Source organism: Cupressus sempervirens, chromosome 10 (genome assembly GCF_028749045.1).
Source record: "Cupressus sempervirens isolate cs-2001-9-10 chromosome 10, ASM2874904v1, whole genome shotgun sequence".
NCBI lineage: Eukaryota > Viridiplantae > Streptophyta > Pinopsida > Cupressales > Cupressaceae > Cupressus > Cupressus sempervirens.
The window spans coordinates 8,441,746-8,513,834 of record NC_143127.1 but is presented as its reverse complement, the minus strand read 5'-3'; the positions used below and the strand labels follow the sequence as shown (position 1 = coordinate 8,513,834).

General features: G+C 35.6%; 1 protein-coding gene across 1 annotated transcript; it reads left to right on the top strand.

Annotated features, from left to right (window-relative positions):
• The first annotated feature begins 46,350 nt into the window (after nucleotides 1-46,350).
• Nucleotides 46,351-47,342, top strand: LOC149532295 (putative gamma-glutamylcyclotransferase At3g02910). The gene has a single exon (XM_089805577.1). It carries the CDS (start codon nucleotides 46,408-46,410, stop codon nucleotides 47,032-47,034), a length of 627 nt encoding a protein of 208 aa, XP_089661703.1. The 5' UTR covers nucleotides 46,351-46,407; the 3' UTR covers nucleotides 47,035-47,342.
• The last annotated feature ends 24,747 nt before the right edge of the window (nucleotides 47,343-72,089 follow it).

Sequence of the window (72,089 nt, the reverse complement as noted above, 5' to 3'; positions counted from 1 at the left end):
TTCTCAATTTGGTCTAGTTTAGTGATCCTTGGGTTGGGGGTATATTTCTTGTGTTTTGCTTCTATTTCCTTGTAAACTAGTATTTGTGGAAGTTTAGCTTTTTTTAACTTGGTCTTGGTTTGGCCTGACATGAGATAATTCTAAGAGATTTGATCGCAACTGTGGGGTTCTATAGGTAGTGACTATGCTAAGTATACCTTTTAACCATGGGTTGGAAACATAAATTAGTTGAGGAATAGCTATGTTTTGAGAAAAAGGGTAAAGTAGTGAAGTGGGGCAAACTAGGCTTAGGATTTGTTGTGAATGAACTTGCTAACAATCCTTTTGAACCAAGGTAGGGAGGAACTATTTTGAAGACAAATGTGTTGTTTTCGGTCAAGCAGGATAGGTAACAAGGATATCTTAAAAGGGACAGATTTGGACTAAGGAGAAAAAGGTTTGTTTACAACTAGAATTTTCTAATAGTTGTTTTTGAGATAACAAGGATAGTTTTGAAAAAGTAAAGTTTGAACCAATGAGATAAAAGTTATTGCGAATGGACTTGCTCACAACTGTTTTTGAAATAACAAGGATGAGATCTTTTTGAAGACCAATGTGTTGTTTTCAGTCAAGTAGGATATGTAACAAGGATATTTTGAAAGAGACAAATTTGGACAAAGGAGAAAAAGGTTTGTTTGCAATTGAGATTTGCTAATAGTTGTTTTTGAGATAACAAGGATAGTTCTGAAAAAGTAAAGTTTGAACCAATGAGATGAAAGTTGTTGCAAATGGACTTTCTAACAACTGTTTTTGAAATAACAAGGATGGGATCTTTCTGACATGATGGATTATGAGCAAACAGTTTCTCAAAAGATAAAGCAACTTTGAGAAAGACAAACAAGTGATCTCTTTAGCAAAAGGATTTGATAGTAACCATAGTAATTGTGTATGTTTTTACAAATGTTTTTCACGGGTCTTGAGCACAAATAAGATAATTCAAACACACTCTTTATACCCAAGGTCAAAATTTTGGTTGCAATATGCTATTCAATGGCCCACAACTTGGTGTCTCCTAATTCTAGTGCAATATGTCCCTCTAATTGAAGAGGTGAGTCGATATAAGAATTGATCAACAAATGATACACATCAAAGAATCTTCAAGGCATGACAAATAGAAGTTCTCCTTTTGTGGGAACAATGACCCTCGAAGATGAAACCCAAGTGGCCTTATGCCTCTACCAGGGGAGCACAACAGTGAGTAATCTTGAGGGATGTTATTTCCCTTGCACCGTGAATGAAGATACCATGGATAAAATCAAGAATTTGACTAAAAAAGGGTTGTAAATAGGTCTGTGGAGTCTCCCCAAACGGTTGTTACGTATGTGATCCACATAAGAATCTATTCTAGACATGTTGAAATCATGGGAAAGTTTTCCCACCTTAGGCTACCCCCAGAAACACATCGATCGAACTTAAGTGATAGAGCGAGAAAGTTTACCTTTCCCCTCATTTATATATCGGCTAGAATTTTTACTGGTTTGAGCTTCTCACCAAAGGGGACATGCTTCCCAGAGGTGGATGAACTCACTAGAAGCACTCCTAGGTTGTTACGGATGATCTTGCTAACAAATTTTGGTACATGTGTCATGTACTTTAAGGTCTTAAGATGAACAAAGAAGAGAGAAGACCAAGATGTGCTAGAGGGCACAATCTCAAAACACACAAGACACTTGATTAATTTCTATTTGGATACTTTAGTGTATCCTAATCAAGCTAGTTTTTGAAGACACACATGAGCTTAGCATTCTATTGTTCATTTCAACTTTACAAAGATGGTCAACAAAAGGTAAATCGTGTGTGAAAGATTTAAAAAGGAGGGAATAAGAATGAGTTTATCCTTAAGGCATTCAAGATTTTATGAGTTCATTTTAAGCATTAAAATTGAGGTGTTCGCACATAATGTTCATTTGCACCTTTAAATGAAGTGTTCATCGCATTGGTTTGATTTTAAATACTTGACATTCAAGAGTGGATTTTTTTTAAATTAAACTATCCAAGCATTCCAATGAAAAAGTGTTCTAAAATTTAGGCATACATTCCATGAAAAAGGGAAAATTATTCTTTTTAGACCATTTAAAGATGAATTATCTAGCAAGTACCTAAGAAAACCTCCAAAAACCTATTAGTATTCCACTCCAATAGATAGCTGCAACAAAAACATCAGTCCTACGATCCCGCAGACATAAACAACAATCTCGGGACATGGGAATGCAGTTGAGAGGTAGTAGGATTGCAGTACACAGAGCTGGTGAAACCACATAAAAATGGGCCGGAGGTAAAAAATGACAGAGCGATCCTGCAAAAATATGATACCGTAGGTCTATGAGGGAGCATTCCCGTCGAAGGATTTGTCTGCAGGTTCAACACAGGAGGAAAAAAAGTGGGGAGTACTGGTTGACTAAACAACTCAAGCATTTATGCAAGTTTTTAATAGCAACCCCACTGGTAAAAATTGGCATTCCCGCGGGAATAGGGTCAACGAAAATGAAAGGGATTTTTTAATGGCACGTGGTAGTTTGTTTTGGAATAGAGAGGGACCTTGCCTTTGTGAGTATGCATTCTTGCAGGTTTAGGACAACGATCCCACAACTGCAGGTTCACAATTTTGTGTTCACGGGATCACAAACAAGAGGTGAGGAAAAAGTTGTCTAAGTTTGATTTTTCTTTTATGGCAGGGAGCACGATTCCTAATAGGAGACTTTGGTGCCTACAAAAAAATTAGAAAAACCACCTACGTACGCAAATAAACACAAAACGTCAGTTTGGTCAGTTAAAATATTAACAAGCAAAAGTGAGATTGTAGTGACCCGAATGCGAGGTCCCACTGGGCATGCCAAAATGTATCACCTAATTTAGTTAGTGTAAAAGGAATAATAATACTAACAAAAGCATTCACAATAACCAAACAAGTAAACACTTATGATAGGATGAGGTTATCACCAAAAGGAAGGCAGACTAAGAATGGTAAGCTACTTGGGCATAACTTATGATGACGAAGTTGTGTCCCTAATGGATAGCAGAAGTATGCTCACATTGTGCTCAAGCTTCCAAAGGGTGGGGGTTTTTAGCGAGTGTTTACATGGATGAGGGTTTCAACAATGGAGGTATGAATGGATTTCAACATTAGGATTGTGTAAAATGGCTATGATGGAGTAGTTAGTGGAGCATTATAAGGTTGTATAAAAGTGGATGATGGATTGTGAGAGGGAAGGGCTTTAATTATAGGCTAAGGGGTAGTGAAATGGAGGGCCAGGATGCAAGGATGGAAGAATGGCGAGGGAGGTTTAAGATGCTTTCAAAGGGAAGCACATGGATTGTGCTTGTTTGTCACAAGGAGGATGAGTGTAAGGGGATGGGATAAGGGTTGGTCAAAGGGAGTAATGAGGGATGATGAGTGTGTAAGAGGGATGTAAGAGGAATTAATGGCATGTAAGAGCCATTAATTCTCTTGGATAGGGATGGAAGAGGATAAAGGAGACTTGTTGACTTTGGCTTGAGTTAGCAAGTCTTAACCCTTGCTTAAAGTTGTGCACATGTTTAGGAGGGGGATTAGACTTAGCTTAGGAAGGGGGTTAGGGGGCAAGTGGCTTAGCTTTGATGGGATGGGCTAGTTAGGTGGTTAATTGAGGTTAGTATGGGTGAAAGGGTTGGATTAGGGGTAAAGTTTGGTTTAGGGATGTTTTAAGGGTTTGGATGGTTTATTAAATGATTTATTTAATAAAATGAGGGATGTGGGATTAAATTAAATAGGTTTGAGGATTTATTTAATTTAATAGAGGAATAGGGATCTAATTGATAATTTGATTTTGGGTTATCATTTGATTTTATCAATTGGACTATAGTTAATTAAATTAATTAATTAACTAGGGGATGATGATTAATTAATTAAATAATAAATATTTAATCAATAATGTCCTAGGAGATGACTAAATGCAATTACCTAGTGATGTAATTAGATTTAGGTGTCTACAGTTAGGGTTAGGCCTTTTCTTCTTCATGATATTTCTATTTAGCTTCGTCATTACACATAGTCCCCAGTCTCCTATATATAGAGAAAAAGTAAATACCAAGGAACCAAATACAGGGCACTGATCTTTGTTTTTGAATCCCCAATAGAGTTTCCAAAAATTTGTTCGTAAAGATATTTGTTCCTTTTATAAATGTCCATAAAATGACTCAAGAATGCCCAGATAACAAGGCACAACCTATGACTAATAGTTTATTCACTTGCAATGGCTGTGTGAAAGTGCTCTTTGAATTTTGATATGAAGGTTTGACTCCCTTCTAGAAGATATTCTATGAATTGAGCACATAGTATGTCTTTAATTTGAAGACAGAAGGCTTTTTAGCATTCACCCATCACTATAGGACGAATGTGATTATAATATTTATAAATTGGAATAAAGAGAGAGAGAGATCAACAAATATCCACAAGACCATTTATTTAGTCCACTTACATCACAGAGAAAATGAAGAAAAAAATATTACTTTATTCTACAAACTATAAATGACAACACAAGATTGCATTCAGAATATGTAAGAAGTGGCCACATGGTCACTATCAATCCAAGAAGTACATAGTAAAACCACAATATCTGATAAATATAAATTTCTCTTCATTCTGAACACATAACAAGAAAAAATATATGATTTTCCTACCCTTGTAATTACAATCAAATTTACAAAAAAATAAATAATCTCCTCCCTATTACTCTGTTACATTCAATATCAAAACATTCTACCTTTTCCTTGTAGCCATAAGAATCCCTGGGGAAAAGGAAGAAGAACCCTAGATCTCTCTTTATCTTGCATATTTATCTTTCCTCTACCCGATAGGTCTCTTGTATTGGTTATTAAAATTGATTCTTGCAAATGGTATATTCTTCCCCGTCTTTGGAGGAATACCTATGTATTATCACTATCATCTAATTATGGAGACGCCATATTGTTTTAACACTATTTGATATTACTACATGATATGGTAGTCCCTTAGATGACATGTACTTGTATTTGACATGTGGTTATACTCTAGTTAATTAGCACCTTAGTGACTGATTCCAAAATTCCTCATCTTATGTATTTCTTGACATGGCCGAATATTTCTATTAGGTGGCCATACAATTGACTAAAGTAAATACGACATCCTATTTCTCCCATGGATGCATCAAGCCAACATTACAATTTTTTTTTTCCCCTAAACAATGTTGAATAATAAATATAACCATGCACATAGAGAACTCATAACAATATTATCTGTTAATTATGGAAACCTTGGTCAAGGGAAAACCTCAATGGGGATGATACACACTAGATGATCCACTAAACAAAAGAATCCTGTTAAGGATATTGACCCTGTTAGGAGTCTATGAAGTACATATAGTGTCTCAAGTCTTTGTTAGAGGACTAGGCCTTATTAGAAGCTTCAACCCTATTAGGAGTTGCTTCAAACTTGTTAGGAGTTGGTAGATCAAATACAATGTATGCAAGAAGAGCCCATTTCCCTAACATGCATTTATACAATAAAGTTCTTCACAAGAATAGATATACATACAACACTTTCTGACTGTTGTAATTCACACTTGCTCTGATCATACATTAGATCTTGCATCACATAGTTTTCATATCATTTCGTCGACTTCATATCTATCACAAATATCACATAGATCACACACTTATTTACACAAGATAAGATCTCTACTTATACTTCACAAATTAGTAAATATCTGCTTAGTCAACCGTCATGTCTTCACGCGCTTGACATAATATAAAATAACTTATGGATTAACATCCACAAAGTTTTCTCATTGTGACTTAGTAATTATTTGGTCACCAAAATAATTCCTTAAGCTATACAACTTAGTTCTCTGGTTTTCTTTATTTTGTTCTGTCAAATACATGTACTCATATTTCAATCATAACTCATGTTGTACTATCCATACACATCTATGCACTAGAATATATCATCATGACACTGTCATAGAGCTTTCCTCAACTACACATAAGCTAACTCTCAATGAGTCATCCGTACACATCACATATGTCTCTATGTTGTTGCAAATTGTCTAACACTTAGACAATTTTCTAACTCTAAATGCATAAATGAAATGTTGAATACATGTTGCCATAAATGAAAACTATCAAGACATTCATCTAACCATATTGCCAAAAATTTGAACAATGAGCTTGAACCATGCTTATGACCTTGGAAATGATGATCTACATTTTAAATCTTCGTCATTGATTTCAAACCGCTGAAGTTGAACTTTGAACTTGAATTCAAATGAACTTGAACTTGAAACATGAACGAGTGAACCTAGACCATGTATCTAAACTTCTAAACTTTGAAATTTTTGGTTCAAAGTTGAAGTTCAACATAATCTTTGAATGCTACCTCTTTTACAAATTAAGCTTTACAAAGACATCTTTAGTAAGAAAACCCATAAGAAATTGAGAATTACTTCTATAGTATTGATTCTCAAAAATTTGAAACTTTGGTTCTGAAAAAATGCTTACAATTATGATGAAGAAGTTCTTTACGTTGTAGTGAAAGATGATTATGATGAAGATGAGAAAATTGTATTAATCTGACATGTAAGTAAGAATGATAGATTGATAATTGATAGTGGTTCTCACATCGTATGACTAGTGATACAAGTAAGTTTGATAAGCTAGAACATTATAATGGAAGTAGTGTTATATTTGGTTGATGGTCTAAAGTATAACTTGTTGAGTGTAGAATAGTTGATAAGTTCAAGTTAGATATTTTATTTTTAGAGCAAGAAGGAAAAGATCTACAATGCTACTGGTGAACTAGTTGGAATTGGAGAGCAAACAAGAGGTAACTTGTTCTATCTAGACCTATCTAAAGATACTTGTCTATTTGCATGAAGATGTTTGGTCATGACATAAGAGGCTATGTCATGTGAATTTTTACAACTTGGTAAAAATTAGTAAAATGAAAAGAGTAAGAGGGTTACCAAGACTAAGCAAACCTTATAAAGTGATGTGCAAATAATGTCAAATGGGTAAAATGACAAAGTCTAGTTTTAAGACCAAGACATCTTCTTCTAATGAGATTTAGAATCAATTCATACTAAATTGTGTGGTCCTATTGGAATACAGAGCTATTATGGTGATACATACTCTATTTTGTTTTTTGATGATTTTTCAAGAATGATGGCTATGATATTTCTCAAGGAAAAATATGATGCATTTCAAATGTTTAGGTGGTATCTTTCTAGAGTTGAGAAATAAATAGGTAAGTGTCTAAGATTTCTGAGATCAGACAGAGGTGGTGAATTAATTTTAGATGAGTTCAACATATTTTGTAATGATAAAGGAATTAAGAGGGAAATGAGTGCACCAAGGACACCACCACAGAATGGTATAACCATGAGAAGGATCATATCAATTATGGATTGCACAGGAACACCAATGATGGAGAAGGATATTTCATAGAAGTACTGGAGAGAGGCTGTAAGTACTACAATTTATACTTTGAACTGAATTCAAGTGAAGAAAGGAACAAACAAAACACCTTTTGAAATCCAATATGGATATGCACCAAATATGAATTATTTTGAAGTCTTTGGAAGCAAATGATACATATTGAAAAATGCAAGAATATGTAAACTTGATTCTAAAAGTGATGAAGGCATATTTCTAGGTTATTCCACTAAGAGAAAAGCCTATGAGTGTTTGAATTCTAACACTAACAAAATTGTGTAAAGTGCAAATGTTAGACTTGATGAATTTATAGAGAAAAATGAAAAAGAATGCAAGAAAGAACCTGATGATTATAGAAATTTTGTCTATAACTATGAAGGTGAACCTAACACCTTACCTAAACTAGAAAAGTTGGTTGTCGAGCATCATTAGCCAGACACTTCCAAGGTTATGCAGAAGAGCTCTTCGAAGCATCAATAGTCTACCAAGCATCAGGCTATAGGAGCCAAGTCACATACTATGATTGTTGACTAATAGATAGAGGAAATCGAGATACAACTAGAGACAATAGAAGATGTTGAACATGCATAATCCAATGAACAAAAACAAGAGGAACCAAGATCTCAACCTCTATTGGCAAATTATGTGAGAAGACATCATGCACTAGATCAAATTATTGGAGATAAAGATTTAGGAGTCATGACAAGAAGAGGATTGAAGAATAACGAATATTTATTACATGAATTTGAGGCTAAATATGTAAAATATATGTTAGATTAATAAAGTATTTACTTATTAATCAAATCATATTGATTTAATTATTAAGTCACTTATTATCTCTAGTTTACTTAAGCTAAACTTTGGGCATATAATAATTAATTCTTTTATTAAGTATTATCATGCAACCTAGGTTTTACCTTTTAGGGTTTTGATCTCCTTTTATAAGGATTGATCTCTTTGTAAATTATTCATTCACTTTTGATTATAGAAATCTCTCTTTTTTTCTCATCAAGAATGTCTCATCTATGGATCTAGGAATTCTAGCCTCCATAGCTTTTGATTCTCTCTTTTTGTGACAAGTGTTTGCATGCATGTGATTCTAGGGATCCATGGGGTTGATCTTTCATCAACTTCAACATGGTATAAGAATTCCATATCTTTATGCCCCTATTCTATTTATGATAGTTTTTGCTTGGCTTTCAGATTTTTGTTTTTTAATTTTAGAGGGTTTAATTTTTTAGAGATTTTTTGTATTGGATCTGGGGGTCACCATTTTTCAGTGCACTTTGAGGCCAAACGAACTTCACCGTTGAGCTCAAAGCACCCAAAAACCCCTATTTTCATTTAAAATTTGTCCAAGTTGGACATAGTTAGAATCTGAGGCAAAATAAATGCTCCCAAATTGGAGACATTTCCCAAGGTGACAATTTAATAATTTTTTGGTACGAAATTTGAGGTTTTCTCACATAGAAATCAAGATTTTTTTGGCAAAAAAGTTGAGATTTTTTTGGCACAAAAATTGAGGTTTTTTGGTACAAAAATCAAGATTTTTTATCATGAAAATTGAGACCATTTATGGTATGAAACTAACATGCTTCCCAAGGTGGCTTCTAGTACTAGTGGGCACGCTTCCTGAGACATTTTGGCATGGATCCCAAGGTAGTGATTTTTTATTTTGCCATTCCAACTCTTTTTTTGACCTACCTATAGTTTTTTGGTCGTAACTTGCTCATCTAGACTCCATTTTTCACAAACAATATATCATTAGAAGGATGATTCCAAGCTCATCCAGGCACCTTCTATTCAATTTTTTGCACTTTTGCATTCTGGTAAATATCTTGGTTGTTTCAGGTCCATGGATTGATTTCGTTGCTTCAGATGATTCATCATGGGCTGTACTATCTATTGTATTAGCCTTATGTCTCTTTTGGTTTACTTAGATATCATTTGTATGCATTCTTGCAAACACATTGAGATAAAGTGTCATATTGTAGTGCCTCTTGTGTTTGCAGTTTGTACCTTGTTTTATTTTGATCCGAGAGATACTTGCTACTCATGTTATTTTTATGACCCGAGGGTCAGATATTATACTTTGATTTCTGTATCATAGATGTTAGATTACTATGTGTTTTAGTTGATCATAATTGAATGATGATGCCATTTTGAGATGACAGTATGTTTTATGATGATATTTGGTTATCCGATATTTGGACATATCTCTGATTATGTTATATGTTGGATTTAATGTTATGGTTATTTACTTCATTCTTTCTTTGTGATGCTTTATGCGAATGTGAGTGATGTAAATGGATTATTTTGGTATAATTGAATAAATGGTTAAATTAGGTTATTTAATACATTTATTGCTTCTGCTATGTTATTGTATGCAATTACACTTGATCATGTGTTTTAGTGTGCAGGATTTATATCCCTGGTAGTGGCACATGGAGTTAGTGATTCAGCTGCTCATATTTTACCTATGTCATCCTTGTATGGTCGACGTATCATATTTAAGTGTTTTAATTAAACCTTCCAGTGATTTGATAAATCCAAACTCATTTGAATTATTTGATTAGACCTATGAACATGTCTGTGCATTTAGAGGTTCACACTATCATAAAAGTTATTAAGGAATTCCTGTGATTTTGAGTTTTCAGGCTTTATTTTTAATTGATTTTAATTTTTGGAAACTTTTCCATAGATGAATTCCAATTACTTGGAATAGCCTATTTTTGTTTGGATCAATTCAGAGTTTAACTAGGTTACCTGGTCATTTTCCCTAATTTATTATTCACTCAAAAAGTGGAAAAGTATCCAAAGAGAAATGAATTCCTCACTTCTCACTTTTGTAAATTAGAAATTTGAGAACTTTTTCCAAAATCCTCTTCTAAAGGATCGAGTTTCTATTCGTTGTGAGAGCTATGGGCATGGATTCTTCATGAGGTCGATTTCATTGAATCCAGCTCGAGGAGAACTTGCTTTGCTATGACTTTTAGTAGCTATCGTGGGATATTTATTTTATCTGGTTGATTCTCGTTTTAGCCCTTTTTGTTGTCAAGTAGGGCTCTCCCATTTTTGTGTTTAGCCTTTGTTTCTACTTTTGTTTCTGATAGTTGTGTGTTAGGAGGCTAAGAACTAGTGTTCACCTCCATTTTTGATTGTTAGTTCTACCTAGTTGATCAAGTATGAATGTTTTCCTGATTTTTAGGTTGAGGGTTTGGAGTTTTGCATCGTTAAGATGGCCATTTTTGCATACAACATTTGAACCCAAATTTTATTAGAATTTTGTGGCTTTTGTGAACTAAGAACAAATGGGTTTTAATTTTGAAGTATTTGAGTTTTGAGATTTTTACCTCGATTTGCATGTCACATAGTTTTCTCAGGTTTTCTTAGCATGATGTTGGTCATGGAATTGGATTATCTGTAGGATGTTAGTTAGATCATTGTTGCACTTTTATGTTGCATTGGGATGCATCTCACATCCATCCTCCCGAGCTTGGTTTCGGTTGAGTGTTATTTTTCTTGTGTTCTCATCCAGCCTTGTTTTATGATTTTGTGATGGTGGTGTGCCCACACACGAGCATGTGCAAGTGCATTTGTCGGGTGACTTACGAGGCCCAATATCCCATTGTATTTAGTTTGAGTTATGTTCATTGGGGTTGGGTTGGGAATATGCATGCCTACGGATGCTCATTGTTGGATGAGTATGGGTAGGGTAGGGTAGCTTCATGGAGGGGCTTCTATTGCAACCTTGGTGAATTTTCCTAGGTTGGTGGAAAGAAGGCTTAACAAGTGATAACTAAATAAATTAACTAGGTAATAAATTTAAGATAATATAATGCTTTCTTAGCACTCAATGTTAGTCTGAGGACACAATGCATGAGCCTTCCATTGGGAAGTCGATTCAGCACAATACTAGCTTGGGCTTCTGATGCCAAGCATTTTCCCCTCCAAGCGAGTTCCTACATAGTTATCCATTGAGTGTGTGACCAGGACCTGTTGTACTTGCATTGTCTCATGATCTTGGTTTCAGTCATCTTTACTCTCTAGCATGAGTGTTAGCCATGAATGTTGTCTTTGTGTGATTGGGGTTGGATCATTATCTCCATAAGCACGACAGGAGTGAACCTATGGGTTTCACATGGTTGGGAAGCATAGCTACCTAGACCACTAATAGGGACCCATGTACATAGATGGTCTATTTTTCTAGTGCAAACAATGCTCAATGTTTCACTTGGTATATTCAGGATTCTAGAGTATGCTTCCTTATGATTTATGCTTTCATTGGAATGCTTGGATATCATCTTTAGATGATGTTAGTTATTTTTTGCATTCCCTTTTTATGATGTGGTTTACTTAGTTGGAGTATCTATTTCTTATTGGATTAACATGTTAGATTCCCTTGTTCTTATGATGTTATTATGTTTTAGTAGTGATGCCCTGATAAGATAGCTTCGACTATCTAGTTGGCAATTTGGGATGTTACACGTGGGGGATGGCTAGGACCTTTGAGGTCTCACGATGCTATTATGATTGGGAGGAACTACACAATAGTGTAGTTGTTTTTGTACATTGCAATTTTTATTTCAATACGTTTCCTTTTACTACTATGTTTTAGATGGTTAGTTGCTTGTTCCATCTTACTACTCTTTCCATCCTTTCTATTATGGTGTTTGGGTGTCCAAGCCTCCATTTGTGGATTCAGTACTTCCCAGTGTGGAGGAATTGTTTTCCCTATCTTTTTAGTTTTTGTTTTCCTTGCTTGATGTTGTGTTTCCTCATGCGAGATTGTACTCTCTCACATGAGAGTTTGATGTTTCACATGGAGGCTTGCATTTCTTTGCGTGGTTACTTGCACTTCCTCACACGAGCCTCAACACCCACGTAGTGGTTTTGGCAGTTGGGCTAACCACTTCTTCACATGAGAAGGTAGTTCCTTGCATGGCCTGGCACACTTTCTTGCACAAAACTATAAGTTGTGTTTTCTTGGATGGAAAATAGGGGGTATCTCCACTATTCTTTGAAGAACACAATTTGGCATTTTGAGTACCCTTTTAGATATTTTGTTTTTCTAGGCTTTGACAGATCAAAGATTATTTGTTCTATTATCATCTTTGGCTTTCACCCTTCAGTTTGAGTGTGTCAGTTGATTGTGGCATTTGGAGATTTGTTGGTAGTCAGGATTGTTGGTTAAGTCTTCTATTGTGATCTTTGTGATCCTTGTATGTTGATTGTCATGTGAATCCATACTTGTTTAAAAAATAAAATATCTTGGATTTTATTTATCCTTGTTCCCAGGATCTCTGGGTGGGGAATTACATTTCATATTAGATTCCCTGTTGCAACATTAGGATCTTTGTGTTATGCTTCCACTATGTTATTGTTTTCAATGTGTATGTTGTTATCTTATGTTTTTTATTTTGATATCTTGATGTGGTTCATGCTTATGACTATTATGTTTTGACATGTGATTCTGACCTTATCATTTTGCTCCCATAGTGACAACTCCTGCACATAGACCTGGTGGTTGGGGTAGTAACTGACAGAATAACCATGAAGAAGAACAATGTGAGGAGGAGCGTCAAGATGGTGGGGGAGAATAGGGTAACAACTATCAAGATGGCATTGGGGTACTGATTCCCTTGTTGTAAGAGATCATAGCTCTCTTGGGCTCTCGTATAGAGGAAAACCAAGGTGACCATGTCTAGGAAGAAGGATCTCATCATGGAGATTCCCATCAATTAGAGCATAGGGAAGAATAGGAATGTGGTCATGAATGTGAATGTTCTCATACACCACCTGGTGGTAGAGGGCATCAATGGAGGGGTCATGGTCAGGATGATGATGACTTTACCCAAGTGGAGATGATACAAGAACTCCAAAGGTCTAAACCACCATTGTTTGATGGCCAAGGGATAGGTCTAAAGGCTAAGATCTGGAAACTAGATATGGGGCATTACTTTTCTTATTACCCTACGAAAGAAATGTGAAGGCCCATTGTACTATCACAGAGTTGAGAGACCATGGATCTATATGGTGGGATATGGAGAGTGGGAAGCTCCATCTTGACATGGCAGATCTCACTTGGGAGATCTTTGAGGAGAGCTTCAAAGAGAAATTCCTTTCTCCATAGTATCATGAGGCTTGTATTGATGAATTCCATGAGCTCAAGTAAGGGAATATGTCGATGGATCAGTATGAGAAGACGTTTCTTCGATTGAGGTAGTATTTGAGATACCATTATGATGAATCTCTCCTCACACAACACTTTGTTAAGGGTCTTAGGGACTTTATTAGTGGGGATGTCTGTGTTCACCAACCGAGGACGCTTGCACTTTCTATGGAGAAGACAAGAATTCTTGAGAGCAATGTGGCTAGGGGGTCCACTAGAAAATTAGGCTCTTAGAGCAATAGTGCATGAAACTTAAGGTAGGATGCTCAGTTTACTCAGTCTACAGGAAAGGGCCAAACCCAATTAGCACCTTCACAAGGGGGCCAAGGGCACCAAAAGTGATAGGGCCATTATCAGTGGTCTAAGGGTGGACAAAATTCTAGTGCCTCAGGAAAGAAAGGGGATGACCAGAATCGTGGATAGAAGTCTTAGTAGGACCACCCTTCTTAGAGTAGTCAGTAGAACTCTAGCAAGGGAAGTGCAACCTATTCTAGCACTACTTAGGGTGGTTGTGGAACTGTATCTAGCTTTGCGAGAGACTGTTATTCTTGTGGCCAGTCGAGCCATAAAGAATTGAGATGTCCTATTAAGCCTCCTTCAGGAGCTAGTAGAGGTGTTTCTAGATTAGAGCCTATTGTGGGAGATGTTGGTAGAAGCCATTGAGTCTTTGCAGTGGTTGATAACCGTCAAGCTGAGCACTAGGGTACCGTAGTAGAGGCTATAGGTACATTGCATGGTATTTCATCTTCACTATTATTTGACTCAGGTGCTTCAAATTCTTTTATTTCACGATATCTTGTTTAGTGATATGGGCTAGTGGCAACATGTTAGGTCGATAGGTGGCAAGTTGAGTTAGCCACAAGATCCAGAGTGGTTGTAGACTCCTTGGTTAGTGGTTGTAGTTTAAACTTGGGTACCTTCACCACCAAAATGGATCTTTGTATCCTACTGTTAGGATCGTATGAAATTGTGTTGGGCTTGAATTGGTTAGCCTCCCATAGGAAAATATAGATTGCTAGCATAAGTTAGTCCAGTGTGTTGATGACATAGGTGTGCAGGTGGAACTTTTAGGGGTCCAAAGACTAGTCTCACTTCAGATGATCTCAGCTAATCAGCTGAAGTAGAGTGTGTGGAAGGGATGTTAGATGTTTGTTGTTTCTGTCAGTGATCCTGAGGAAGCTAAGAGTCATATGGTGATACTTGATGATCACCCACTCCTTTGTGAGTATGCAGATGTGTTTCTTGATGAGATACTAGTTATGCCACCACAACGTGACATTGATTTTTGGATTGATCTCATACTAGGAGTAGAGCCAATTTTGCAAGCTCCTTACTAAATGACTACTCAAGAGTTGAGTGAGCTTAGATTGCAGTTGGAGGAATTGTTGGCCAAGGGCCATAATCACCCTAGTGTATCCTCGTGGGGTGCACTAGTCATCTTCATGAAGAGAAAGATTGATGGATCATTGCATTTATGCATTGACTACTGACAGTTGAATAAGGAGATAGTGAAGAACTGATATACTTTGTTGAGGATATATGATTTTTTTGATCAGATGTAGGGAGCACAAGTGTTCTTGAAGATTGATCTTAAGTCAAGATACCATTAGCTTCGTATTCATGAGGCCAACGTTCATCAAACATCTTTTCATACACGATATGGGCATTATGAGTTCACGGTTGTACCCTTTGGGTTAACCAATGTGCCATTGATGTTTATGAGTTTGATGAATGAAGTATTTTGTATGTACCTTGATCGGTGTGTCATTATATTCTTGTATGACATATTGATCTATTCAAAGACTATGGAGGAACATGAGGATTGTGTTGCAATGCTTGCGAGACCATTAGTTATATGGAAACTTGGGTAAATGTGGATTCTTCCAGTCAAAGGTAAATTATTTGGGGCATATCTTCACTGGAAATGTATTGTAGTGGATTTGGAGAAAATCCAAGCTATCATGGATTGGCCAGTACCCACTAATGTCTTAGAGGTTCATAGTTTCATGGGATTGGCAGGCTATTATCATCGCTTCGTGAAGGAGTTTTCATGTGTAGCTCATACCATCACTTCCTTGCAATGGAAAGGGAAGAAGTATGTTTGGTCATACCAATGTGAGGTAGTTTTTAATGCTCTTAAGAAGTGTTTGACCAGTGCACCAGTCCTTGTAGCGCCTGACCCTGTAGGTGATTTTATGGTTTGCACATATGCTTTGTTGGAAGGTGTGGGTGCAGTGTTGATGTAGGATGGTCAGGTGATTGCAAGAGTCTAGGAAACTCAAGGACCATGAGCTTAACTACCCCACTCATGATTTGGAACTCATGATGGTGGTGCATGTTCTTTTTGATTCGAGGCATTTCCTTTTGGGACACATGTTTGAGTTGCATAGCAACCATCGGAGCTTGCAGTATATCTTTACTTAGCCAAACCTAAATGCATGATAATGTCATTGGATGGAGTTTCGTGAGTATGAATTTGATGTTCACTACATTAAAGGGAAAGAGAAAGTCATTGTAGATGCCTTGAGTAGGAGACAACATGAGATATCAGTTTTGTCTTTGGGAGTGGATTTGTGAGGCTATATCTTGGAGGCCTTGCCTAGTGACACATGGTATCAAGAGGTGAGGGTGGAGATCAATTTTGGATGTACCCTTGAGGGGAGGTTTTCAAGTTATTTTCTTGAGTATGATGGACTACTATAATAACTAGGGTGGATCTATATACCAATGTCAGGTGATCTCTGTACCTTAGTTTTGTTAGAAGCACATCATGCACCATATTTCACACATCTTGACATCAAGAAGATGCATGCCAATCTTAAACAGTTGTACTTTTGGGTAGGGATGAGGCATGATGTTGCTAATTTTTTTGCTGGATGTCTCAAGTTCTAGAGAGTGAAGGTAGAGCATCAGCATTTGACGGGTCTTTTGCAGCTGAATACCATTCCAGAGTGGAAATCAGATACGATATCTATTGATTTCAATATAGGGTTGCCTATGTCATCATGATGACATGATTGTATTATGGTGAAAGTGGACAAGTTGTCCAAGGTAGCACATTTTTCACCCATGAGGACATCCTACACAACTTCTTCTGCAGCGCATGTTTTCTTGGAAGATATTGTTTGATTGCATGGGATTCCTTGTTGGATTATTTTAGATAGAGATTCAGTGTTTACTTTAGCACTTTGGACATCTCTCCAGCATGCTTTGGGCACACAACTCAATTTTAGTTTGATTTATCACCCAGAGACCAATGATTAGATAGAGAGAGTGAACCAGGCTCTGGAAGATATGCTTTGCATTTATGTGATGGATAGGCAGGTGAAGTGGGAGGACTATTTGTACCTTGTATTTTTTTATAACAACGGGTATCATAGTTCTCTCAGTATTTAGCCTTTTTAGGCCTTGTATGATAGATTATGTTGTACCCCTTTAAGTTGGGATTAGATGGAGGACTAAGTACTTTTAGGTCCATAGATGCTTCGGGATGTAGAGCAGCAGGTTGTTTGTATTAGAGAGCATTTGGTTACTGCTAAGGATGGGTAGAAGAAGTATGCAGATGCCCATAGGTTGGATCATCACTTTTCTATTGGTGACATGGTATTTTTTAGAGTGCTTTTGAGGAAGATCCCCATTCATTATGGAAAAGGCTCTAAGTTGGTGCCACATTTTGTCGGGCTATTTGAGATCCTCAAGAGGATCGGTCCTATTGCTTATCAACTAGCATTTCCACCTAGCCTATCACATTCATGATGTTTTCCATGTTTCTATTTTGAGTTAGTTTATTCTCGATGTGACCCATGTTATTAATTGGGATGCTTTACAGGTGGAGGACGTGAAACTTTCTTTGGAGCCTATTTGTATCCTTCAACATCAAAGGCTGACTTTGAGAGGTTGAGACATAGAGCAGGTAAGGGTCTAGTGGGACCTGAGCGTGAGACCTTTGCTACTTGGGAAGATGCTACAAGGTTGAGAGGTTTGTACCCCTATCTTTTTGCAAGCTTCCAGGAGTAAGCTTATGCCCAGTGGGGTAGGATGTAGTGCCTCTCGTGTTAGCAATTTGTACCTTGTTTTATTTTGATCCGAGAGATACTTGTTACTCATGTTATTTTTACATTTGAGATGACTTGAGGGTCAGATGTTATACTTTGATTTTCGTATGATAGATGTTAGATTACTATGCTATTGAATTGATCATAATTGCATGATGATGCCATTTTGAGATGACAACATGTTTTATGATGATATTTGGTTATCCAGTATTTGGACATTTCTTTGATGATGTTAATGTTGGATTTAATGATATGGCTATTTACTTCATTCTTGCTTTGTAATGCTTTATGTGAATGTGAGTGATGTAAATGGATTATTTTTAGTATAATTGAATAAATGGTTAAATTAGGTTATTTAATGCATTTATTGCTTCTGCTATGTTATTATATGCAATTGCACTTGATCGTGTATTTTAGTGCGCAAAATTTATATCCTTGGTAGTGGCACATGGAGTTAGTGATTCAACTGTTCATATTTTACCAATGTCATCCATGTATGGTCAACATATCTTATTTAAGTATTTTAATTAAATGTTCTGGTGATTTGATAAATCTGGACTCATTTGCATTATGTGATTAGACCTGTGAACATGTATGTGCATTTAGAGGTTTGCATTGTTGCGAAAGTTATTAAGGAATTTATGTGATTTTGGGTTTTCAAGCTTTGTTTCTAATTAATTTTAATTTATGGTAGCTTTACCATAGATGAATTCGAATTAATTGGAATAAGCTATTTTTGTTTGGGTCGATTCAAAATTTAGCTAGGTTACCTGGTTATTTTCCCTAATCGATTATTTACTTAAAAAGTGGATAAGTATCCAAAGAGGAAATGAATTCCTCACTTCTCACTTTTGCAAATTAGAAATTTGAGAGCTTTTTCCAAAATCCCCTTCTGGAGGATTGTGTTTCTATTCGTTGTGAGAGCTACAGGTGTGGGATCTTCATGAGTTTGGTCTTGTTGGATCCAGCTCGGGGATAACTTATTTTGTCACGACTTTCGATAGCTTCTGTAGGATATTTATTTTATCTGGCTGATTCCCGTTTTAGCCCTTTTGGCTGTTAGGTAGGGCTCTCACATTTTTGTGTTTCAACTCTATTTTAGCTTTTGTTTCTAGTAGCTGTGTGTTAGGAGGCTGAGAACTAGTGTTCCCCTCCATTTCTGATTGTTATTTCTACTCGGTTGGTCAGGTATGAATGTTTTCTTGATTTTTAGGATGATGGTTTGGAGTTTTGCACCATTATACTGGTCATTTTTGCATACAATGCCTGAACCAAAATTTGATTGGATTTTTGTGGCTTTTGTTCCCTAAGACCAAATGGGTTTTAATTTTGAAGTTTTTTAGTTTTTTAGTTTTTACCTCGATTTGTGTGTCACCTAGTTTTATTGGGTTTTCTTGGCATGATGTTGTTCATGGACTTGGATTAGACATAGGATGTCAGTTAGACTATTGTTGCACTTTTATGTTGCATTGGGATTTGTGTCACATCCGTCCTCCTAAGCTTGATTTCAATTGAGTGTTATTTTGCTTTTGTTCTCATCCAACCTTGTTTTATGATCTTCATGATGGGGGTGCACCCACACACAAGCATGTGCAAGTGCATTTGTGAAGTGACTTGCGAGGCTTGATCTCCTGTTATATTTCGATTGAGTTATGTTTATTAGGGTTGGGTTGGGAGTATGCATGCCTACGGGTGCTCATCGTTAGATGAGTATGGGTAAGGTAGGGTAGCTTCATGGAGGGGCTTCTACCATAACCTTGGTGACTTTTCCTAGGTTGGCAGAAAGAAGGCTTAACAAGTGATAACTAAATAATTAACTAGGTAATAAATTTAAGATAATAAAATGCTTTTTGAAAACCCGATGTTAGTCTAAGGACATAATGCATGAGCCTTCTATTGGGAAGTTGATTCAGCACAACACTAGCTTGGGCTTCTGATGCCAAACATTTTTCCCTCTAGGTGAGTTCCTACATAGTTACCCATTGAGTGTCTGACTAGGACTTGTTGTACTTGCATTGTCTCATGATCTTGGTTTCAATCATCTTTACCATCTGGCATGAGTGTTAGCCATGGATGTTGTCTTTGTGTGATCGGGGTTGGATCATTATCTCCATCAACATGGTAGGAGTGAACCTATGGGTTTCATGTGGTTGGGAGGTGTAGCTACCTATACCACTATTGGGGATCAATGTACAGAGATGGTATATTGTTCTGGTGTGACCGGTGCTCAGTGTTTTACTTGGTATATTCAGGATTTCAGAGTATGCTTCATTGTAATTTATACTTTCATTGGAATGCTTGGATATCATGTTTAGATGATGTTAGTTATTTTATGTATTCCATTATTATGATGTTTAGCAAATGATTAGATGATGTGGTTTACTTAGTTAGAGTATCTATTGCTTATTGGATTAGCATGTTAGATTTCCTCGTTCTTATGATGTTATTACTTCTTAGTAGTGACACTTTCATAAGACAACTCTGACTATCTGGTTCATAGTTTGGGATGCTATGCATGGGGGATCGCTAGGACCTTCAAGTTTTCATGATGCTATTATGGTTGGGAGGAACCGCGCAATAGTATAATTTTTTTTATACACTGTGATGTTGATTTTAGTACATTTCCTTTTACTGCTATGTTTTAGATGGTTAGTTGTTTGTTCCATCTTGCTGCTCTTTTCGTCCTTGTTGTTATGGTATTTGAGTGTCCAAGCCTTGATTTGTGGATCTAGTACTTCCTAGTGTAGAGAAATTGTTTTCCCTATCTTTTTAGTTTTGATTTTCCTTGCTTGCTATTGTGCTTCCTCACGAGAGATTGTACTCTCTCATGCGAGACTTTGATGTTTCACATGGAGGCTTGCATTTCTTCACATGGTTGCTTACACTTCCTCACGTGAGCCTCAAAACTACTGTAGTGGTTTTGGTTGCTAGGCCAAGCACTTCTTTGCGTGAGAAGGTAGTTCCTCTTGTTGCCTGGCACACTTCCTCACACGAAACTGTAAGTTGTGTTTACTTAAACGAAAAAAAAAGGGTATATCCATTGTTCTTTAAAGAAAACAATTTGATGTTTCAAGTACCCTTTTGGATTGTTTGTTATTCCAGGCTTTGACATATCAAAGATTATTTGTTCTATTGTCATCTTTGGTTTTTGCCCTTCAGTTTGAGTGTTTCAATCAATAATGGCATTTGGAGATTCATTGATAGTTAGGATTGTTGGTTAAGTCTTCCATTGTGATCTTTTTGATCCTTTAATGTTGATTGTCATGTGCATTCATACTTGTTTAAAAAAAAAATCTTGGCTTTTATTTATCCTTGTTCCAAAGATCTCTAAGAGAGGCATTACATATATTACATTTGTATTTTTGTTTCATTTGTTTTTCCTTATTTTGCCTTTTGATTCAAGCAGTGTCATTTGGGAACTATCATGTTGATTACTGTATTTTGGGATTCACCATATCTTGTGCCTTATTGTACATGCACTACTTTGATTAAAGTGTCATGGGGGGTTGATGTTTTGCCTTTGTTTTCTATCTTCAGTTGTCTAGTGAGTTTCCCTTTTATGACATTAGCCACATGATGTGTCTGTGATTGATCACCTCAATACAGATATATGCACTCTTTTGTGAATCTCGATCGTGGTTCCTTGACATGCTATTATTTTGGCCCACTTTTCTAGTTGCATGTCACTTCACCCTTGTTTGCATTGTGGGGGCGGGGGGGGGGGAAGGGGGGGTGGTTATTCTTTTGTTTTTCATGCTTCCTTTGTTAGATGGAGTGAGCTATGCATTCAATATTTGTTCCTATGTACTAGGAGGATGTAGTGGTTGGGTATCTATTTCATTTTGGTGAGATGGATTATCTACCATATAGAAACTCTTATTTTTATTCCTACTTTTGATGCAACCTTCCATGTTTGATAGATCAACTCTTTAGGCTTTGGTGTTTCATACCATATGTATCTTTGAGTTCAGTTGCTTGCCTTTGCGTGCCTCCTGATTCAATGCAGATTATAGTCTTCTCTACCTGGTCAGGTTCTATTTCAGTGGAGGTTCTTTAGATCATTAGTTACTTTTGATAGAGCTTTGTAGCTTCTACCTGCTTTAGTGGTGTTCTTCATGATCATCTTTTCTTTCTTTCTTCTGGGACATTCCCTAGTTTGGAGGCTTCTTCAGTCATTCACTAGTTCTTTTCAACATTATTTTCATCTCTTTTTGGAGTAGGGTTTTTCCGATGTGGTTTTCTACATTTCTCCTCTTTTCAAAGATTTGGTTGTGCTTGGGTACCTCATCAGGCTTTGTTGTCATGACCCAAATTTACTTTCATTAGTAGTTTGTAGGTTTTTAGCTACTTCCTAAGTTTATCTTAAGAGGGGGGTTAGAGTAATAAAGTATTTACTTATTAATTAAATCACATTGATTTAATTATTAAGTCACTTATTATCTCTAGTTTACTTAACCTAAACTTTGGACATATAATAATTAATTCTTTTATTAATTATTATCATGCGACCCAGGTTTTACCTTTTAGGATTTTCATCTCCTTTTATAAGGATTTATCTCTTTGGAATTTATTCATTCACTTTTGATTATAGCAATCTCTCTTTTTACTCATCAAGGATGTCTCATCTATGAATCTGAGAATTCCAACCTTCGTAGCTTTTGATTCTCTCTTTTTGTGACAGGTGCTTGCATGCATGTGATTATAGGGAAATATGGGGTTGATCTTTCATAAACTTCAACAAGATCCTTTCAACAATGAATATTGAACCAAAGCAATGAATGAAGAAATTGAAAAAATTGAGAAGAACAAGACATGGATATTGGTACCCATAACCAAAGATAAAAATGTAATTGGTACGAAGTGGGTGTTCAGAAACAAGCGAAATGAGAAAGGTGAAGTCACAAGGAACAAGGCAAGAATAGTTTATAAAGGATATGCACAAGAGGAAGGGGTTAACTATAGTGAAAATTTTTCCCTAGTTGCAAGGTTGGAAGGAGTGAGGACTTTGGTTGCATATGGTGCTTACAAAGGATTCAAAGTGTACCAAATGGATGTAAAATATGTGTTTTTGAATGAAATTCTAGAGAAATAAGTCTATATTGAATAATTTGAAGGATTTTGATCCAAACAAAAGGAATATGGTATGTAAGTTACAAAAAGATTTATATGGTTTAAAGAAAGCCCCTAGAGCTTGGTATGAAAGGTTACATAATTACTTGGTGAAAATTGGTTTTGCAAGAACTAATGACAATAACAATTTATATCTAAAAATTCAAGCTGAAAACAACATTTTGCTAGCTGAAATTTTTGTTGAAGACATCACATTTGGAGGAAAGGATTCATTGAGAAAATAATTTGCTGATCAAATCAAAAAGGAGTTTGAAACGTCAATGTTTGGAGATATTAAATTATTTGTTGGTTTGCAAGTTTATCAAATGAACTAAGGTATTTTCATCACTCAATCAAAGTAGATCAAACAAATCTTAAATAATTTTGGTATGAAAGATTCAAGACCAGTTTGAACACCAACAATGACTAGACACAAATTGTCAAATAATGATGATTCTACTAAGATGAATCAAACATTGTATAGATCTATGATTGGAAAACTACAATATGTTGTACATAGTAGATCTTAAACTACATAAGTGATTGGAATTGTTTCTAGATTCTCATCTAATCCTAGAGAAAATTATATGATGACAATAAAGAGGATAGTGAGGTACCTAAAAGGAATAGAACACCATGGCCAATGGTACAAGAGAAGTGACAAATTTGAATTGAAAGTTTACACATATGTTGATTGGGTAGGAAATGTTGATGATAGAAAAAGCATAAGTAGAGAATCTTTCTTCTTGGGTAGAAGATTGATTTTATGGACAAGAAAGAAGCATAAATGTATTTCACAATCTACATAAGAGGTTGAATATGTTGTTGTAAAAATGAATTGCTCAAACATTGTATGGATCAAGCAATTGTTGAAAAGCACAAAGGACGAGATCACTAAATTTTTTGTGATTTATTGTGACAACATAAGTGCTTTAATAAATTAAAGAATCATGTGATGAATACAAAGACTAGGCATATTAAGATCAAGTATCATTACTTGAGAGAGTTGGTACAAGAGAAAGAAGTGAGACTAGAGTATGTGAACTCAAAGGAACAATTGGATGACATATTCACTAAGGCACTACCTAAGTATGATTTTGAGTATCTAAGAGGTAAGTTAGGGGTCATCCCCCTACTTGAAGAAAATTGAGGAAAGATGTTGCATTGCATCAATTATTAAAAGCATAATATCTTATAGATTGGTGTAGAAGGTTACACTTTAGAAGTTTCCTAAAGGTGTGAACTAGAAGACATTGAACTATGAGTAGAAGAAGCTACAAGGAGTTGATGTTGAGATGATATTGATGTATCGATCAAAGAAATGACATGAAGATGTGTGTGTGTGTGTGTGGTATGTCTTTGGCATTGTTGTCAAAGAGGGAGAAGTGTACAAGTGAATTACCATACAATGATGGATATAAAGAGGGAGTCTTATTGAGAAGATGATTGCATGGAAGTTACCATTCATATATCTAAGGGAGAGAATGATTTTTTTTAGGAGGGAGACATAGGTTGCTATAGAGAAGAGTGTGTACTGAATTGATAGAGGGAGCATCCTAAGATTGATTGGATGAGAATCATAATGAAACTAAGAAAGAGAGAACATAAACACAGAGGGAGAAGATATTACAATATTGAAGTTTTCTAGATTGCATGGTAACTAGTATAGTAATGAAGTATATGAGGTGTAGGTGTTGCAATGAATGCCAAAGAGGGAGATTATTGGAAATTACAATTGGAGTGATTTTTATGTTGTCATTAATGTCAAACCTATTGGTAAGACAAAGTGTCAAACCTAATAAAAAGACATTTACTAACAGTGTAGAGTTCCATATTATTTGATTGATGAAGAGGATTTGAAAAGAAGAGATCATGAGATGACCTAGTGAAAGGTTGAGTTGAGATGTATTAAGTATCATGGAAATACAATGGGCACTTGATAAGCTAGCACTTGACAAGATAACACATTGTTCAATCAATACACGAAGTAAAGAAGATAGTTGGATGAAGCTAAGAGTTTAAACAAGTCATTAAAATAAGCTTGATCAAGTATCAATGTTGCACGGTCAATAACAGAGATGAAGCATAAGATTAAGGAACTTAAGTAGAAGTCGAGTGTTATTTATTTTTGAGCAAATGTATAAAGGAATATAGTAATGACCAAGTGTAGTAATGGTTGAGCGAGCATGTTGATGTTGAGTGATTAATTATAGTGTGTGCCAAGCTACTCAGTGATGACCTAGTTGAAGACCATAGTGATTTCTGAGTGACAACAAAAGTGACAGCTTGAGAAAGATTTGATTTGAGGCTAACACAGTTGGAATTTTAAATTAGTCAAAGTACGTGGAAGATAAGGATTGATGAGTTAACATATTTAATGCATGAGGATAGTTTATTACATGATCAAAGGTAGGGATTTGATCAGGAGTTTCTAGAAGAAGAAGGAGAACAAAAAGATGGAAGGATTCATTGAATCTAACCTAACTTTAAGATCAATGATAATGTTTAAGTAGAAAAAGATCAAAATTAGCTATATAAGGAGGCATAAGGAATGAATTTTAAGGTTGGTTCATGGTTGATTGGCGATCCTAAGGATTGTGAAGAAGAGAACAACATAGGTGAAGTGTGAAGAGTTTGCAAAGTGTGATTGCTTGAGGAGATGCCAAGCATATCAATGAACCAATAGATGAGAAAATGGAGTCTTAATTTGCAAAGTGATTTTTACATTATAGATCAACTCTACTGTTACATTGTAACCATTATATCAATCCAAAATCCTTTAATCAAGGTTGATCTAATAATCATTTTGTAAATCCTTTAATCAAGGTTGACCTAACAATCATTTTGTAAATCCTTTAATCAAGGTGGAATTCTAATGAAATGTTCTAAAGTCCTCTAACAAGGCCACTCCTAACAGGTTGAATAAATCCTTTAACATGGTCACATTTAACTGTGTGTTGTATAATATTTAATAGGGTTGCCTCTTGACTGATCTCACTTTAGAAGAGTGAAAAATTGGTAGCATGTTACTTGGTGGTTTTTTCCAAATTGGATTTTTATGTTAAATCCTAGTGTCAAAAGTCTTATTTTCATGTGTGGATGTTATTGTTATGCATGCTATATTTTATAGTAGTTTATTTATTTTCGGTTGGCACATATAGAGACAAAGAGTTAAGACATTTCATGAAATGTTAATTTTTTGAAGTTGTGCTATAGAGGCCGAGTGGAGATTTGTATTAATATGTTTGAAGTGTTTAAAAGTTGAATTGGTGCATTGGGACATAAGGATAACTAATTCACCACATTCTAAATCATTATAACAAATAGAACATAGTTTTTTTTTTGGAGGAAACAAAATAGCAAGTGGTAGAACAAATAGAACATTAATCTTCAAGAGTTCTCAGACACCAATATAGAGATAAAGAAATGGGTATTATAGAGATTCAGGATTGCCATGAGGACAAAACAGATAGGTAGAAAAAAATCATATTATGTCAAATAATTTAATCACACATGCGAACATGGAGGTAGAGAATATTTAGGATCCATAATTAAAGGAAGGGCCAAAATTTTAATTGCTCAACAAAGGAACAACTCTCATAATTTACGATGTGAAATTGGTGGGTGGAAGGTTCCGAAAAAAGGCTGGGAGGAAAACATCTGCATTTTTTACAATAAAGGAGTGGTGGAAATGGAATGACACTTTACTCAAGATTGTGTTTCATATGAAGATATTTTTAGCTAGTACAAGGACAACTTACAAGTGAGCACATGAAGAAACTTTTTGATGAGACAAGATTACACAAGACAACTAACTTCCTAATGTAGACCCACAACAAAAGGAAAAATGTGGAGAAATTATGGTAGGCTACTTAACTATCCTTTTGGTCCCTTAGGTTGGTGAAAAGTTGATTCATCAATTCCTCTTGCCTATCCCTATCCCCCCATTTAATATAGGCCCCACCCCTAGCCCCCTAGCCATTTTATGCCCCCCCCCCCATATAGATAAATAGATAAATTAATAGGATGGCCTCGCCTAAAATTTTATGATGGGGGCCCCTCTAATTTTTTGGGGTAGAGAAATTATTGTAGGGTAGGGGATTTGGCTCAACAAACCACATTAAAACCCTTTCATTTCATTTTTTTCATACACTCTTTTGTCTTATTCCTACTCTTTCCTTTAGCTTTTCGAGTCTTCTAGATGGAGACATCAGTTCCCTAGTGCATATGTTCAAGTGCACAAGTTCTATTTGATGCATGTGTAAATTAAACCTTAACCCTACCTATCTGAACCAACATGGAGACATCGATTGATCAAATGAAGCCTCCATAGGTGTTTGTCCCCTTTTGCGCCTAAAGGATTTGAGCAATACTAATCCACAAAACCTGAAGAACACCTCTATGCAAGAACCTATCACAGAGAGGAAAAGACAAAGAAGAGGCAAGGGTCTAACTTTGAAAATATGGAAATATATCTTATCAAACTAAAAAGAATGAATGAAATTTACAATTGATCCATCCTTATAGAAGAAGATCGTAAAACCTAAAAGGGAAACCTAAGAGGTAAACAACATTTAATAGTTAATATTTAATTATTAAATGGAAATGCATATGCATAAAGTGAAATCTTAAGAAGGGAATAAAGGTAATTTAATAAATGAAATAAAATTAACCCTTTACTCTAACACCCCCTCCCCACCCTCCCTCCCAAGATGAGAAACAATGCAACTACAAATAATGCATGAAAAAAAAAGGACACTACAACACTAAAAGCAAACTTGGGTCTCAACAACAAGGCCTGATGAGGTACCCAATCACAACCAAATCTCTATGAAATGAAGAAATAGGGAAAACCACATGGGAAAAACCCTACTCCAAAAAGTGATAGAAGAAGATAAAAAGCAATAAAAGAAGGAAGGAATGACTCATCACTAACACCCCCCAGGGACAACTTCTTTCACCCCAAAAATAGAATGCAACTAAAGATACCATGGGGATGAAAAAGGTTTAGTGAAGATGTCTGCAACCTGCTCAACAGTGGGAATGTACTCTAAGATAAGAGATCCATCCTAAATTAGATGCCCGTCGAAGTGCATGTGAAGCTCAATGTGCTTGGTCCTTTGATGCTCAATTGGGTTGTAGGAAATGCATATAGCACTTTGATTGTCACACCAAAAAAAGGTGGAATTATCAGGAGGAAATCCAAAATTTTTCATCAACTATCAAAGGCATAAAATCTCCTAACTAGCTAGCACAACTTCCCTATACTTTTGCCTCTATAGATGATAATGTGTGATCATGCTGCTTCTTGCAAGACCATGTGATAGGACCAGAACCATGACAAAAAAATCTAGAAGTAGACTTGCGATCATCAATATCACCAACCCAATATGAGTCTGTATAACCAAGAATATGAGGATCCCCTGATGTGTAGTCAATGTCATAACATGTAGTACCCCATATGTACATCAAGATACGTTTGGAAGCTTTCCAATGACTCTCATGTGTATAATGCGAGAATCTAGAGATAACTCCAACTGCAAAGGAAATATCAAGATGTGTGTATGTTAGGTACAACAAACTACCCACAAGTTGTATGTATAAAGTAGAATCCACTCTAGGAGTAGTGCGAGTGGTAGATCAAAATTTGTCATCAACTATCAAAGCCATAAAATCTCCTAACTAGCTAGCACAACTTCCCTATACTTCTACGTCTATAGATGATAATATGTGATCATGCTGCTTCTTGCAAGACCATGTGATAGGAGCAGAACCAAGACAAAAAAAATCTAGAAGTAGACTTGTGATCATCAATATCACCAACCCAATATGAGTCTATATAACCAAGAATGTGAGGATCCCCTGATGTGTAGTCAATGTCATAACATGTAGTACCCCATATGTACATCAAGATACATTTGGAAGCTTTCCAATGACTCTCATGTGGACAATGTAAGAATCTAGAGACAAGTCCAACTGCAAAGGAAATATCAACACATGTGTATGTTTGGTACAAAAAACTACCCACAAGTTGTATGTATAAAGTGGAATCCACTCTAGGAGTAGTGCAAATGGTAGATCAAACTTTGTCATCTACTATCAAAGCCATAAAATCTCCTAACTAGCTAGCACAACTTCCCTATACTTCTGCCTCTATAGATGATAATGTGTGATCATGCTACTTCTTGCAATACCATGTGATAGGACCAAAACCAAGACAAAAAAAGTTCCAGAAGTAGACTAGTGATCATCAATATCACCAACCCAATATGAGTCTGTATAACCAAGAATGTGAGGATCCCCTAATGTGTAGTCAATGTCATAACATGTAGTACCCCATATGTACATCAAGATACGTTTGGAAGCTTTCCAATGACTCTCATGTGGATAATGCAAGAATCTAGAGACAAGTCCAACCGTAAAGGAAATATCAAGACGTCTGTATGTCAGGTACAACAAACTACCTACAAGTTGTATGTATAAAGTGGAATCCACTCTAGGAGTAGTGCAAGTGGTAGATAAAAATACATCTGACTAAAAAGGTGTGGGAGAAGGCTTGCAATCAAGCATGTTGAATCTCTAGAGCATATCAAGAGCATACTTCTAATGGAGTATGACTATTCCATCCGAAGACTGCACAACCTAGTACTTCCTCTACTCCTCCACATGATTATATATCCTTTAAGGAAGATCTTGATGTTGATCCCCCTTCACCACCTCCACCAGTTTTTCATCGAGTGCCCAAGTGGGCTCATGATACTATTGATGTAGCAGGACCTATGGCAGGCGATCCTTCAAATTCGTGTTGTACTCATGCTCAGACTTCTAGTACTGAACTATTGAGTCATGCCATTTCAGATGATCCTTAGAGTTTTTCAAAGGTGATAGGACACTTTGAGTGGTATAGGGCTATGGATGAGGAGTATTGTTCTTTGATGAAGAACCACACACGGGATCTTTGTCCTCTTCCAAAAGAAAGAAAGTTGGTTCAGTGTCGGTGGGTGTACTATACCAAGAATGTTGTAGATGGTTCTATTGACAGGTCCAAGGCACGTCTTCTTGTGAAGGTATTTTCATAGATTGAGGGTATTGACTACTATGAGATCTTTGCTCCTATTTCCAAGATGAATTTTATTTGCCTTGTACTCTCTCTCGCAACTTCACAGGGATGGACAATTTTTCAAATGGATGTGAAGAGTTCTTTTTTGCATGGAGACCTACATGAGGAGATCTATATGGAGCAACCTCATGGTTTTGTGCAGGACTCTTCTTTGGTATGTAGGCTTTAGAGGTATTTATATGGTATCAAACAAGCCTATTGGGTTTGGTATGGGAAGATGGATTCCTTCTTGCTTGCTCCACAGTTCACTCGGTGTCATTTCGATCCTACAATATACATTCAACGTCATGGGGCTGACTTATTGATACTTGTTCTTTATGTAGATGATCTCATCATTATAGGTAGCTTATCCTCCATGATTCAGAGTGTTCACAAAGCTTTGAAAGAGTAGTTTGAGATGATAGACCTTGGAATTTGATGCAGTGCAAGGCATGAGAATCCCCAAGGGAGATCTCCTAGTCCCTAGCAAATAACCACACAGCGAAAACACAAAAAACAATGCAAGATTTGAAACCAAGTCACAATAATTTATTCATAGATATAATTGATTACATGTAATGTTCTAGGTTGTAATGCCTTCTCGATTACGACCAAATACAAAGCAAGTAATAGTTCTACAAGATCCCTCAAGATCCAATCCAAACCCTAGCTAGTCCAGATCCACACTCTGCTAGAAACCACCAAGATCTCAACTTGCGTTCGCAAGCCACCAAGCAATCTCCTTGTTTCCCAAGCCTCAACTACAAGCTCTCTTCAAAATTTTCTCCTCTAACTCCTTGTCTTCTCCAAGATGGATGAATAATAATTAAAAGAATTCACCACAACCCCTACTTATACCAATCTAAGCCACAAGTCAGCCTAGAATGCCAAAAACTAACATTAAATACTTGAAGAGCCACAAGTCGGCCTCTAATAGAAATTAAATGTCCAAAAATCAATACCTGAGAAAATCACAATTTCTCCTAGTTTCGATTGAATTAGGACTCATGCTTTGATTTGAAGGTAGTACTTCAGGTCCTCTACAACCCCTTAAGCTCACTAAGGCTGATTCATTAAGGATATCTTCAGATTAATCTCGAAAGTCACGCACAGGAAACTCATCGTGCAGACTGCCAAAAATTGATACTCCAGTAGAATCGCCATATCTCCCAACTTATAATGAATTAGGAATAGAAACCTTAATGAGAGATAATACTCTAGGCCCTCTTTAATCCCTAAAATTTGTAGCCTCTAATTGCAAATAATTACTTACACGGCTCACAACAGGCACCCAAAAACCAGAAAACACAATTCCAACAACAAGATAAAACAACTCAAACTTCAACTCAATCCATCTGATCTTTATGAAATCATGAGGAAAGGTTCTCCAATGTGTCTCCAACACATCCCTAACCATGAAAAGAATAACTCTACCAAAATCCAAGCTCAATGCTCCTACATCAGACTCCCCAAGTAAATAGAAAAGTATGTCCCATACTTCGATGCCCAAAGAAAGATCTGCAACCAACTTCATCTTTACTAAAGGCTTCCACTTCATCAAAGTCAATAGAACACATCTAAAAATCAACCATCTATGCTTCATCCACTGAAACATCAGAATCGAATATATATCAGCAACCCAATCAGCATGCTCACACCCAAGAACAAACTGAACATAATGCTTCATCAACAAATCCTCATCCACATCAGTAACTAGTGAATTCATACCAACAACAAAAAACTCCACAATAGCAACAATATGTAGATCTTCATCAACACATGCCAAACTCACAACACTAGCAATATCATTGCTCACAACAAGATGCTCTGCAACATACAAGTCACCACCAACAAAAACTACATCATCCATGACCAAGTGCTCTACAATTTCCATGTTAGACTTAGCCAACTGATCATGAAAACCAACCTCTATCCCAACATCAACAAGGTTAGGAATATCCTTGGAAACAATCTCAAGTTGCTCTGTAGGTTCTGCATCAGACTCCACAAAGTAATCAGCAAAATCAACCTCTTCCACCTCGACCTTGCTATGCCATCTTCTCTCACGAGCAAGTCTCTTAACTGACCAAACAACTCTCTTCCAGATTGGTAGACTCCAGCTCCACAAACATCTATGGAATGCCATCCTCATCCTATCCTTATCTCGATCAACCAAACTAGTTTCAAACCAAGCAACCACCTCCTTAGCTCGATCAACCAAACTAGCTTCAAACTGAGCAAAAATCTCAGAAAACCTCCTCTCCACCATATCACGGAGATTTGCAATCATCCTAGGGTCCAATCCTCTTGGAACCATCTCCCAAGATCTTCGTAAACCCTCTGAAAAAAATCCTTCCCATGTTCCTTGTGATAAAACCAATTTTTTTGCAAGTTAGATCGCAACTTGCCACCTCGCATGAACAATCAAGAACCAAATCACAAGTCCAGGAACATGGATCTGCAATACAAAAACTCTCTACGATCATGCCTCAACAAGATCGGTCTTCCATTGTTGCATCCATCGATCCATCTGCAAGCCCTCTACAATTACAAGTCAAAACCATAATCTTCCACCTTGCAACCAAGAGATCTAGGACTCTAGAAAGAAAAATCCACCACTAGATCAAGATATTCTCAGATCTCCTTCTCCAACCCAAGTCCCAGTGCAAACTGCCACAACATCAACAATCTGTTTACACGCTTAGGAACAACCTTCACTCTGATACCACTTGACATAGTGCAAGGAAGGAGAATCCCCAAAGGAGATGTCCTAGCCCCCAAAAAATAACCACACAATAGAAACACAAACAACAATGCAAAATTTAAAGCCAAGTCACAATAATTTATTCATAGATATAACTGATTACATGCAATGTGTTGGGCTGTAAGGCCTTCCCAGTTACAACCAAATATAAAGCAAGTAATAGTTCTACAAGATCCCTCAAGATCCAATCCAAACCCTAGCTAGTCCAAATCCACACTCTGGTAGAAATCATCAAGATCTCAACTTGTGCTCGCAAGCCACCAAAAAATATCTTTGTTTCCCAAGCCTCAACTACTAGCTCTCTTCAAAATTCACTCCTCTACCTCCTCCTCTTCTCCAAGATGGATGAATAATAATTAAAAGACTTCACCATAACCCCTACTTATACCAATCTAAGCCAAAAGTTAGCCTAGAATGCCAAAAACTAACATTAAATACTTGAAGAGCCACAAGTCAGCCTCCAACAAAAATTAAATGTCCAAAAATTGATACCCGAGAAAAATAGTGATATCTCCTAGCTCTGATTGAATTAGGACTCATGCTTCAAACTAAATATATTACTTTAAGTCCTCTACAACCCCTTAAGCTCACTAAGGCTGATTCATTAAGGATATCTTTGGATTAATCTCAGAAGTCATACACAAAAACCCGTTGCACAAACTGCCATAAATTGATACTCCAGGAGAATTGCCATATCTCCCAACTGATAATGAATTAGGACTAGTGACCTTAATAAGAGATAGTAGTCTAGGCCCTCTTTAATCTTTGAAATTTTCAGCCTTTAACTCATTGTAGAAAATTAGTTACACAACTCACAACAGGCACCTAGAAACTAGTAAACACAATTCCAACAACAAGGTAAAATGGCTCAAACTTCAACTCAATCCATCCGATCTTTATGCAATCGTGAGGAGAGGTTCTCCAATGTGTTTCCAACACAACCATAACCATGAAAAGCATAACTCCACCAAAATCCAAACTCAATGCTCCTACATCAAACTTTTGCACTATTTTTTGGGCCTATAGGTGTTCTTTGGGTTTCGTGGAAATGTCTTGAGGCTTTAGAGGAGGCCATGAAGCAACATAGTATTGCTTCTTTGAAGCCACCACCTCCTCCTTTAGGGAAATGACATGCTCTTTTTTCACAAGCATTATCTTCTATAGCTACTTTGATTCTTGGTTCAGGTGCTTCCCATCGGGGGCCGTGTGACAGAGCATGGGTTGCGTTGTGGTGGTCGCTCCACCCACAACAGTGGTGGGAGAGTGGTAAGGTGGATTTTACATCACACACATTTTTAATAATGCAATTTTTTATTTTTACAAAAAATCACTTAGAAATGCATGTCAGGTTTGTATAACCCTAGTATGCAATTTTTTTTTGCCTCCCCAGTCAATGCTGTGCATAATCAACAAATTTTATATGAAAATAGGGATTTTGATGTCTTTTAAATCCAACCCTGAGGTCTATTTTGCCTCAAAGTTCTCCAAAATTTAGAGACCTCCCTATTTACACAAAAAATACTTGAAAATAACTAGATCTATTCTATCAAACCCTCGTTCCTCTTTTTCTCCAAATAAGAACAAGCTACAATAGATCTGACTCTGATACCATGAAGGATTTGACCAATAGAAATCCAAAAAACCGAAGAACACCTGCATGCAAAAACCTGTCACAAAGAAGAAAAGACAAAGAAGAGGCAAGGGTTTGGCTTTGAAAATATGGTTCAAAATACATTGTCAAACTGAAAAAAATGAATGAAGTTTAGAATTGATCAATCCTTATAGAAGAAGATTGTAAAACCTAAAAGAGAAACCCTAAGAGGTAAATGATGTTTAATAATTAATATTTAATTATTAAATGGAAATGCATGTGCATAAAGTGAAATCTTAAGAATGGAGTAAAGGTAATTTAATAAATGAAATGAAATTAACCCTTTACTCTAACAGTGCCTATAGAGATGTCGGTTCTCAAATTGCCATTTGTGAAAATGTTCATCCCCCAGTCGATGTTTCTTCCCTACCACATGTTTTCACTTATTAAATTCTATAATAAATGTATTCAAACACAAAGTACAAAAAATACAAAGGAAGGATTAGACATCTACCACATTGTCGTACTCTAGTGGTTGTTAACACACTCCTATGCATTCCCTAACATAGTTATTTAGCCTCTAGTCTATCGTCCTTTCTTTTGACTAGTGAGTGTGACAATGACACCTAGCTTTCTCATTAGCAACTTGTTCCCTCCTCGGACTTGGTTTTTCCACCATATTGTCCTGCCACCCTATTGGCCATTCAAACTAACTTTTCTTCACCTTAAGACTTACTTTTCTTCTTTTCTGACCTTTTAAAAAAAATGCAAAAAATATTTTTTGTGCCAATTTCTCAAGGGGCCATTACCCTTCCATTATTGTTGCTTTTCTACGGCCACTTTGATCCTCATTTTCTTACTAAGGTGTCATTTTCTCTTTTTTAGCATGATGCCATTTTGAGACAAAATGTAGACACCCAAAATTATCCTTATGAATTTATTTGATTCATACTAACATGCCTTTTGTAGTTAAATAAGCTTTTAATTAGATAAAAATTGAAACCTTATAATATAATTAAGTTGAACAATTAATTATATTATCCCTTTAGTCTATTAATGTATTTAATTTAATGTAATTAATCATCTTAAATAACCTTTACTCAATATTTAAATAATTTATTTGAATACTCTTCCCTCAAGCCTAATACCACGATTTGATCAATTTCAAATTAATTAAATCTAATTCTAACCTAAAACCCTAGCCTAAAAGCCGTCACAACACCCTACAGCCTATTAGTTTAATCCTTGATGAATCAAGCTAATTCTATCATTCCTACACTCGTGAACATTTTTCACAATTTTTAATTTGTCTAACACACGTGTGAACTCATCCATTCAAATTTGAACCCATCTGATGCAGAGCCACACCTTGGAAAGCTCAGGAGGAATACTCACTCAACTGAGTTACTTCAAGGGGCACGACATCAATCAGCCGGGATCGAACTCGAACCAAACTCAAGATTGGATTAATCAGAATATATAAATCTCCATAGTTTATCTTCACCCGCACAATAAGATCTTTAACCCAGAATGTCCTCAAAGAAAATATATTTGCACTTTGACAAGAGAGACCAAGATCGAATTGCTGCCAAACTCCATAGTCGATTATCTATATCCTTTCTAAGGCAAAAACTGAAACTTTTTCTATTACCCAAATTCGAATGCCTCTCTTACATAGCCAACCGGCTTATTTAAAACTGACTCTCCTTTTCTAATAAAAGGATGAGAAACGTTTTTTCGTCTTCTATCCAAGAAAAGGATAAGAATTCGAAACTGCCTACTACCTATTATTGGAATCTAACAATCATGCAGTAGGCCACATTTTAAATATCCACGTTTTTTTTGTCTTCTATCCAAGAAAAGGATAAGAATTCGAAACTGCCTACTACCTATTATTGGAATTTGACAATCATTATCTACGAATTAAAACTATTCTAATTAAAAAAACCTATACCTGGTCCTAGGTGGCTATATCTGGAGAGCTAATCGAACTGCTACTCTAGGTATGCCACCACATGTAGGACATTTATTGAAAACATAAAACATTTCTTATTTTATTTCCCGCTCTGCTACTGCAGCATACTCCCCTGTAGAAAGAATCTCAAGTCCACTTGAGATGAGATCGTGTACTGATGAACCATGTTTGCTAATTTGTTGCTCATCCATCCAAATAGCCTCTGTCACTGGTTTGTTCTTCCATTTGACTAGATACTGAGTGTATTGTCGTCTGCTCTGATACCAAAAATGATGCAGAGCCACACCTTGGAAAGCTCAAGAGGAATACTCACTCAACTGAGTTACTTCAAGGGGCACAACATCAATCAGTCGGGATCGAACTCGAACCAAACTCAAGATTGGATTAATTAGAATTTATAAATCTCCATAGTTTATCTTCACCCGAACACCAAGATCTTTAACCCGGAATGTCCTCAAAGAAAATATATCTGCACTTTGACAAGAGAGACCAAGATCGAATTGCTGCCAAACTCCATAGTCGATTATCTATATCCTTTCTAAGGCAAAAACTGAAACTTTTTCTATTACCCAAATTCGAATGCCTCTCTTACATAGCCAACCGGCTTATTTAAAACTGACTCTCCTTTTCTTCGTCTTCTATCCAAGAAAAGGATAAGAATCCGAAACTGCCTACTACCTATTATTGGAATCTGACAATCATGCAGTAGGCCACATTTTAAATATCCACATTTTTTTCGTCTTCTATCCAAGAAAAGGATAAGAATCCGAAACTGCCTACTACCTATTATTGGAATCTGACAATCATTATCTACGAATTAAAACTATTCTAATTTAAAAAACCTATACCTGGTCCTAGGTGGCTATATTTGGAGAGCTCATTGAACTGCTACTCTAGGTATGCCACCACATGTAGGATGTTTATTGAAAACATTAAATTTAAATATTGAAAACATAAAACATTTCTTATTTTATTTCCCGCTCTGCTACTGCAGCACCATCAACCTTCTACAAATAACTAACCCCCTCTTACATGTCACTCATAGCCACTCTTTTCTTACACTTGTCTCCCACTTGACATTTACTGCCCATCTACTCAAGATTGCTCACACATGTGTGAACAACACATCATCTTGCATGGCCAACTAGCCTTGCCTACCTGACCTCCGCCTCATCAATCCAAATGAATCTTATCCCTTTGTGTTAGCATTACATCTCAGTTGCCCAATTCCCTTCATTTCTTATAAATAGGAGCCTTTCCTCATGCTTTCATCACTCCATAAATGGTATATTATTAAGGTAAAATCATGCTAGAGATCTTAGCATTCATCTTAGTAATCTTAGTAAATTTTCGTAGCATTGCTCTCATATTATAGCTAATCATGGCATATTTAGTTTAGATTTTGCATTCTCATTCAGTAGTTTAATCTAGTTCTTCATTTAGATGTCGTCATAACATTTTCATTTAATCTATCTAGTATTCAAGAATCATTTGAGGATTATCTACTTGTGTTCGGAGAGAAAATACCCATATCAAATCATCAAATGAGAAAAATCAATGAAGTAGGGTGCCTCCATTTTGCTTAATCAGAGGTATGATTAGGATTTGTTACTCTTGTGCATTATTTCGAGATTATTTGCATTTGCTAACTAAAAATTCTAACAATATATAAAGGCACATTTTTTTGTTTTCTATTCTTTTGAAGCATATCGATATTGTACTTCTACTATTTCTCCTTAAATGTGGTGTATGTTCAATTGTGTTTGATCATTATAGATGTCACTATGGGTTCCCTAGGAGTGTTCCTTCAAGTGTATCATATGTTTTAGACCCTGATAATTGTAAGAATTTTCCTTAGGGAAAAATCACCCAAGATCAAGGAACTCAAGCACAAGCACATAATGGACCAAAGTATGATTAGAATAACAATATGATATTCAATTGATGTAATGTCATGTTCATACACACTAGGAGTGCCTAAATATAAAGGCCTCTAGAATGCTTCTAGAATGTCTAGGAGTTAGCAATGTGATAAGCCTCATAACTAAGCACATGTCCACCAAGAGTGGATTATCCTTTATTAAGCATAGGAGTTAGTGCGATGATGAGAGGATAAGCCTACAAAGGTGGTTCACGTAAAATTATGTTGTAGACACCATGTGCTTAATTAAGAGTAGGAATAACTGTGTTGTCAACATGACAACTCAGTTAATTATGCAAACTCCAGTGTTGTAGGCACAATGTGCTAAATTAGAGTCGCTTACTTCTGTGTTGTCAACATGACAACTCATAAGAGTATGCAAGCTTCTAGGTGTCAAACTAATAAATAATAAAATAATGCATTGACCTAAGTAAACTTAAGTAAAGTGTAATAAATAAATACTTATTTACACCAACACCCCCCTTAAGTGCAACTTAGGGGAATGCACTTAAGCTCACAAAAGTTAGGATGAAAATGCAAGATGGGTCCCAGCTATTAGGCCATGTTAGATACCCATGTACAAAAGCAATGCAATCTCTCATAAAGTAGAGAAAGAGGGAAAACCTCATGGGAAAAACCCTCCCCCAAAAAGAGAGATGAAAAGACAAGATGCATGGATGGATGGAGTAATCAAGACCACCCCATTACAACATACATCATGTTTATACAATAAAGAAGTATGAGAAGAACACTATCCCAAAAGAGGAAAAGGTGTCCCCCATAGAGAGAAGAAGTAGAAGAAAGGATACAAGGTAGTCCCCCCCCCAAAATGTAGAATACCAATCAATGATAATTGCTCCAATGTAGAAGTTGATCCATGACTATTGAATAATGTTTCTCAACTTTGGAAGAAACAATATCATAAGTACAAATGAGATGCTTCCCCGATGTGTAGAAAGAATCATCAAGATGAATGGTATCTTTGAAACTTGCTCAACTGTCCCTATGTCGATATTGACTATCGCCCCTTCCAACACTGTTGAAAAGAACAAGTGTAGATTTAGCAAGGATGGATGTAGAAAATATCCCAAAGAACCAACTGTCTCCTAGAATGATAAAGAGACCTCCTGCAACTACTATACATAAGGATCCACAATCATATCAACCTAGAAAGACTGATCATGTAGAGAATGGATAGGAGGGTTAGAGTGAGCCCTCACAACAACTAAAGAAGGATCTTCTTCATCAAAGAGAAGATGTATATCATCAATGATGTCTCCCAAATAATCTACGTATGACTCCACAAACAAACCTGATATATCTGTTATGTAGTCATCCCTTGATGCTGCAGTTGGAGGACAAGGTGTACCCAACTGTATTGAATTGCATGGACCTATCACTATAGCAATGTATGCATGTGGAATGTGTTGATACTGTGACCTTGTTTTGCATTTGTCAATAGGATCCCACATATCTGAATCTGTTGAATCACTATCACTGTTATCACTATCAGTTTCCACAATGTATAAGTATGAAGAGGATTAGAGGATAAGCTAGGTGAACTTTCCTCAAAGTGAACATTCCTCTTTATGAAGATCTCATGAGTCTCAAGATCCATAAGTCTATATGCCTTAACAATATCTTCATATCCGATGAAAGTACAAGGCCTTGGTGGTGGTGCATTGCATTCCTTGGAAGATATGTGTGCCCATGCTGGACAACCAAAAACTTTGAAGTGTTTCACAATTGGTTTTCTACCGCACCATGCCTCAAAAGGAGTTTTTTCATCTAAGACATTATGAGGAGACCTATTAAGTATGTGATTGGGACTGCTTATAGCTTTGACTTCAAGTGATGGATCAAGAGACTTGGCTTGAATCATGCAACTTGCCATATACTTAAGAGTTCTAATCCTCATTTCTGCAACACTTGTCTTTTGCAAACTAAATGCTATTGGATTCTGAAGATCAATACCCTCAAGTTGAAAAAAGTCTCCAAGTCTTGAGTTCACATGTCTACTTTCATTGTCCATACGAAGAACCTTGATGGCTTTCCTTGATTGCTTTTCAACATGACTCTTGAAGGTGAGAAACTTATCAAACACTTCATTCTTGTGATCAAGAAAGTAGACCCATGTGTAGCGTGAAAAGTCATCAATGAAAGTGAGGATGTATTGACCCTTGCTAACTGATGTTATTGCAAAAGGACCTGCTAGAACTATGTGAACCAACTCAAGAACAACTGATGCTCTCCAAGACTTCCCTTTATCAATCTTCTCTTCTAGATGCATATCCATTGAACAAGTTGAACATTCACCTTTAGAAAAGTTGATTGTAGGTGGACCTATGACCATATTGTTTGAGAAAAGTTCATGAAGATAACGGAAGGCAAGATGTTCATACTGCTCGTGCCATAATTTTCTTTGTGAATGAGATTGAGTCAATAAGGCATGTGAAGGAGACTTAGGCACAAATTGGGAGAAAGAATAAAGCCTTTTGTCATGATTGACTTTACCCGCTGCAACCAATGAATCATCTTTAATATTGCATACCATTACTAAATCAAGAAGGAACTCAACTTTATTGCCATCTCCATAGTGAGTGATTTGGTAGATTGAAAGAAGATTAGAGCTAAGGTTGGGAACATAGAGAACTTTTTTGAACTCTCCATTTTCCATTTCCACTTGTCCTTTCCCTTCAACTTCCATTTTTGTATCATCCCCTACAAAGATGTGAGGTACCTTAGATTGCTTCAATGAAGAAAATTGTCCTTTTGAAGAACTCATATGATATGAGGCACCTGAGTCAAGAATCCATTCCCCTGAAGAACTTGAACCAGCCATAAGTGCTTTCCCTTTTCCTTAGAAGTGGATGGAGTTGAATCCTTAGAAGCATTTGTCATATTGATTTTGTTCTTCCTAAGTAGGTTTTCCAACTCATCGATTCTCTTAGTCTTGCATTGATGCTCATCATGATTCTGTTTCTTGCAATATGCACAAAATAGTTTATCCTTCTTATCATTGTTTCCCTTCTTGTTGGAAGAAGAATTGCCTTGTTGTGAGGAGGGAGATTGTTGTTTCTCTGATTGTGATTTCTTCTTCCACTGCTTCTTCTTGCTGTTGCTAGAACTTTTTCCACTCTGATTTGATTGGTTCTCATTAGTAGCCACCAATGCTTTGGTCTTTGATGACTTGAGAATTTCCATATCTATCAACTTGGATTGTTCCAACATCAACATTTCTGCAAATGCATCAAACGTAGGCTTAGTGAAGGAACTTCCCATGGTCAACCTGTGAGTGTTGTAACTCGAAACAAAAGATGCATACTCTGAAGGTAGCCTCTTCAAGATATGATGAATCAATCAATCATCCTTCATGGGATTACCACAATCTTTAAGTAGTGCTCTCAATTCACTAGCTTTGTTGATATAGTCTTGAATTGTGTCAAAATTTTTAAGATCCAAGAGAAGTAGATCATCCTCAATCTGGAATCCCTTTTCCTCATCCACCTTACCATACAACCCTTCAAGTTTGTCCCAAGCACCCTTGGCTTCTTTAAAGATGGAAATGTGGAAGAAGAGATCTCTATGAACACAACTCTGAATGATTCCTGTAGCCTAATTGTCTTTAATTTGCCAATCAACTAGTTCTGTAGCATCAATGGGTTTGGTAATTGTACCATAAACATATAGATTTAAAATTTTTTCCATTAATTTACTCCATATAATATCTTTCCATGTAGTATAATTGTGTGAAGTTAGAAGTGGACAAAAGAACACAAGGAAAAGAGAGACACAAGAACACAAGAGACACCCCCCCTATTCACTCAATCAAAGAACCCCCTTCCCCCCCCAAATGATGCTTTTGGCACTTTATATGTAGCACGTTTACAATAGGCCACTTTTCAAAATGTACAAAGTGGACTTCTAATTTTGTTGTTTACAACTGCCTTTTAAGGTTAAAATCTGGTACTAAGCATTGTAGCTTAGAAATATAACAATTTTGAAGAGTAATCAAAGCAATACAATGCAGGAAAAAAGGACCTAATTCTGAAAGTGGTATTTTTGTCCACTATAATATGATTGCAAATCTAAAAAGTAGATGCAAAATTAAGCACTTTAAAAAAAAATGGAACATGAAAATGTGTTTAGATGAGCTCGTACAAAGCGCTTGAAGTTGCAAAGTGTAGGATTGGACATGTACAGTTGCCAAAAAATACAATTTTTGACAAATTCGTGCACCAAAACCAGAAATGAATAGCACCATTGAAAAGTTTTGAAAATTCTACTCAAAATAAAAAAAAATGCACCTAATTTGGAGTCTGGATGACTGAGATATGGCCTCCCAAAGTCAGATTGTCAAATCAAAACTAAATTTGGAGAGGGGTCTAGGAAAAAAACTGTGAGGTTAAATTTGATGGTCAAACAACTGTAGCGGCAGTGTATTCTGGGTTGCAAATGACGGTCAAACAACCATCAAATTTAATACCGTGAATTGCTGACATCAGAAAAAATAGCCTTTGGGTGACATGGTCGTGACGTCAATAGTACAGATGATGATGTTAGTGTACGGATAAAGATGACGTGGTGGTAGGCATGGCAGGTACGACAATCTACATGTGTACGGAACCAATGTGGCAAAGATGATGTGTCGGCTGAATTGGCGGGTGACTCGATGACATGTGTCGCCGTGCTGTTTGTAGGTACCTTCGGGGAGGCCAAGTTGGTAGATGGGGGTCTATCCGTGGCTTTTCCACTTGGTGGGGTCCTACGAAGGACATGTGACACTTTGTTGTAATGTAGACATGGTGATGAGGTCGGCGGTCTTCGCAGCATTGATGGAGGAGAGTTTTCGACGATTGGCATGTGAAACAGTGTTGTCGGACGGGGAGTTGTTATGAGTGCCAATGTTGAATGTAATTGCTGAAATATGCTGTGATGCGTTGGAAAAAGGAATATTCACCGAAATTCACAAAGAATATTCCCTGCGGGGGCTGGGGTTTCATTGCCTGGTTCTTGCAAAAAAAATTTCTCTGCAGGCCTCGTAGGCCAATTTTTTTTTCAAAAATTTGTAGAAAAATGCAGAGAAAATAAATTCGAAAAATGGTAGATCTGAAAAATAAATTATATAGATTGAAAAATGATCATACCGAATTTGCAAATCAGGCCTTCGGGTGTTAGTTTGCAAATTTTTTTTGCCTCAAATTCGACTATAGCCTAGGGTAGGCGAATTTATAGTCAAATTTCACCGAATTGACACTCTGGGCGCAATGGTGAGGTCTGATTTGGCTCTAGACACTCCCAATGACTGCGATACTCTAGATCTAAGTCGAGGTCCTCCAAGAGGTGAGGCAAGAAAATGGTCTTCAATGGTTATGTGAAGAGAAGCTCCCTCAACTCTTATACCATGTAAGAATTTGCCTTAGGGCAGAATCACCCAAGATCAAGGAACTCAAGCACAAGCACATAATGGACCAAAGTATGATCAAAATAACAATATGATATTCAATTGATGTAATGTCATGTTCATACACACTAGGAGTGACTGAATATAAAGGCCTCTAGAATGCTTCTAGAATGTCTAGGAGTTAGCAATATGATAAGCCCCATAACTAAGCACATGTCCACCAAGAGTGGATTATCCTCCATTGAGCATAGGAGTTAGTGTGATGATGAGAGGATAAGCTTACAAAGGTGGGTCACGTAAAATTATGTTGTAGACACCATGTGCTTAATTAAGAGTGGGAATAACTGTGTTGTCAACATGACAATTCAGTTAATTATGCAAACTCCAGTGTTGTAGACACCATGTGCTAAATTAGAGTCGCTTACTCTTGTGTTGTCAACATGACAACTCATAAGAGTACGCAAACTCCTAGGTGTCAAACTAATAAATAATAAAATAATGCATTGACCTAAGTAAACTTAAGTAAAGTGTAATAAGTATATACTTATTTATACCAACAATAATTATATACTATTCACCCATTAATATTATATTGATGTATATTTAGACAAATTTGTATATGTGAAAACTAAAACCCTAATTTACAAGAAATCTTATATGCAAGAATAAAAAATTATGAGCTTATGAGATAAAAAAGAAGAATGTGAGAGGTTAGTATTAGGATTCACATTAAAAATATTTTTCTTTTTGAAAAGGCGAGGTGAATTTATTCAACTCAAAGGAAGATTACAAATCAAGAAGACCAACAAGTTTGTTAAGCAACAATCCACAAATAGTAGAAAGATCCCCAAATGAGACCCTCAAAGGGGAACTGACTACACATTATGGTCATCCATAGCTAGATTTTTCCAAGATTGTGAGCATTCTAGAGGACAAGATTTCGTAGTCACCAATATTCCATACCTCTATATGCCTAGAAGCCTATTTAGCTAGATAATTTCCCACTCCATTCCTTGATAGTGAAATTTAGGGTTTAAAAGTATTTTTTATGGGTTTATAGATTTGATGAAAAAAATTGAAAACCTAAACGATATTCGCTCGTAATATCCTTTGAGGGTTATCATAGCCTCAATGTGGTAACTTCTTTATCATTTTGAGGCTGATCATTGGGCATGCATTATGATTGGATACTAAATTGGAATATACAAGTGTCTTGGAGGAAGCTTGATTAATCATTCTTCACTTCAATAAAATTTCATTAAACATTAATTTTTTCAACAATTTCCTCTAGTGAAGGCATAAAATAATTTATATTATGGGAAATTTCAACAATTTCTCCAATGAATGTGAGATGTGTAACTTCCAAATGGGGGGATTGTATCTCTTGTATAGTACTTGCAGAGTCAACCTTTAGATCTCCATCATGTATTTGAAATTCACATGTTCTAAAATGTTATGATGACATAAATCAACATACTGTCAAACTTATAATTGCTTAGTAATTATGTAAAGATCTATTAAAATTCACATGTTCCTATTCGACAACACATTCTCAACTATCTCAAAATTTATTTTTTATTTTTCTATCCTGCATGCTACAACAAGAAACAAAGTCTATAGTCTCTTTCTTCAAAATTGTACTTTCAATGAGGAATCCAATTATGATGAGGTTATTTCTAAGTAGTGCCTCTGCAATGGCTTCTACTACTTAGATGAAATGACCCTTTTCATAAAGACTCTTTTGGGTAAAGAGGGACTTGTACATCTAGAGCTTGGTGTATTTGAGTCTTCATTGTTAGACTTCAAGAGTGAATTGAGCTCTTGTAGTTTGGATGCTGCAATCATCTATTGGATTTTGAGTAGAGGTTTGTCTGTAATGAGGAGCTTGTTCTAGGGTCATATTGTAATCCAGTTTGCTAGTTGGGATCTCTTGTACCACGCTAAAAATATCAAGCACCTTAGTTGGGTTTCCATATTGCTTGGGGAAAAGCATCAAGTTATGACCTTTTTTGATTTTAAGAGATAGAGAGTTGTTGGTTGAGATTGTTTTTTTATCGGTGATAACCGCTTTGATCTAAACTAGTGGGACCACAATTGAGACCCAATCCCCAAGAACAACACACTAAGACATTAACACCTCCCTGATTACAACAAGGAAACTCTCATGTCACAACTTGTCTCCTTATCACTCCTTTACTTCAACCTCTTACAAGACCACCAAGGTGAACCCAAATTACAATTAATAGAGCCAAGTGGGGATTTGGACTTCGTTACACCATTAACAATACAACCACCTAACCATGCCACCACAAATTGATCCCCTTTTGATTGAAAAGTTTACGTTCAGAGTTCCACTAGAAATCGAACTTAGATCACTGGATACAAAGTGCAAAGTACCATTACACTACAAAAGCCTTGATCTCAAGAGAAATGTCAAATGAATGAGATAATCTCAAGAAAAATGTCAAATGATTCTTAACCTAAAGAATTGAGAATCCAATTCTAAATCATCTTATGTTCTAAAAAAAAACAGTTTTGTGAATCTTTTGCTGCTTCAGAAAGTTAATTTAGATAGTTCTTTAACAAAACGTTTTCATACTGACCACAGATATCTTGATATACAACCTTGTCAAAGATAAAGTATGATTCGTGGCCCTGGTGCGTGCGTTCAGCGGCCCCACTTAATCGTATGACTTTCAGACATGCGGACAACAGAAGTACACGTAAAGAGAGTGCAACGTTTTTGTCTACCTACATCACGTTGACATCTATCCCTCCTTTTAAAAGAAGCAACCAATGGACATCTTTCTGTATTGAGGAAACCCATGCGCAATGGCAGAGAGCAGGGGCGAATGGGGGGCAAAGGAGCAGAGAGTATTCGTGTACGGCACTCTGAAGAAGGGCTTCGGCAACGAGTGGCTCACGGAGCAGATGATTGCCGAGGGGCACGCGGACTTCCTCTGCTCGGCGCGCAGCAGAGAGGCGTACCCCCTCGTGTGCGGCCCTTACGCGGTGCCCTTCCTCCTCCCCTTCCCAGGTCGAGGGCGCCACGTGTCGGGAGAGCTCTACGCTCTCGACCGCCATGCCCTCGGCCGATTCGATCTGTTGGAGGGCACCGCCAAGGGTCACTATGTCAGGCGCCCCATTCAAATCCTCCGCAGTTATGAGGATGGCGAGAATGTGGTTGAGGTGGAGGTGGATGCAGAGGCTTATTTTGCAGGGGATGGGTATGCTCAAGAGCTTTGGAACAAGTGTGGCTTGGAACGGTGTCTGAGCTGTTATTCGGAGGAACAGAGCAGGGGTTATGTTAGACGAAATGACAGGCCGCCCCATCTCACCTTCCTCCAGCACATCAACATCTTTCTCTCCACTTCACACCACCATCGAGATTTTGAGGCCGATCACACTGCTGTTCCTCCCCCCCCATTCACTATTTCTGAGCCTCATTCGTTGCTTTGATCATATTAAGGAAAGGTCTGTTTCTGAGCCTCATTCGTTACTTTGATCATATTAAGGAAAGGTCCTTTTATAGTCTATGATATCAATTGTATTTTTGGTTCTACATATGCTAACAACTATATTTCTCCACAACTAAGCCAATTGAGACTTATCCACATGTATTCACATTTCGTTTGTCTTGCCTCATACCACATGTAATTCATCTTTATATAGTTGTTTCATTCCCTTGTATCTTAAGGGTACCATCTTTAGGCCTATAGGGTATGGAGACTATTTTTAATATATCTTGACTATCTTTATATTCTTCATGGATTATTTTATACTTAAACATTATTATCAAATTTGTAATAATTGAACTTTTGATATTACTATATGGAGTTTTTGGAAAAAAAATCATTGATCCATGTTTATAACAATTCATCTCTCATGAGAATGAATAGTACACTCAATTAACATTCATTGTACCTATTAAAGTTCTTTTTAGTCAATTATTTACTAAAGTGGCATGAAAGATCAATCAAGAAAAAAATGTATATATTTTTATATAAATTTGTGTATTACACGACATAATTGGTAAACCATTATTTTTGTGCAACAAAGGTCTTAATGGAAAAGCGTCATCACATCGATTTACAAGGATCCAAACATAAGAAAAACAATTCTTTGAAAATCATAAACATAATCAAGTTCCTTTAGCAATACACATGTTATGTTTGCAATGAAACAACTATGTGAGAGACAAATTGAGATGATGTGACATTTTTTTGTTACTTATTAAAAAAATCCAAAATCCCAAGACAATTATCTTGTAATTTTAATTTATTTAATAAGTAGAAAGAAGTTGTCACATCAAGACCAATTGGTTTGCTAGAAAGCCATTTCTATTTGTGTGTGTGTGTATGCGCACGCGTGTGTGTGTGTGTGAGAGAGAGAGAGAGAGAGAGAGAGAGAGAGAGAGAGAGAGAGAGCACTAATGATCCTTGGGAGCCAATGGTAACTAAGTATTCGCAATCCTTGAGCATGGTAGGAAGTTAGAGTGTTTGGAGACATGGGGGGTATCCTCAATCTAACTCATACTAGGCGGTGGATTTGGCATACTCATCCCATACTAGTTTGCCTCTTTCCACTCAACTCATTTTGAAATATATTTTTTGTTTTGTTTTACTTGCTTATAAGATGGTGTGAGGAAGGAGATTTAGGAGAGAGGAAGATGAATATAAAGAAATGGAGAGAGAAAGGGGGGATTATAGGAGAGGGCACCACTAAGGGCCACTATGTCAGGCGCCCCATTCAAATTCTTCGCATTGATGAGGATGGCAAGAATGTGGTTGAGGTAGAGGCTTATTTTGTAGGGGATGGGTATGCTCAAGAGCTCTGGAACAAGTGTGGCTTGGAACGATGTTTGAGTTGTTATTTGGAGGAACAGAGCAGAGGTTATGTTAGATGAAATGACAGGCCGCCCCATCTCACCTTCGTCCAGCACATCAACATCTTTCTCTCCACTTCACACCACCATCGAGATTTCGAGGTCAATCACACTGCTCTTCCCCCTGCCCCATTCGCTATTTCTGAGCATCATTTGTTGCTTTGATCATATTAAGTGAGGAAAGGCCCTTTATAGTCCATGACATAAATTGTATTTTTGGGTCTACATATGTTGACAACAATATTTCTCTACAACTAAGCCAATTGAGACTTATCCACATGTATTCACATTTCGTTTGTCTTGCCTCATACCACATGTAATTCATCTTTATGTAATGTAATCATTGCATTCCCTTGTATCTTAAGAGTACCATCTTTAGGCCTATAGGGTATGGAGACTATTTTAAATATATCTTGACTATCTTTATATTCTTCATGGATTATTTTATACTTAAGCATTATTATCAAATTTGTAATAATTGAACTTTTGATATTACTATATGGAGTTTTTGAAAAAAAAAATCATTGATCCATGTTTATAACAATTCATCTCTCATGAGAATGAATAGTACACTTAATTAACATTCATTGTACCTATTAAAGTTCTTTTTAGTCAATTATTTACTAAAGTGGCATGAAAGATCAATCAAGAAAAAAATGTCTATATTTTTTATATAAATTTGTGTATTACACGACATAATTGGTAAACCATTATTTTTGTGCAACAAAGGTCTCAATGGAAAAGCATCATTACATCCATTTACAAGGATCCAAACATAATAAAAACAATTCTTTGAAAATCATAAACATAATCAAGTTCCTTTAGCAATACACATGTTATGTTTGCAATGAAACAACTATGTGAAAGACAAAATGAGATGATGTGACATTTTTTTGTTACTTATTAAAAAAATCCAAAATCCCAAGACAATTATCTTATAATTTTAATTTATTTAATAAGTAGAAAGAAGTTGTCATGTCAAGACCAATTGGTTTTCTAGAAAGCCATTTCCTATTTGTGTGTGTGTGTGTGTGAGAGAGAGAGAGAGAGAGAGAGAGAGAGAGAGAGAGAGAGAGAGAGAGAGAGAGAGAGAGAGAGAGAGAGAGAGAGAGAGAGAGCGCACTAATGATCCTTGGGAGCCAATGGTAACTAAGTATTCACAATCCTTGAGCATGGTAGGAAGTTAGAGTGTCTGGAGACATGAAGGGTATCCTCAATCTAACTCATACTAGGCAGTGGATTTGGCATACTCATCCCATACTAGTTTGCCTCTTTCCGCTCAACTCATTTTGAAATATCTTTTTTGTTTTGTTTTACTTGCTTATAAGATGGTGCGAGGGAAGGAGATTTAGGAGAGAGGAAGATGAATATAAAGAAATGGAGAGAGAAAGGGGGGATTACAGGAGAGGGCACCACTAACGGCCACTATGTCAGGCGCCCCATTCAAATTCTTCACATTAATGAGGATGGCAAGAATGTGGTTGAGGTAGAGGCTTATTTTGCAGGGGATGGGTATGCTCAAGAGCTCTGGAACAAGTGTGGCTTGGAACGATGTTTGAGTTGTTATTTGGAGGAACAGAGCAGGGGTTATGTTAGATGAAATGACAGGCCGCCCTATCTCACCTTCCTCTAGCACATCAACATATTTCTCTCAACTTCACACCACCATCGAGATTTCAAGGTCGATCACACTGCTCTTCCCCCTGCCCCATTTGCTATTTCTGAGCATCATTTGTTGCTTTGATCATATTAAGTGAGGAAAGGCCCTTTATAGTCCATGACATCAATTGTATTTTTGGGTCTACATATGTTGACAACAATATTTCTCTACAACTAAGCCAATTGAGACTTATCCACATGTATTCACATTTCGTTTGTCTTGCCTCATACCACATGTAATTCATCTTTATGTAATGTAGTGATTGCATTCCCTTGTATCTTAAGACTACCATCTTTATGCCTATAGGGTATGGAGACTATTTTAAATATATCTTGACTATCTTTATATTCTTCATGGATTATTTTATACTTAATCATTATCATCAAATTTGTAATAATTGAACTTGTGATATTACTATATGGAGTTTTTGAAAAAAAAATCATTGACCCATGTTTATAACAATTCATCTCTCATGAGAATGAATGGTACACTTAATTAACATTCATTGTACCTATTAAAGTTCTTTTCTTTTTAGTCAATTATTTACTAAAGTGGCATGAAAGGTCAATCAGGGAAAAAATGTTTATATTTTTTTATATAAATTTGTGTATTACATGACATAATTGGTAAACCATTATTTTTGTGCAACAAAAGTCTCAATGGAAAAGCGTCATCACATCCATTTATAAGGATCCAAACATAATCGAAAACAAATCATTGAAAATCATAAACATAATCAAGTTCCTTTAGCAATACACATGTTATGTTTGTAATGAAACAACTATGTGAAAGACAAAATGAGATGATGTGACATTTTTTTGTTACTTATTAGAAAGATCCAAAATCCCAAGACAAGTATCTTGTAATTTTAATTTATTTAATAAATAGAAAGAAGTTGTCACGTCAAGACCAATTGGTTTGCTAGAAAGCCATTTCCTCTTTGTGTGTGTGTGTGTGTGTGTGTGGGTGAGAGAGAGAGAGAGAGAGAGAGAGAGAGAGAGAGAGAGAGAGAGAGAGAGAGCACTAATGATCCTTGGGAGCCAATGGTAACTAAGTATTCACAATCCTTGAGCGTGGTAGGAAGTTAGAGTGTCTGGAGGCATGGAGGGTATCCTCAATCTAACTCATACTAGGCAGTGGGTTTGGCATACTCATCCCATACTAGTTTGTCTCTTTCCACTCAACTCATTTTGAAATATCTTTTTTTGTTTGACTTGCTTATAAGATGGTGTGAGGGAATGAGATTTAGGAGAGAGGAAGATGGATATAAAGAAATGGAGAGAGAAAGGGGGGATTACGAGAGAGGGGGAAGTAGATAGGAATATAAAGATATAGGAAGTGATATCTAGAGAGGTGTAGAGAGGATATAGAGAGAGTAGGAAAGATGAAGGTATAAGAAAGTATGATATAGATGGACGGGGAGGGAGAAACATGGAGCATGTGTTTGTGTGAGTGAGAGAGATATGTAGTTACAAATAAGGAATGTGAGAGAGAGATTTACAAAACCTTTCGTAAGTGTTGTATCTTAATGTTAAGTGTTCTAATGATATTACCTAGATACAATGAGTGATAAGTGTTGCATTCATTCTCATTATTGATAGGTTCTTGTGAATAACTACTCATGAAACATGGGTCAATGAGTTTGACTCAAATACTACATATTTGAATTTTGATTACAATATCACTAGAGATAAATAATAAAAATAATTACAAACTCAATGAAAAATATATCTCCAGAAGAAGAAGAAGGATTAGAATAAAGTCAAATTTTTAGTAATTATTTATTTCCTTTTTAAAATTAGAAAAAGTAAGATAAAATATTCAATAAAGAAAATATTATAAATATATATTCTTATCAAAACAAGATAATAATAAAAGATTGTTCTTTTCTTATTTGCACAAGAACTTTTCCTTTCTAATTTCTGTATATTATTATTTTTATCTTAAATAATTAAAAAAAAAATTAAGATAAATGTAAGCATGCAATTTATATTGATTCTACCACCTTGCATCCTTCTTCACAATTCTAAATCATTGATTTCAAAATGTAAGTTTTCAATGTCAAATAGGGAATGCTTGACATAATAAAATACATAAGTGTCATTATCATTTATAAAATATTGTTATACATGTTCACAAAAAAAAAAAAAAAGGTACATTTTAGAAGTTCAAATAGTGCAACAAAGTTTTCAATACATTATAAATACATAATTACACTATAAGAGTAGAGAGATGAGGCTCTACAAATCTATTATATCATTGGCCAGGTCTAAATTTGAAGTGTATAAGAGGGTCCTAGTCATTATCCCTACCTTTATCATTATCATTTTGTTTGTTTCAAAAGCAAATGAAACAATTCCATTTGTTTTCAATACCAAATGAAACAAGATGACATAATTGCATCAACCATAATGTTTTTATTATGAAGTTGAAATTGTTATAAATTGTAGTAATACTATTAGCATCTTCATGTAAAGTACAGTGCATAATTTGGAGTTCTTTGAATAATAATTGTAGTAACAATATAGTAATTATTTTGGCAAATAATAATGAATTTTTTTTAATTTTTAAACATTTACATTTAAATGTCAAAGCATAAAATATTTACCCTAGTAAATTCAAAAAGATTCATTGTATCTAAATCCTCTCAATTAGAATTTTTTTATAACATATTGTGTAGCTAAACAACATGTAACAAAAATCTATAACATATTGCTTTGTAAGTCACAAGCCCTATTAGAAGAACAATCAAAGGTTCAATTCTTGCCTGCCCATAGTTAAAAATGTACTGTCTTAAATTGGACACACTTCAAATTAAGACCTTTTAACTCCTCTTTAGTGTGGTTGCATTTTATATCCACACCTTAAGCATACACTTCACTTCTTTTTTCCTCTTTCCCCTAGGCGGAATTGAGGTAGTACCTAACAAATCCTCCTTGATTTCCCTTCTTTACATATTCACTACATTAGGACCTAATCTATGAGTATCTTCTCTTCTTAGGACCTCAAAATCCCAGATTGGATCTCTCGATGATAGTCTGACATACTTATCCCATCCCTAACCCTTACTACTGGAACCTAGAGAAGAAGACCTTGAAGGTCAACCTTCTGGACTAGGTGACCTAGGTTGGCCTAGTTGCAGGGTTTCCGTTGCTTAAGGGCTTGGTAACATTTAACTTCTTTAGTAAAATCCCACTTGTGTGGTAGGCCTTTGTGGGGTAATTTCATGAAAAATCCTTTAAAAAGGCACACAATCCCTCATTTGTACATAAGAGGAGCAAGGAGCAAGCACTTGTGGACATCCCAAATCTGACTTATAGCAATCACAAGGTGAAAACAAGGGCTAGTTTATTATTCTTCATTGCAAGTGAGGCTATTATTTTTCATCAAGCATTCAAAGTTAAATATATCAAACATGGAGTTGTGAAGGGATCTCAAAGATGGTTAGATTACTTTAGCCTTGGGGACTTGGTATGATTTCTACGTCATGCTTCAGATCTAATTCTTTGAACCTTCATACATTTACATATATGCATACTTACATGCTAGGGTTTCACTCACAGAGTAGATTCTTGGCATTTTAGCATATTTACATTCTAGATCTAGAAATCTTGGGTACGCATATACACATGAAATTTTTCCTAATGACTATTCGTGGAGTTGGAAATCATCAAAATGGGGGGTTGAATAAGGCAAACCCCTTTATAGCCACCCACACACTAAAAACTTGTTATAGATTTGTAGGTGGGAGTGAAAAGGATTACAGATCTAGAACCTACTTTTCGGGAGCTTTCTAGAGAAGTCAGTTTCAGGTCATTAGACTATGTCAACTTAGTTGAAAGACGTCTTCCCAAGTCAACCTAGTCCTTTAGTCTCCATTTTTGAGGAGATTTCTAGGTTTCATTCTTTTCATCAATTTATTCCGAGATTCGTAATTGGAAGTTTAGAAACAGATCAAATATGTGAGTTTTGAAGCAAAATTACACCTTACTCTTCATGTTTTGAGGTGAGTACCTTATCCTTTATTTTCCCTCTTAGTATACATCTACTTTTAGATCTCTATTGGGCTATTTGTGTGTATATTTTTCATATGTCTTGTTTACATTGCATGCAAGAGAACTTTTTAGCGTACTTCCTTGAAAAGCTTCTAGATTTTGTATTGGCATCCCTTTATCCTCTTTGGGGTCTTGCTAATAAAATTTAGAGCTTATCAAGAATTATGCTTGGAATCCTCCCTTTCTATTGTATTGAATGACTTAGGGAGATATTGTTCAACTTGTTTAGTCTTGTTTGCATTATTTAACATTGGTGTCATTTTCCCCTAAATAGAAAATAGCAAGAACAATGGTTAAGAACAGTTAGAGGTCAAATGACATACACAAGTGCAGTATATTGATGTAGACATATATTTTGTTTATGGTACTTCATTAGCAATTACTATTGGGAATTATTGGCAAAAGGTTGACACACATACTTGAGCATAGATGTTGACATGATTAAAAATGCATGCATAGATTCATAGAGAAGTGTTCAGAGATATTGTCCCATCATGGAGAGAGTTATTTGGGAGACATAAGATAAACAAACGAAGAGATAAGGGTCATAGGTGATGAGCATCAGAGATGCATAAGGAGATTCATTGATATAAGCAATGAGGAGAGAAGGGTCATATAGGGATAATGAGTTAAGAAGAGATAATAAGGCACTCGATAAACCAAAGCAATGATGAGGCACTCAATTAACTATGTTGATAAGGAGGAGAATGTAGATATCAACATGGAACAAATCGAGATGTTAATGTGTCAGCACTGTTAGAGTAATAAAGTTTTTTCTTATTAATTAAATCATATTGATTTAATTATTAAGTCACTTATTATCTCTAGTTTACTTAAGTTGAACTTTGGGCATATAATAATAATTCTTTTATTACTTATTATCATGCAACCTAGGTTTTTCCTGTTGTGATGTGGAGCCTAATCAAAATCAGAGGTTTATTCAGTGTAATTTCCCCCCAGATTATTTCTATAGGGGTTTGGGGACAACACCCCTGTGGGGTCCTGAGATAGTGTCCCAAGTGCACTCCCTATCGTAGTACAAGGTGGAGTCTAGGGGCAATGCGTTGACCCACGGGGGTTTTCGATGAACCCAAAAAATGACCTTATATTGTAAAAGGCATCAACTATTATTTTTCTATTGGACGACTTATTCTAGCCCTAATTTTGTAAGTGACAAAAGCTTGTATAAAATATCTCAAGGTTAGGGATTTCATAATGTATCGTGATATTGTAGTTTCTTGCAACAATATTGAACTGTAAGGGACCGTGGACTGTAATCACTGGATAATAATAATATTGGACTTACTATTGGCAGATGTAGCCTAGGAATTAGATGAACCACGTTAAATCCTTGTGTCTTATGTTCACATAGTTGTGCTTTATTATTTTCCAATATTGGTTATATTTGCATGTAACTATTATTTCTGTCCATGGTTAATCCTAACATTCCCCTTGTTGGGACTAAAAATTGCATGCTTCATTTTTAGTCACATCTCAAGAATTTTGAAAAAATCAAGCCCTTAAATGCTTTTAAATGAGATTGTACTTGGTTGTCGGTCTGGGGCCTAAGAGGTGTTTAATGTTTCTAACACCTTTCATTTAGTGCGTCTATGTGTTCTATGAAGCTGAAACATCATCCCGAATCATTTTGTGAAGTCCCATTTTGAGCTAGTGTCAAAATTTGCAATTCTGTCCAAGTGTCAAATAGCGATCAGAGGCCCAGTTTGCATCTAAATATTTTTTACCCAGGACTGTGTCATGGCTAGTCACTTTGGGGATGTTTAGTGTCCATAATAGGGAACCTATGTTTCAATTTTCAAGTCATTTCGAATCTGTTTGACTAGGTTTTGCACCCCACAAAGTTGGTCATTTATTTTTTGTGCATTTAACTAGCTGTTCACAATTCTGGGAAGCCCTGTTCGACCAATCATATCTTTGACCCAGTTGACCCAAATGAAAAAATTCTTTTTGCATAGTGTTCTAGGGGTAAGACACTTCATATGTTCCAATTTTGAGATCATGTCGAATCCATTTGATCAGTTTGCTAACATGATCAAAAACCCAGTTTGCATTGTTTTGTTACGGCTAAGGTATCCAGATTGATCCTTACCCCTGTTCAGCATGTTATAACTTTGATCCTGTGATTGGTAAGCCTAATTGAATTGTACCATTGTGTTGTGTCCTGAAAATCCTTGAAGTATGCCAGTTCTTAAGTCGTGACAAATCCATTTACATACTTTCTTATGTCCGTACATTTGCCAAAAACCACTTTTTGACACATTTTCCAGTTAAAATTTCCAAGTGCCTGTTTTCGGAAATTCGCCAAATGTGCCCTGTGATTCATAATGAGCCCAAAACATGGAATTATATTCTCTTCATGGCAAAGAACTTATATCCTAGTTTTCAGAACCCCAAATGATCAATAACTCAGTTTATAATGCCAAACCCGAGCCCAGTTTATGTTTTTTAACATTGTTTGCCTGCAGGGTAATTGAAGTATGGATGTTCGGCAATTAAAATCTCTTGACTGAGAATTCATCATGGGCTAAAAATTTGTAGTGTGATAGAGTATGCAGGATTGAACACTCATGTCGATTTGCGTGGCCTGGTTACATGATCGAATCAATTTTTAAGGCCACCTGGCGAGTCTCCAGATTCAAATTCACAATTTGCAAAAATTGACTAAAATTGGTCATGGTGAATGTCTTATTCAGCAAAAGTGTTTTCTTGCCAGTCACAAGTCTCCAGTTTGCAGATTAAAAAAGATATTATGAGAATGAAGTACAATCCTCTTCCTATTTTGCTACATCTGCAACAGAGAGAAATAGGTGGTGATTGAGCTCTCATATGCAAGAGTCCATAGACAAGCCAACGCAAATTGGAAGGAGCATTCAGCAGGAGTCATGTTTTTAAGAGAAACCTCACGCAAGGAAATGAGAGGAGACGTTATGTAAAAAAGGAAGAAATCCTAGGCACTTATCTGGAAAATGCAGTTAAAAGGCAGCAAGGGAAGTAGAAACACATGTCTTGCATGAGATAACAAGTGAAAGCGCAAATTTTTAAGCAGGAGATCCCAACGTCCAAGCTAAGAAAATGCAGTCAAAGGGGCAGGAAAGCCCATACAAAGACATAGAGAAGGCGCTAAAGAAAGGTGCAGCTTAGTATATGATCTCCAGCGTTGGAAGAAAAATGGATGGTTAAATATAAACAGTCATGCTGAAAATGAAGATGGAGCCACGTTTTTAAGGAAACAACAGTTTTGTTGAAGAGATAACGCTTAGAAAGATCGAATCCACTGTTGAAAGGTAAAGACCGGTAGCGACTAAGTAAGGAGTAGCCGGCAAGATGAGAGATAGGAAACGTCTGCAGAAGGGGATCAAGAGAGCCTCTGTATATAAAAAGTAAAACCGCCACCATTGTGAAAGAATAAGAGCCAGGCGTTAAAAGAAAGCTCCAGCAACATAGAAAGAGGGATGGAGCTGGCAAGATGACTCACACAAATAAAAAGAAACATGGATAAAATGCACAGCGCAGAGACATTTTATGGAAAGGGGCCTGAACATGTTTTATCCCACATTCATTATGTGGTGCATGTTTTTAGTTTTTAAATGCAACTACACGTGTATAATAAGATGTCTCAAGATAGAAGGCTTTTGTGAAAGCCAAAGCTCATGCATGGGGCCGTGGTCAGCCGTTGGCAACAACGTAAAGATGTGATGTCAGCATGATGAAGGCCTGATTTTGGACGAATGCACATGCACGCTGATGTGGCAAGTTGAGAAACGGATGCAAGGAGATGGTGCCACGTGGCAGATCGTGTGATCGTCGTTATCTCGCCAAGAGAAAATGCTCACCAGTTAGCCATAGCGAGATGGCGATGCTGATGTGGCATGGGTGACTTGGCACAGTGAGGTGGCAGAATAGAGGACCAGTTAGAATGTGACACGTGGCATTTGGTCAACAGAAGTTTGACCCGAGAGAAAATGAGGAGAAATTTTAGACTTTTCAAATTTTAATATTTTATTATTGTTTTTTCTCAAATCTCACGTCAGGTTGATTTTAATAAAGTTTGAAACTTTATATAGTTTAAACTATATGAAAGTTTTAAATTTTGCAAAAATATATGTTTCAAACCACTGACTAGAGGCTTGATCTTCAAACGGCCATATCTGGGGCAAATTTTAACCGAATTGGGCACTCCAATATACCGTTAGAATCGGGAGAAGACGAACTTTCAGATTCTGAAGTCAGTTTTTGCACAGGTATCAGTCATTTTGAGCTACACGAGGTTTTCTATCAGGTACCTAAAGTGCAACCATATTCATACCAGGAAGTTCAGATTTATTTTGTCAAGATAGTGACCTGGATATCAGTAGAAGGCAATGGAAATGCAGTTAGGGTTGAATTTGTTCTGATTTACTCAGTAAAAACTCATTTTCACTGGCTTTTTCATGGGGCAATCAGATATTTTGGCAAGTAAAGGGTTTTCATCATTAGACAAGGATATTTTGCAAGTTTGTTACAGATTAACGATGAAACAAAATCAGATCAGAGGGGATGATGGAAGGAAGAAGTTATTCAGTTACAGAGGATTGAATTTCAAGTGGACACTTGTCATCTTCAGAACAGATCCGAAAATTTTTCTAGGCTATATCATTCTTTCTTCCTATCATTGTTAGGGTTCCAGTTTTTGGGAAGAAAAAGTTCATTGCTGTGATAAGGGGATTCCAGTTTTTGCACTGTGAGACCATTGGTTCCAGTATTTTGACATGTTTCCATGACTGTGACACCATTTTCTTCAGCAGAACTCTCATGTGAACAGCATTGTAGAGATAATATAAATAGTTCTGAGATATTAGGTTGTTTCATGTTTTAATTTTATGCATCTGAATGTATAGTTTCAAGGAAAGGAATACATATGAGCAACAATTTCACTAGTTTTGTTTTGGTTCTTGTCTCCTGTCTCAGCAATCTGTAAGTCTTATGTGGTTTTGGAACAAAGATTTGAGACCCATTTGCATCCCTTTCAGGTTGTATGTTTGATGTATTTTGCTGTTGGACCAAAGGGCCAAGTAAATGCTCAATATGTTTAAACAAGGTTACTGGTTGTTTGAGAAGGATATTTTGTGAGAATGAGACCTAAATGAACGCTGATGTCTGAATCACAAGGTGGTTGGATAGATCTGATGTCTGGGTATATGAGATACGCCCTGATGTCACAGATGTATGTTTTGAATTCATGGAATTGCCCAATGGAGTAGGCACTGATTAGTTATAGGATCACTGGTTATACTGTTGCATTTTTGAGGTTTTGTTGAATCAACATCTTTAATCAAATGAATTTCCCTTTCATGTTGAAGAGCTCTAAACAGAATGCCCTCACTCAGCTTATGAATTTCATTGTTTTGCATCTAGCTACTGTAGATATACGTTATTTCATAAGTTATTAGGAGAAATAAGGGTTTCTATCTGCTTTGCATTAGATTCAGTGTATGCTTTGACAACTGGTACCATATAAGGAATCTAGAGGTTCACCCGCCTAGGTTTTGCAGAGCCTGAAGTGCAGAAGGAGTATAGCCTTATAGTTGGCCTGGTGTCTGAATGGATGTGTTGATAATGGGAGTTAGCTGCCCCTAGATGCATCTTGTTCTCATCAGGGTAATTGGAAATGGGTAACATTTTCAAACACCAACACCCCTATTAGGGTTTTGATCTCCTTTTATAAGGATTGTTCTCTTTGCAATGTATTAATTCACTTTTAATAATAACAATCTATTTTTTGCTCATCAAGAATATCTCATCTATGGATTTGGGAATTTTAGCCTCCATAGCTTTTGCTTCCCTCTTTCTATAATAGCTATTTACATGCAAGTGATCCTTGGGAGCTATGAGGCTGATCTTTAATCAACTTCAACATGGTATTCGAGCTCTAGATCTTCATGCTCCTATTTTGTTTATGAGAGGTTTGGCTTGACTTTCATATCTATGTTTTTCCTTTCATAGGGTTTCATTTTATAGATTTTTTTTTGTATTGAATCTAGGGGTTCACCATTTTCGGTGCACTTTGAGCCCAAACAGACCTCATCGTTGAGCTCAGAGCACCCCAAAACCCCTATTTTCATTTAAAATTTGTCAAATTTGGACATAAATGAAATTTGAGGCAAATAAATATTGCACTCAAATTAGACACATTTCTCAAGGTAGTAATTTTGTGATTTTGTGGTATGAAAATCAAGATTTTTGGACATGCAAGTCAAGAATTTTGATGCACAAATTGAGATTTTTGGCATATAAATCAAGGTTTTTTGAGTGTAAATTGAGATTTTTTTGTGCTCAAATCAAGATGTTTAACATGCAAATCAAGATTTGTGGGACCCCCTTGAGATTTTTTGGCATTCAAATTGAGGTTTAAAGTACACAAATTGAGACACTTTGGTACATAAGTCATGAATCTTGATGTAGTTCTGGTACTAGTTGGCATGCTTCCCAAGGTATTTTGGCATGAATCCTGAGGCAATGATTTTTTTTGCCCTTCCAATGCTTTTTTGACCTACCCGTGGTTGTTTGGTTGTAACTTGCTCATCTGGACTCCATTGTTTGCAAATAAGATATCGTCGAAAAGTTGGTTTTGAGCTCATTCTAGTGGTGCATATTATTTTCTATTTTGGTGTTCTTTTGATGACTTTTTTGGCTGTCAAAGTCAAGAGTTCTATTTTGCACTCCGAGAGACATATCTTGAGACATTCTATTTTTTAGATTTTGCTCTAGGTACATCCCATTCATTTTTTTGTGTTTTTGCATTTTGGTGGATATCGTGGTTGTTTCAGGTCTCGAGATCAATTTTTTTTGCTTTAGATTATTTGTCATGGGTTGTACTATCTCTTATATCAACCTTATGTCTCTTTTGATCTTTGTTGATATCCTTCTGTAGTATCTTTGCAAATGCACTAAGATAAAGTTTCAGTCTATTGCATTTCAGGATCTTGCACATATTTGTATTTTGTTCTACTTGAACAACATTATAAAGTGCCTTGGAGGATTTCATGTTGGCTGTATTCACCACCTTCCTTTGTTAAGTGAATGTCCCTTCCACAACATTAACCTCAGGATGTGTTGATGACACGTGCAATTATAGGTGTTTGTACTTCTTTTGCACTCTCGATGTTCCTGGTTCTTCTTTCTACAGGAGATATTGCATTCAGTTTCAATGTCCATGTCTTACCTCTCAACATTATATGGGGGTTATGTTGGTTCTATTTCTTTCTTGGTTTGATGGAGTGAGCTATGTATTCAATATTTGATCCTATGTACTAGGCAATTATAGTGGCTGGATACCTATGCATTCTAGTGAGATGGATCATTTACCATATAGACATTATTTCATTCCTATTTATTGAGGCCATTAAGATACCTTCCATCTTCAATTGATCAACTCTTCAGACTTAGTCTTCTCTACCTGGACATGTTCTATACAACGAAGGTTCTTCAAATCAACATTTTGGCAGTGTTTGCAGCTTCATGCTTCAGTGGTGTTCTTCGTGATCATCTTGTGTTCCTATCTTTTGGGACATTCCATAGTTTGGAGGCTTCTTCAGTCCTTCACTAGCTCTTTTTAGCATTTTTTCCTTCTCTTTCTGGAGTAGGGTTTTTCCTATGTGGTTTTCTCTATTTCTCATCTTTTCAAAGATTTGGTTGTGCTTGAGTACCTCATCAAGCTTTGTTGTTGGGACCCAAATTTACTTTCACCAATAGTTTTTGTTGGTAGTGAGCCAATTTCCCTCATAGGATTAACTACATGGCTTAACTACCTCTTGTAATTCTATAAGACTATTAGTTGTATCAGGGATTGCCAAGTTGATCTTTTGGTGCAAAGGCAACTTAGACCTTTCTAACAATTGGTATCAGAGCTTGGTCACAGGTTCAAATCCTACAAGCCACAATGAGTGATGCTGGGAGGGGGATGGTTTGTAGTGGGCTAGTGTCCCTCATAGGATCTACGACATGGCTTAACCACCTCATGTGGTTCTATAAGACTATCAGTTGTATCAGATATTGATAGGTCAGTCTTTTGGTACAACAACAACTTTGGCCTTTTTAACAGTTTCTAGGTTTTTAGCTACTCCCTAAGTTTATCTTAAGGGGGGATTTTAGAGTAATAATGTTTTTTCTTATTAATTAAATCATATTGATTTAATTATCAAGCCACTTATTATCTCTACTTTACTTAAGCTAAACTTTGGGCATATAATAACTAATTCTTTTATTAATTATTATCATGCAACCTAGGTTTTTCCCTGTTAGGGTTTTGATCTCCTTTTATAAGGATTGATCTCTTTACAATTTATTTATTCATTTTTGATAATAGCAATCTCTTTTTTGCTCATCAAAAATGTCTCATCTATGGATCTGGGAATTTTAGCCTCCATAGCTTTTGCTTCTCTCTTTCTGTATAGGTGTTTACATGTAGGTGATTCTTGGGACCTGTGGGGTTGATCTCTCATCAACTTCAACACGCTTACCCTTACTACCACGGGGATGGGGTCACCCAATGTGAACCCATTGTTTCATAGCTCTAGTCAAAAGGATTGATTGATAATAAAAACTTATTATCATATTATTATTATTATTAATATATATTAGCATTTAAATTAATTATTCTTCTATTTATTATTAATAATTATATAATAATAACATTAATTATCAAACTGGATATTTGTAAACTAGCCAAACATAAAATATTGTGTATAATTATACATGTAATAATTTTTCTATATTTTAATAATGATTAATACTAATATTTGTTATCCATAGAACTTATTATTATTAATAATAATGATTCTATTATTTATTATGAATAACTATTTTCTTAATAATAGGTATAAATTGTGCAATTATATTTTACGTACATCATAATGATTTTATTAAGATGCATCAAGTATATTACCTTCTTATTTATTAGTTATAATATTACTATCTAATAATGATAATTATTATATGAATATTATACAAATAATAATGATATTAATTGAGTTCACTAAATAATACATTAACTTTTTATGTTTGTATTTATAATTGTAGATATTTGTTAAGTTATTATTATTAAAAAATCAAGTGGTTTAATCATCCACATATTGTCAAAAAGAAATAGAACAAAATTACTCGCTATTATGTGATAAGGAAATCACTATAGATGCAAGTACAAACAAAAATACAAACATTAGGAAATTCAACCAATACATTTTAATGCTTGCTTCTTATTGGTGCATGTTTTGACTTTAAAAATAGTGACATCATGCTAATAAAAGTGTAGCGCACTATTATCCAATAGAATAATAGATTAGAAAATATGTATTTTAAAAAATGTAAACTTTTGGAAATTTGATGAGCATATTAAGCAAAAGCCTATAAAACAACAGTAACTTGTGAGCCTCTTATGTGGGAGGTCTTGGGTTTGAATTCGCTTAACACATAAAATAAATAATTATAACAAATAACAATAATGAATCTAGGCTTTAGTTGTTTATCGATCAAAATAATAATAATTTGATGAGCATATTTTAATTGTGGATGTTGGTTGGTTGATAATTTGACATTTAATTGATTTGTGCAAATGCATTAGCATCCTGCTTGTGGCAAGAACTAATAAAAGAAATATGAAGAGCTAGCAAAGGGAACCTGTCAACATTCCCCCTTCAAAATAAATCAAAATAAAATGACAACTAATACACGACACAATATTTTTAAAATATAACTATATGAGATTATTAAAATTTATTAAATTATTTTTTAGATATAATATACATTAGTTGTTGAATTGCATGTATAAATACCAAATAAAATAGGCTATTAAATTACACATTAAGTATTGGCCACTCAATTACTTTTATAGACATTGTCTTTAATGACAATGTTGGAATTAATTCTAATTATAAGTTAAACACTATAAATTAGGTCAATTTATAATCTATTTAAGTTGTTTTCACTTGTACTATTTATATACATTTAAGTAAAATTATAGTTATAATTAATACATGCACAATTTTTGTTTTATTTGTATAATATCACTTGTAGGAGAATGACATTATAATTTTCCCTATACACTTCTATATATGTGTGTGTATAGAGACATATAAACACACACACACACACACACACACACACACACACACACACACACACACACACACACATATAATTCATAATCAATTAATCTAAATGAATGTAGACTGAATTGTAAATATTTTATATAGGGAAAAATGGATCACATGATGCATAATCAATGTGAGAAGTTGGATACTAGTGATAATGAAGAAAGCCATAAATAAGATAATGGAGAAAACCCTAAATGTGATTACCATGAGGAAGGAAATGAAGAAAAAAATTCTTGTTCATTCATAAACAAAAAGAGGCTACAAATCATTGATGTACCAAATGAAGTTGAAAATGATAAAGCACTGTTTAATCTTTGGTAATTATATATAATTTCGTTGGCCCTACAATGAAGCAACAAATAATTCAAAGTTGGATCTCTTGAAATTGGAAAACACTGGAGATAACAACATTTCTCCAAAAGATTTTTTTTATGGTCATATTTTCCACCAAAGAAGAATGCAACAAAATTATGCTTGAGGTCTTTAGAAGATAAAAGATTCCATTTTATACATGCAAAAACGGATTCCAAACTTTAACCGCCTTAAAACTAATCCCTATAACAAGCTCGTTTGGATTTGGTTGCATAATTTTCCCATCGAATATTGGTCAAAAGACTATTTGTATAAGATGGGATGGTCCTTAGCAACCCTAATGGATATTGACACAAATATTGTTAATGAGAACTCATATTTATATGTGAGGGTGCAAATTTTTGCCATAAGGAAAATTTTGCATGAAATCTATTCAAGAGTGAATGGTTCAAACTGGATCCAATTTTTGAACATAGATGAATACAAGAACTTTTGTATAAAGTGAAATTTTAGAAAGCACTAAGAGCATAATTGTAAATTGGCCCCAAAAATAATGAAAAAATTGTTAGCATAACTTTTTTTTTTCTTCCTAGATTTATGGGTTTATTTTATCAATGCTTTATACATAGTTGTTGCTAATCTAGACAAAACTAAAGTTTCCTAATTAATAAGCTAACTAAGGAATATCTCTATATTTCTAGTTTTATCCTATTTTTTTTCTTTTTCTTTTTCTTTGACGAAGTCTATATATTATAATTTTATTCATTTGTAAATTAATGAAAGAGATAATTATTCTTATGTTTAATTTACAATTTTCTTTCTTTCTTGTATAGCTAGATAAATGTGATATCTAGGTTGAGCTAAAATCCATATGGTATTAAAGCTTTATAAATTTTACAAGCTACCAATGCACAAAATATTGCATGGTATCAAAGCTTATAGTTACTAGAAATATTTTTCAGGTATTGAAGATTAGAGCTAAAAAATAATGAGATTTTATTGTCTTCAACCATTTTTCTTATTGAATTTTGTGTATTCATGAATTGCGATAGAATTTTATTTATAGGGGGTTAATCATGTCTTCTAGAAATTATTTTCATCATTTATTATCGAGATAAACTCCAAGAATTATATTTCTTGGAAAGAAGGGATACATAATCATTTCCTTGAGTAGGATCTACTACTCTATCTCCTTGGACATGTTCCTGAGCCAAGCAACTTTGAACATAAAAATGCATGGTTCAAGAATAATAACATGTTTAATGGACTAACATGTCTTAATACTTTTAAGGATATTTACATCATAGAGAGGAATCGAGTTCCATTTTATTGCTTGGACCATCAACCAACAATTATGTAGAGACTTTAATTCTTTATTTGAAAGTGATATTTCCTTGGGAAAATAGTTTTTCATAGATGATACTTGTTATGTACCAAGTGTGGAAGTGTTTAATCACTAGATATGGAAGTTTTTATATACTAGACATGGAAGTTTTTATTAGATAGGATATTAGATTAGAATTGGAAAGATGAGATCTGTAATAAAGAACCAGAGTTCTAACTGGAAGATCGGGTACTGATACATTCTAGCAAGTGAATAATGGTAAATCTCTTAACAAAGTGGTCCTAACAGGCCTATACAAATATCCTAATAAAGTGCTTACTTAGTTTTAAGTTTAAATCCTTTTATCAAGGTATATTGAATGATTCTTGTAACCTCTTAGCAGGGTAGAGCCCTGATAGGGTAGATCACCAGAAGTGATCAAATATTGTAGCCCTAACAAGCACACTTTATTGCTGCAATAGTGAAGATTTGTGGGTGCCATCCCCACCCCAATTTTACTTTCACCTTGGAGGGTTTCTAGGTAACCAAATCTTTTGAGTTATGTGTTTACATTTACTTTCATGTTTATGGCTATGATGAATAGTTAAATCTATTTCAGTTTATGATTATATGATTCATGATGTTGATAAAAGATGGGTTAAAGGTGAATGTGTTAGAATGTTTAGAATAACTTGGAGTGGTGGGGTGTGAATCGATTACTCAACATCCATAAGTACCATTTGAACAAACAAAAATTAAACATTATCTATTATGTTTATCATGATGTAGTTTGGTCTCTAATGTTTACTGATAAAAAAATTACTATTAGTTCATTGTACTAAGATAAAAAACTTGTTGAATGCAAAACATGTAAATGTAAAACATCACAAAACATTCAACACAAGTTTGACATTAGGATTTAACATGGAAACCCAATTTGAGAAAAACCACCAGCAACATGTCACCACTTTTTAACTCTTTTGAAGTGAGCTCTATTAGGAGCCAACCCTATTAAAGGTTACAATACACAATGTTAAATGTGACTTGGTTAGAGGATTTAATCACCTTGTTAAGAGTGGTCTTGTCAGAGGAATTTAGATCATTCCATTAGAATGTCACCTTGTTAAGGGATTTACACATATTGTTAAGTCTTGAATGTCTATTAGGTCAACATTTGATCAAATGGATTTCAATACAAACTATTTAGAATTATTAGAAATAAAGCAGTAGGGTTTGATCTGTATGATTACAACTCAATTTTTTAGTTTTAGACCATTGTTTGATTCATGTGTTGATTCTTTGATAAGCCTTCTTTGTCACCTCTACCTTTGACTGGCTTGACCACCCTTCATGCAATCACCCTTCTCAAACTTAAGCCTTCTACTTAGATTTTCTTATCACCTTCAGTAGCTTTGTTCCCTCTTACTTGAAACATACACATATTCTCTTCTCTATCTTTTTGCATCTCACACTTCACTCTTATACATTCTTCTTTATGTGCTTGCTCATCCTCTCTTTAAAGTTTGGCTGCACACCTCCTTAGATAGGTAATTTTGGTCTTTTTCCATTTTCACAATCACTGTAAATCTTAGGGTTTATGATTTGATTCATCAGGTTCATTGTATATGTTCATCTTCCTTCCTTTCTATAAACTTCTCATAGAATCCATTTATTAGATATGATACCTAATCCTCTCCTTAAATTAAATGATCCAACTCATCAATCTTATCTTCAACATAGTTTCCATATCCTAAGAAATCAATGAGTCAGCTGGAAATCATGATTCCTCATATGCATTCAAATTACTATCTCTTGGCCATTACTAATTACTATCTCTTGGCCATTACTAAGTTCTAACACTTGGTCACTGTAGAACTTATAGCTCGACATCAACTAGCTTCTCAGTCGATATTGATGCTCGGTCAACATTGATTTTTCTTGACAATTACTATGGCTTGGTTGACACTAGCATCACTTGATATTCCTTAATCTTTTACTCTATTTCTCGATCAAGCTTTACACAAGCAATATACCTTGACTTGCACTGTATAGACTTGAACATCAACATGATATAAATAATCACTTTGTCTTATCAAAGTATAACTAATCAAACATCCATTGTGTCTTCCTTTTAATAACTTTTACATTGTTGGACATAACAATAGGTAAATTAAACTCGGGGGGGAGGGGGGGTGAATCAATACTTGAAAATTCTAACCACTAAAACATTCACCAGACATCCATCTCACAGTTTTCATGTAAATTGAAACACCAAACTAAACATATTCATCCATAGCATGAAAATAATTTGACACATATGACACAAGATATCTAGTTACCCAAAAACCATCCAATGAGAAGGTAAAAATGGGGTGGGGATGACACCCACAAATATTCACTATTGCAGTTGTAAAGTGTATCCAATGAAGGTTACAATTGTTTGATCATAAACTATGATCTACCCTGTGAAAGGTCTACCCTATTAAAGGCTTACAAAGACTGTTAAATCTTACCTTGTTAATGGATTTCAACACCCAGTTAGAAGTGTGTCTAGTTAGATGATTTCAACTTACAATAAAGTAAGCTTTATGTTAAAGGATTTACAAAATCTTGCTAGGACTACTCGATTAAGAGATTTTTACTGATTCACTTGTTAAAATGTTTCAGCCTTGATCCTTTGGTTAACACCTCTCTGCTAGATATTAGATCACCTCTTTCCTGATGTATACTTGATCCTCCTAATTAGATGCATAACTTTTTTCCTCTCTCTACTTTCCTCTATTCTCTCTAACTAATTCTGTAATTCATATCTTTCTTATTCACAACTCCTTAGTCACCATGAATGCTCTATCCGTGTATTCAAACTTCTCTCTTCATACATAAACTCTTTAGGGTTTTCTCTCCTTAAGAAGAATTACATGACCTAAGGTTAGTTAGGAATCAACGATTGTGATTCACCTATTTTTCTACTTAATTCATCCCTTTATTTGATTGGTTGCATGTACTGCATATGGCTTCTTAATATAGATTCATTCTTATCATCTAGAATTGTAAAAAAATCATTAAGTCAGCCCAAAATGGTTTGCATAGGATTTTGTTCCATACAAAAAACTATGTCCAAAACTATTTACTTGGCACTTGAAGCCTTTGATGCTCAACAACCACTATATCTTCAATGCTATAACAAAACCTCTAAAGACTCGGTATCCATTGTTCACTCGACATGTATTAACTCTCCTATCACTAGAGTGACTCAATGCTAAATTTCTTCTCAACACATACTGGTGCTTGACACATACTGTATATATTTCTCGGCATGCATTATCTGACAAAAAAAGAAATAATTATTTTTGATGTATATTTTCTTTGCTATAAGTACTCAAGTTCAACTTTAATAAAATCCAACAGTTTTTTCCTCCCATCAAAACTTCCCTATCAAATCTATACCTTCTTGAAAAAAAATTACATATTCGTGAAGACAATTCTCTCCTCTAGAGATAAATATGATTTTTTAATTATTTTGATATGATTTACTATTTTTTTCCTTTTTTGAGGGAGAATCTTCTGAAATGTTCAAATATCAACTTATAATATTTTGAGATTATAACATATTATAACTAATCAAAACACTAAAAAATTTATATAATGATAATATTGAATTTGAGATATATAAAAGGGTATTTTTAGTTTTTGAAAAAAATTGAGTTTTGATAGAGAAATGAGATTTGACCAAAATAGGTTTTGGTATCCTAAACGTTAACACAGATTTGTGCTTTTACCCTGACATACACTACTTGCTCAACATGCACTAAGTATTATGAAGTAGTGACTTTAAGTGCATTGTCACTTGTATGTCAAAACCAAAATGAGATCAATAATCTCCCCCTTTGATATGAGTGGAAAAAACACTTTATCATGCATATATATAACCTTAACTTATGAGCATAACTTAGATAATCTATATTGTTTACTTGACTCACAAACAAAATTTCAAAATGTCAAAATTTTGCAAAACTGATGACTTGTTAGTCATTCCTCAAAACTTCATAACTCCCCCTGAGTTGATTGTTCTGTGCTATATCTAAATCTGATACTCTTGTTAGGTAAATTTTTCTTGAACTATTGGCTCACTCTATTTCTACAATTACTCCCCCTTTGTGTATTATCTCCTTTTCTTCAATATATCCCCTTTTCTTCAATATCCCCCTTTTTTGACACTTAGGTCATGGGTGGTACAAAAATAGTGTGTTTGTCCAAAAATATATGATGGACCTCCATTATAATCTTGAGTTTTGCATCCCAATTGTAACATGTTACCTCTAGAGATTGAAATTGAACATCTAGCTCGACAACAACATCTACTAGGTCCTCATGAGTAAAAAGATGAGAATCTTTCTTCATCAATGTTTCCTACAAAGGCTAGTTCCTTGTACAACACCTCCATGTGTGGGGTCAACATGGATTCAATACTCATCAATGTAGCCCTAATGTTTGTATCTTGTGCATGTAATGTAGCTAGCTGACCTTGAGTAGATAACAACCTTTAAAAAAGAGTCTGGCTTTGACTAGGAGACAACTTAAAAATATTACCTGTAGTCTTTAAATCTCCTTACAGCCAATTAATAGACCTCCGTGCTTCTTGTGTGAATCAATTCACATCAAAAAGCTTTGTGTATAGAGAAAATATATTCTCTAACACTTTCTTTACACTCTCTATCTTGGTTGCTCAGTCAACCTTTCTCAGTGCAATGACACTTGAAATATTTTCATCGACCTTTGTTTGAAACCTTTTCTTAGACCATTCTAGAAGTTTAGTATTTGTATCCAAGTTTGCATCACTAATCTTATCCACTATATTCAATAGTTTCTCAATAATAGGTTTTTTCTCATTAGGTTCTAGGAGGCTGAATGCATTAAGAAATATGTCACTGATGTCATGTAGAACTTGTCTTTGCTTGTGATCCCTTTTGAGTAACTCTTGGTGCTTCTTCCTTGCTACAAATTCTTGCAATAGGCTCATTTATTCTATTGTGATTGTTGCAAGATCAAACTTTGGAAGTTCAATCATCTCATCTAAGTTGACATCTCCATAAGATGTGCCTTCTCCAACCTTAGATGTATCAAGACTAGGCCTTGATGATTGCAATGGTATAACATCTACACTTGGCCTATGAAGAGTTTGACTAGGAATAAGGGACACAAAGATTGGTATGGTAACCAATGTCTAAAATGCTATTTGTTCCTTTGGTTGCATAGTCAAAACTAACTCTTCAGTCCTATCCTTCTCCTTCTCTGTGATTTCTTCTTCACCTTGTATTTTTGAGATAGGTGCACAACTACCTTCCTGACCTAAATGGACTTATGTCCCACCTTGCTCAATCATCAATACTACTTGCATTGAAGCACTTGGCACTAATGTGCTGACATCTAATGTCACTATATCCTTCACTTGATATACCAAAATGGCCATTAAAACATGCACATTAGTGGTGACATATTATTGTTCTTCTATGCCTTTTGTCTCTATAGATGTAAGGGACACACTAGATGTGTCAGTTTTATTCTCCCCTGATGATACTTGTCAATCTTAGTTGTGCTTACTAATGGAGGATGTGCATAATTTTACTACTAAAGTAGAATCTTGTAATATCCTTTTCAAATCATCTTCTGTCAAAGGATTGATGTTCTATAGTGTGTTATCAGAAACATCCTTTATCTTTATTGCATCGTGTTGACTTGCTTGGTCCACATGAGGAAAACTGCACTCGTCATATGTACCTTAGGTACATTATGATCTTGCTGCTGCTCTTCTTCAATTGGATCCTCTTCATCTACTTTCTTCTTTGTGCCTCCCTCATGTCCATCTTTGACAGATACATCCTTAGTAATCTCTACTACCTCTTCTTCATCTTTTCCTTGACCAACCTCTTTAGGTTTTTTTTCAATTTCCTTTGTTATTATCAACCCATAGATGACTTTCCATATCTGTGTGCTTTGTTTGACAACTTCCTCAATATTATTTTCAAAATATCAAAGGCTCTATATTTGGGAGAAAATATCCCCTTGTATTTTTTTATGGCCTTAGTCATTGATGACTTGTCCAAATCTAGTATTCCTCTGGCTAGAG

Bases quoted from the DNA above. Each gene is read 5' to 3' on its own strand.
- LOC149532295 (XM_089805577.1), top strand. From the start codon at position 46,408: ATGGCAGAGAGCAGGGGCGAATGGGGGGCAAAGGAGCAGAGAGTATTC.